The sequence below is a fragment of the Hypanus sabinus genome, chromosome 1 (assembly GCF_030144855.1).
Source record: "Hypanus sabinus isolate sHypSab1 chromosome 1, sHypSab1.hap1, whole genome shotgun sequence".
Taxonomy (NCBI): Eukaryota; Metazoa; Chordata; class Chondrichthyes; order Myliobatiformes; family Dasyatidae; genus Hypanus; species Hypanus sabinus.
The window spans coordinates 80,584,411-80,656,499 of NC_082706.1; the positions used below are offsets into that span (position 1 = coordinate 80,584,411).

The window sequence follows — 72,089 nt, forward strand, 5'->3', positions numbered from 1 at the left end:
TCTCTTTTGGCTACATCCATAGATGACCATGCTGATTTTGACCTTTTGACCTTGCTATCCTTTTGCTTTTAATATATTTGTAGAAACGCTTTGGATTCTCCGTCTCCTGGTTTGCTGGAGCAACCTCATTTCTCCTTTAGCTCTACTGGTTTCCTTCTTAAGTGTTCTCTTGCATTTCTTACACTCCTCAATGCCTCATTCATTCCTTGCTGCCTATATCTGCCTGGTTGGCAGATAGAAAGCAAAGGGTAGCAGTGAATGGGTGTTTCTCGGACTGGCTGGAGGTGACCAGTGGGGTACCACAGGGCTCTGTATTGGGACCACAGCTCTTTACGATTTATGTCAATGATTTAGATGAGGGCATTGAAAACTATATCAGCAAGTTTGCTGACGATACTAAACTGGGTGGCAGTGTGACATGCGAAGAGGACGTTAGGAGAATACTGGGAGACTTGGATAGGCTGGGTGAGTGGGCAGATACTTGGCAGATGTCATCCAATGTGAATAAATGTGAAGTTATCCACTTTGGAAGCAGGAACAAGAGGGCAGAGTATTGTCTGAACGGTGTCGAGTTAGGTAAGGGAGAAATGCAAAGAGACCTAGGAGTCCTAGTTCACCAGTCAATGAAGGTGAATGAGCAAGTGCAACAGGCAGTGAAGAGGGCAAATGGAATGTTGGCCTTTGTTACAAGGGGAATTGAATACAAGAGCAAGGATGTCCTTTTCCATTTGTACAGGGCCCTGGTGAGACCACACCTGGAATATTGTGTACAGTTTTGGTCTCCAGGTTTAAGGAAGGATGTTCTGGCAATTGAGGAAGTGCAGCGTAGATTCACTAGGTTGATTCCTGGGATGGCAGGGCTGTCTTATGCAGAGAGATTGGAGAGATTGGGCTTGTACACGCTGGAATTGAGGAGATTGAGAGGGGATCTGATTGAAACGTTTAAGATAATTAAAGGGTTTGATAGGATTGAGGCAGGAAATATGTTCCAGATGTTGGGAGAGTCCAGTACCAGAGGGCATGGATTGAGAATAAGAGGTCAGTTATTTAAAACAGAGTTGAGGAAGAGCTTCTTCTCCCAGAGAGTTGTGGAGGTGTGGAATGCACTGCCTCAGAAGACGGTGGAGGCCAATTCTCTGGATGCTTTCAAGAAGGAGCGAGATAGATATCTGATGGATAGGGGAATCAAGGGATATGGGGACAAGGCAGGGACTGGGTATTGATAGTGAATGATCAGCCATGATCTCAGAATGGCGGTGCAGACTCGAGGGGCCGAATGGTCTACTTCTGCACCTATTGTTTATTGTCTATATTTATTATCCACCTCCTCCTTTTTCTTAACTGGGGCCTCGATACCCTTCAAAAACTAAGGTTCCCTAAATCTGTTAGCCTTACTTTTTATTCCAACTGGAACATATAAACCCTATCACACACAAAATGCTGGTGAAACACAGCAGGCAAGGCAACACCTATAGGGAGAAGCGCTGTCAATGTTTCGGGCCTGTTAGTCCTGACGAGATCTCGGCCTGAAACGTCGACAGTGCTTCTCCCTATAAATGCTGCCTGGCCTGCTGTGTTCCACCAGCATTTTGTGTGTGTTGCTTGAATTTCCAGCATCTGCAGATTTCCTCATGTTTGCTCATATAAACCCTATACCAGGGTTCCCTAATTATTTTTCCACAAGGGCCAAATTATGTCAAACATGCCAAGCCAAGGGCCAAAACGTCCAGGGTTGGTTTTTTTTTATTGTGCCAGTATGTTGTTTTATGGGCAGATGTTGTTGCTGCTGTTACCATTATTATTATTATTATTATTATTATTATTATTAGTGGTAGTAGTAGTAGTAGTAGTAGTGGTAGTAGTAATAATTTAGGCCTGGGATCCTCAAAGCTTGTGTTGAAAAAAAAAATGGATTCTTGAAACAAAATATGTCCAAACTAACCAACTATTCAATTATGACTCTAGCTATCACAACTGTCAGCTGTCACGTCGAGAACTCATCTGGGACTTAAAACACACACGCACACACACACGCACGCACGCACGCACGCACGCACGCACGCACGCACGCACGCACACACACACACACACACACACACACACACAAAAACATCTCTTCTCTTCCAGAAAGAGTTTTAGTAGAACTGATTTTTCCACTGTTTCCGTTTTCTCATTTAATCTATTTGTTCTTTTTAATTAAGCTATATAGCATTTGAAGTATGAAGTTTAGCTAGAAGTGAAATTATCAGTATTATTATTGTTGTAATATTATTATACCGCAAGAAGATTGACAAATGGGCAAAAATAAATTGATTCACTCACCAGTCAGTGAGAGAAGTGACAGCGATGGGATGAGGCAATCCTGATGACGGGTCTGTATTCTGTTGTGGCAATCCTGATGACGGGTCTGTATTCTGTTGTGGCAATCCTGAGGCACTGGCCAAGATGTGCATTGGAGAGTCTGTTTCTCTCCTGGTTCTTGATGGAGTTCATTGAAGAAAACGATGACTCACAAATGTATGTGGCAGGGAACAGTGTGAGTAGGAGCATTGTAATAGCTCTCGTGTTTTTGAATTGAGCTTGACGAACTATATTGATCCAAAAGTCACTCACCCCAACATACTTGTGTTGTGCTTTGAGCAAATCAGATGTTCCCATTTCCAAGATCTCCATCTGAAAGGTTGTCTCATCTATGGAAGGCACCAGCCTTTTGGCCTCTGCAGTCCACTGGCCGTCAGCCGAAACGGAGAACGGCTGTCTCAGGAAGAGGAGGATGTCACCTGAGACTGTAGGGGAGCTTTCAAATCGTGCCCTGAAGTTTTCTGCCAAGCTTGTCACAACATCCTTCATCACTGGATCCTCCCGCATTTCGTTCTTCTCGCAATGCTCCCGCAGACATGGAAAGTGCACTCTACGGGGGCATAGGTCAAGTGTACGGTGTGGGATGAGGTTGAAATAAATTAGAACAGTGCACGCTTTATTTACAGGTGTGTTCATGTAAGTGCCAATGGGTCAGCATGGTCCAGACATTTGCTTCTCACGGTCTCTTCAGACCTGGCCTGCAGTCCACCTATTGGGCTTGTCTGCCCTATACTCTCAATATATTGCTTCTGTAGGTTTCCTACTTACCAAGTTGTCACCTGCCCTGTCTCTTTCCGGAATTGGAGATCCAGTAATGTGCTCTATCTCATTGGAATATCCTTATGAAACTTTCCTGAACACATTTGACAATCTCTCCCATCTTGTTCTTTTACAGCATGTGAGTCCCAGTCTATATGTGGAAAGTTAAAATCATCTACTATCACAACCATATGTATCTCTCTACAAATTTGCTCCTCTAAATCTCAGTAACTATTCGGAGGGGGAGGGGTGTTTTGATCCCATTAATGTGGTAACTACTTTCTTATTCCTCTGTTTCACCCATATAGCTTCAGTCGGTAAGCCCTCCGGTCTGTCCTTTCTGAGCACTGCCGTGACATTTTCCCTGATGAGTAATGCCAATCCTCCCCCTCTATCATGTCTAAAACAATGGAACCCTGACACCGAGAGTGGCCAGCTCTGCCCCTGCTGCAACCGAGTCCCACTAGCAGCTAGAAAGTTTCAGAATTTCTTGTGCTGATCTATGCTCCAACCTCATCTGCCTCACCTACAATACTCCTCGCATTGAAATGGACACAACTGAGACCTCAGTCCCGTCGCACTGAACCGACCAAACCAGAAAGAGTGGCCAGCTTTTAGTACAGATAAATCTGGGTCTTCAGAAACTTGTGTCAGTTTAAATTGGAGTTGGTTGGAGATACACAGTGGAAATTGTAATTGCATCTGAGGGGTTTAATATAGTATTCAATTTCCCTCACAAAATAACCTGGCCATTCCAGTAACCAACATAGCACGAAATCACATTTAACCTGCTGACAGAGCTCAATATAGTGAAGAATGTGTGGACATCCTGGAGTTCACTGGCCCAATGCTGATGTCTCGAAGCGGGCTGGTTTTGCCCATCTGACATTCAAATCTGTTCTCCTTGCAACACAGCGGTAGGCTGATTCGTACTTTTAAAAAGTCACTTGATTTACTGAATATACAAGAGATCCCGATGCTGGTTTCAGCCTGGATGATTAACAATTTCTCCACAACCCTCCCACCCCCCCACAGATGAGGCAACACCATCTGAATTCCTCCAGCAGATTGCTTGTTGGCCTTTTTCCAATATTCTATCCCTGAGTTAAGGACATATATCATACAATTTCAATTCCTTTTAATTCTGTAATTCTGATGGAAGAGCATTTTACACAATGCATTTTAACTTTCTTAAAGGACCTCACTCAACTTTGATTTCAACCTATCAGTAGCTCCAGGAGCCATTCGTCAGCTTTTTATTTGCATTGTATTCTTTGTTGTGCATTTATTATGGTAATGAGTTGCATGAGTGGTGACATGGTAAAAGTAAAGGGTTTAGTTATGTATTCGCGCATTGCTCGCGGCAGTTTCGAGCTGGGGACTGTGGAGTGTCATACCTTTTGTTGAATGCTTAACTTTGCTTAATTACATCATTTAATTTCATTGAGCGTACAAGATAACCAATCACCCATGTGGTCACCAGCAGAGACATTGGTTTCTTAGAATAGTCATTAAACCTCCTATCTACATCTACATCTGCAGATTATTTATCATTGAAAAATTTTCTAAAAGTATCATTCTTTCACAATATTAAAGCACACATAATCTAATACCATTTCCATGTTGGTTTTGCATCACAATTGAATGTAGACCTAATAGGTAATGGTTAGTTGGTGAATTGGTCATTGTTCTATGATTAGGCTAAGATTAAACCGGGGGTTACTGGTGGCGCAACTTGAAGAGCTAGAAGTATCTATTCCACTTTGAATCTCTAAATAAAACAAGTAAAATAAATAAATCTTTAATCACCACTAAATTACACCTACACTCCATATACCTACATCCCAGTATAGTTATCCGACTCATTCACCCACACAGATTCCCGTCCCACCACCACATACACCTCTCCTTCTTGCACTATTCCATACATTGCATAGATCTAGACACTAAATGAAGGATCTAGCTTGTCAATGACCAGTGAAGAGGATGTTTTCCATAGAGGGAATATTCTAGGACCTGAGGACACAGCCTCAGAATAGAGAGATGAGGAGGAATTTATTTAGTCATAGGAACTGTCTATGCCATTGAACTGTCAATGAGTCTGTGGAACTCATTGCCAAAGGCTGCTGCAGAGGCCTGGTCATTGGGTATATTTAAAGTGGAGATTGATAGGTTCTTGATTAGTAACGGTGTCAAATGTTACAGGGAGAAGGTAGGAGCCTGGGGTTGAGAGGGACACTGTTGTGATTGACTTTAAGGGTCAGGTGAAACTACACTGCACTCTTCAGACACAGGCACAAGAAACCTGGTGCCGATGGCAACAGAAATGATTGACAAAGTGCCAGATTTGCCTGACTAAATCCTGGAGGTGGCAAAGACCATGGAAGTGTCTGGTTCAGCACCATCACCATTTTGTTAGTGATGTGTGCTTCTGTGCGAGAGACCGTTGATAATCCCATTTTACAGCACTTATTGGCTTTTTTTTTACATTATTAACTTTATTTTCTTCTATATCCCCTTCCACCACAGCCTTTCTTTCAGAAAACACAGCTGGCAAGCTGCAGATTCCCATGATGGTGACCGTTCTTCTGAAACTAGTGTGATTGCCTTATTCCTAATCACACTTTGTGCACTTGGGCAGCATGACACCTGCTCTGAAGTTCGAACAAAGAAATACTGTTTTTAGAGAGAAATTGACTAGCTGGATACAGATAATGATCCAATAGAAACTTTGTGCAATTCTGAATCTTATCATTTGCATATTACATAATTCATATTTAGGTGTTAATAACCAATTAAATCTATGTTAAAGGCCAATAATACTTGAGAAACTGTCCCAATAGTGAGAGTAGCTCTAAAATCCTTAATTTGCATCCTTATCTTTCCTTGATGTGTCTGGTGACCTTGGTTCCCAGGTTGCCAGGGCTCAAACATAAAGGTTGTACAAAGGAGAGTTTGGCTGGGTGACTGCACCATGTCTGTACACTGTCTCTGTCAACTTATCATCTTGACTGTTGTCTTGCACACATAGAAGGGGCTGTATAAGGTGTCTGTGCTCAGTTCCCTTTTAACTCTTTTATACATTTTAACCCTTGCCTTGCTGCAACTTCTTTGCAGTGCCTTGCTAGAGGAATAAGTTTTTCTGGCAACATAGAATGCTCACAACGCTCAGCAGAACAACACAGAACATAACAGAATCAAAGATAACAACAGCGAAACAAGTCCCATTCCTCTCTACAACACACCAACCCACACACCAACCCACACACATGGACAGTATTTCAAACCCAGGACAGGCACTCTCCGGCCTTCAATGATCTTGCAGATTCACAGACATTAGGCTGTGGCTTCCCCAGTGGACTTGTGATGCACCATCAATAATTCTCAGAGACATGAGGTGAGATATAGGCTTTTATTGGCTGGAAGAAAGAACAAGCAGCAAGTGACCACCGCACAACATCCTGGAGACTGAGGAAGGGGCTGTGCCTCCCATCGCCTTTATACCGGGGTCAGTGGGAGGAGCCACAGGAGCAGTCAGCAGGGTGGGCATGACCAGACAGGTATATGTAATTCACCACAACTTGCAAACTCAGGGATTTGGCCACCAGACCTCAATTTCCAGATTTCTGATTGATCTTCTGGCTTCAAACTTCGACATCAACCCTAGAACTCGCTGATGGTGACAAGATATAGAACATAGAACAGTACAGCCCAGGGACAGGGTTGTCCCAGCACACCAGACAGTGCATTCCAGGCATCCACGACTCTCTGAGTTAAACGACTTATCCCTCACATCCCCTGGGAACCTAGCCCCTCTCACCTTCAATGAATGCCCTCTGGTATTAGACATTTCAACTCTGGGAAACAGATACTCCCTGTCCATTCTATCTATGCCTCTCATAATCATGTAAAATTCTAACAGTTCTCCCCTCAGACTCTGGTGCTCCAGAGTAAACAACCCAAGTTAACCCAGCCGCTCATAATAACACATGCTCTCTAAACCAGGCAGCATCCTGGTAAACCTCATTTGCACCCTCTCCAAAGCCTCAACATCCTTCTTATAATGAGGTGACCAGAACTGTACGCAATACTCCAGATGTGGCCTAACCAGAGTTTTATAAAGTTGCAACATTGACTTTTGAACTCAATGCCTCAACTAATAAAAGCAAGCATCCCACTAACCCTCTTAACCACCCAATTGATCTGTGTAGCCACTTTCAAGAAGCTCTGAATTTGGATCTCAAGATCTCTCTGCTCAGCAACACTGACTTCAACATCCCTTGCATTTGCCCAACATAAATGCCTCACATTTATCTGGGTTAAACTCTATCTGCCATTTGTCTGCCCATATCTACAGCTGACCTATATCATGCTGTGTTCTTTGCCAGTCTTCGACACTATCCACATCTCCACCAATCTTGGTATCATTGAAGAACTTAGTAACCCACTCATCTACATTTTCATCCAGGTCATTTTGATACATCACAAACAGCAGAGATCCCAGCACAGCTGCTTGCACACTAAATTCAGAGCTCCAGTTTGAATAAATCCCTTCAATCTCTACCCATTGCCTTCCCTGTGCAAGCCAGTTCTGAATCCAAACAGCCAATTTGCCACGTCTTAATCTTCTGAATTAGTCTCCCATGAGGGACTTTGTCAAATGCCTTACTGAAATCCATGTTGACAACTTCCACTGCCCTATCCTCACCAATCTCTTTTCAAGTTGATGCACCATCAATAACTCACACTGAGACGTAAGGCGAGATATCGGCTTTTATTGACTGGAAGAAGGAACCAGGAGTGAGTGTCTATCATACAATGTCCTGGAGACTGAGGCCGAGTGTCAGGCCTCAGATCTCCTTTACACAGGGGCCTGTGGGAGGAGCCACAGGAGCAGTCAGCAGGGGGCGTGTCTCGACAGGCACATAGTTCACCACACAAGTCAAGTCACTTTTATTGTCATTTTGACCATAACTGCTGATACAGTACATAGTAAAAATGAGACGTTTTACAGGACCATGGTGTTACATGACACAGGACAAAAACTAGACTGAACTACGTAAAAATCAACACAGAAAAAAAACTACACTAGACTACAGACCTACCCAGGACTGCATAAAGTGCACAAAACAGTACAGACATTACAATAAGTAATAAACAAGACAATAGTGCAGTAAGGAGTCAGTCCAGGCTCTGGGTATTTGTCACCTTGTCAAAAAACTCAATCAAGTTGGTAAGGCACAGCCTGCCACACCGGGCCTCAATGACGAGACCCCAAACAGTAGGTCTTAAACTCTCATCTCACCAACTTGTGTACCTAGAGGGTCACTGGCCTTTGTGCCTCCTGCTCACATGGAACCAATCCTGGAACCTGCTGACCGAGGAGGGGCCACCAGCCCCCGTCCTCACTAGCCTTGTAGTGTTCTCGTACAGGTGTAGGAATTCCGAACTAAACACCGAGGTAAACTGTAGTCAATGAGGGCATGATCACAGTAAGATTAACAGTTTACTGTTCACTCTTCCACATTAACGTATAGTGAAAACTGTTGATAAAACAATACAAAATATATACAGTATTTGTTTCCTTCTTGGCATCACATTTACATCATAAATACTTGTAAAAGTAAAACTACAACAAACTATATTACATTAAAGTACAACATACAGTCAGAATCTACCTACGCCATCAACTGGCTTTAAATACACTTCACACAAACTATCCAGCAACACTTTCAATAGCACAAGAAAATAAACTTTATCAACCGTCATTACTTTTAACAGAACCAGCGTTAACATTTTTACTTCAACATATCGATTATCTTATGAACTTACGGCATTGCTTCTATGATGTTTCTAGTGCGTAGAAAGAAAACTTTTCTCGCGCTGATCCTGCACACACAAGCCCCCTCCTTCCCGTTTCTCCAAACCGGTATTTTCCCACAAGACGCGGTGAAACTGGGTGTAATGTCATTGCATGCCGTGTTACATCACAGACAACAAATTTACTTTCAACAACCTTAACTTTAACTAGAAGATAATTACAAATGAATTACTAAAGCGAAAATGTAATAAACTAAACAAATGCCTTAAGGGCAACACACTTTCCGCCTGACTATGTCACTATGAACCTGATACAAAACTTTTGTCTCTAAATCAGTCCTTAGGTAGAAGTAGAACGACTTCTGCAACTGGCCTTTGGTAAGTTTTCACATCACCTTGGTCATAAGTTTTCAACTCAACCTTCATGACATGTCCATCCCTACTAGGTAATGTGGCGGTGATTCTGGCTATCAGCCAGCAGTTGCGGGCGATCTACTTGTCCTGAACAGGACTAAATCTCCAACTTGAAGATTCCTGCGAAGTTCTGTCCACTTTTGCCTATGTTGCAACAAAGGTAGATATTCATGTCTTCAACGGGACCAGAACTGATTTGCGAGAGCCTGAACCTGTCTCCATTGCTTTGTGTACAAATCCTTATCTGAGAAGTCCCCTGGTGGAGGGGGGGGGCTCCTGCTTTCTGCGTAAGGAGCATTGATGGCGAGAGTATGAAGGGGCTTTCCGGGTCAGAAGACACAGGTAGGAGTGGTCGTGCATTTATAATAGCTGTGATCTCTGCCATTAGTGTGTACAGTACTTTGTGGATCAGTCGGGTGCGTTGCTGCAAAACCATTGAATCAAGGATTCTTCTGGTGATACCAATCATCCACTCCCATGTGAGAGGCATGTGGTGTGTTGAACTCCCAGTTGCATCCCAGCTCATTGAGGTACTGTTTTGTCCATCTTGAGCTCCTTGGACGCGCCAACAAAATTCGTGCCACAGTTTTGCAGGGCCTTCTTAGTGCAAAGAAGCACCTGAGAATGTTAATGCAGCTGGATGTATCCAAAGATTCAATGACCTCAATGCGTACCGCTCTTGAACTCATGCAGCTAAACATGATGCTCTCTGCTTGTCCTCCTCTGGTGTGTCTAGTGATGATAGTCCAGGGACCAAATACATCGAGCCCCATGTATGTAAAAGGAGGGCAGGCATTGAGGCATTCTGGTGGGAGGTCCGCCATACGTTGAACTTCCATCTTCCCTCGCAGTTTCCTGCAGGTTACACATCTGTGGAGTACCGAATTGATCAGTGTTTTGCCTCCCAAGATCCACAGTCTGGCTCTCCTGATTGCTCCTTCCATCAGGTTTCCTTACCTGTTCATGGTGATGGTGTAAGGACACATGGCTGTCTTTGGGCAGGATTACTGGGCTCTTTTCTGCAGCTGAAAGGCGAGAGTGTATTAACCGGCCTCCAATGCAATTGAAATCGTTCTTCAGGATCGGGTTGAGTTTCCTCAAAGGGCTGTCCTTTGGTATTGGTTTATTAGCTTGGAGGGCCGAAAACTCCCTTGCAAAAGCTGCTCTTTGAGTTGCTTTAAGGATGTCGTCCTGCCTCTAACAGTCCCTGTATTGTCGGTGCTATAAGCTTCCTCTGCTTCTGGTCTTAAAGGATATTGTGGCCTCCTAGGTGGAACTGCTCCTTTCTTTAACCTTACCTCCACCGGACTGGCTGTTTTTATTTTCCCTAGGTCCGTGTCATGTTGCGACCACAGAATAGATGGCAACTTGTCCAATCTTTTATCTTTCTGCTGGCCCTCTGCCCTCCCCAACAACGGCATGTGTGGCTGAGGAGTTACTTCAACCTCCTCATAGTTCCTGTCACATTTATGTTTACCCCTATCTTAATGTAGTTGTTGTCTCCGGATATCCATACCTCAGGCATAACCTTTCTCCAAACCGTTACGGTGCTTACCTGCTTTACTAGGGGTCCTAGGTCTTTAGACTGGTATCCCTCATTTACCAGCAGTGTTATGTGGGGTACAGCTTCCAGTATCCCGTACCATTCCTTCAAAAAGGTATTCCACCTGACTTGCAGGGGCGCCCCCTGCTTCCCAATTACTATGGCTTCCCCTTTCAGGTGTTGTCGAATATCTGTCCTCATGTTCCATCTCCTCTCTACCTCCTTATTCTGAGTCTCATTGAAAATTACAGTAACTCAGATTTGGGTGCTACAGCCTCAGGTAATATGGCCTGCACGCCCTGTTTCCACTTTTCCCAGGCAACCCAGATCTAATCTTCAATGTCCCCTATCCAAAAAACATTGCCTCTCTTATCTTCTCGCACTATCAATTGAGCCCCTGCTCTTTCCGCACTTAACCCATTTCTGGTGCATTCTAATTTTAATTCCAGTTTCAATAGAGCATCTCTGCCTAACAAATTAATTGGAGTTCCTTTAGATACTAGTACTGGCAAAACAATTCCTTTATTTCCCATTCTCAAATGCACTGGAGCCGTGCACTGTGTCAGCTGTGTTTTCCCCGAGAACCCTACCGTCTTAATAAACCTTCCTGACATGGGAAGGTGAAGGGCATACTGTGGCTGTACACAAGTGTACGTGACTCCAGTATCTATCATCATTGGTGTCAGTTGCCCTTCTAACATAACCTGAACCATAGGTTCCTCCTCTGCCTCCCTCATTATCATCGGGTAATGTCCCTTCCCACTCGAGTTCTCGGGCCACCCCTAATACCTTGCATAGGGGTTTACAGGTTTGCTCAGACCCCCAGGAGCCGGCATGTGGCCAAACTGTGACTCCCTTGCATCGGTTCCTGCTGGTACGAGACGAGCCATTGTTTAAATGGGCAGTCTCTCTTCATGTGTCCAGTCTGACTGCATCCCCAGCACAATCTTTCTATCTCTCTTTCCCCCCTCTCCTCACTAATCCTCTCTGCCCATAACTCCTCTGTCCCCTACCTTGGGAGTTCCAGTCCTGTCTGGGCTGTTGCTTAAATCTACTCTGTCCCTGATAGGGCATCTGTGGAAATGTTCCTCTGAAGACATTCATTATTGGCATGGGGTTTTCTGGCCCTTGACTGACAGAATGACCGGTTCCTCCATCTAGCGGTGCTTCATTCACTTTAATGGCTGTACTCACACTGGTGGTAACTGGCAGCATCTTTTTGCTTTTCTCTTTTTCTTTTTTTTTCAGTTCTTCGAGCTGCATTTGCAATAGCTTTTGCTGCACCTCTTCTTGCTGCTCAGCCAGCTTTCATTTGTCTCTCCGATATTTCTCCCCCGCATGGACTACGTGATCACTGAATGCCTGTGGGGTCAGCGACAACAGCCCAACTACTTCCTCCAATTTGATTTTGACTTGCTGAGGCATTGTGTCCAGAATGCCTTGTTGGAACAGTGAGTTCAGAAACAAGCTATTTTCCACCTCTTGCTCAGTCTCCAGTCTCCACCTTTTCAACTGGTTTTCTACATAGGCTGCTGGGTTTTCAGTGTCTCCCAGTGGATCCCCTTTTAAGGCTTTGGGGTCCACTTTGGGTGGGTAAAGTTTCCTGAGGGCCTGCCATACCCTCTGCCTCACTGGATCAAAATTGGCCCCATTAGTCTTTGGGCTGTCCACATCAGTTCTTTTAGCTTGGAAGTTCCCTTCAATCTTATCAGCAGTGCCTTCAAATCTCCCATAGCCAACAATCGTCCCGTTGTTTCCTCCTCGAAGGCTCTAATCCACTTTCCTGCCCCCTTGTGCAGACTAGGCAGAGTATTTTTCAGCCCCTCCAGGTCCTGGGATCCCCAAGGGATATACTGTACTTGTCCTGATCCCTTACCAGCAGTGGCAGCATTTCCTTCTCCCCGTTCCATGTAATCAAGCTTCCTGCCTCACCTGATTCTTCATCTATTGCTGACCCTATTTCTACTGGCTGCCACTCATACCTCCTTGGGGTATACCTTCTCCCTTGTTCCTTCTCTCCTCTAGTCCCCTCTTCCATCTCCAATATCTGCCTCTCTGTTCTCTCTCGTGCTTCCTCCAAACTCTCGTTTCCTACCTTCCTCCTTCCTCTCAAATCACTCCGTTCTTGCCGTCTAGTTGATTCCTGTTCTCTTCTAGTCTGTCTGTCTCTACAGTATAACCGACACTCCTCATAATCCCTCTTCTCTCTCTGCTGCTGTAGCCTTTCCACTTCTCTTACCATATCCCTTCTTTCCTGTTCCAGCCTCATCTTTTCTCCCTCTATCTCATTCTTCAGCACCTCTCTCACCCTCTCATATTTCCTTCTTTCCTCCTCAGGGTCCCAGACCTCTACTTCCCCCTGCAGGCTTACTGTTCCTGATATTATGGGGCATTGCTTGGGTGTTCCCTGCTCATTATAGGGAGGGGGTCTTTCTACTTCTTTCATATCCGGGTATAGAGCTGAAGCCACGTTTCTGTTAGGCTTTTCCTCTCCCCCACCCAACTGTTTTCCCTGTTCCCCTTGTGCCTTTTTCGTTTATTACCAATATCCTGCCTGTCTTTCTCAATCTCTCTCCCTCCATCCTAAAAAGTTTCATCTCCTGCTCACTCCTTTCCTCCCTTGTCTTGGACTTATCGTTTGGTTTATGATTTTTAATTAGTGCTTCCATCTCTTCACACAAGCTTACATCGAATGTCCCTTCTTTTGGCCATTTTGTGTGCAGGTTATTGGTTCTTTTTTCCCATTTCTCTGAAATTGCAGTAATCTCACCTCTAATTACCGGGAATTTCGTGCACAGTATGTCTACTGCTGTTCTTTTTTCTTCCGCCATGTTATTCTCTTCTTCTCTTAGGTATTATTTCTTTAAAAAGTCTCACAATTCAAATACTTCCCTGATCCTATCTCTAAGCCTTGCCCTACAGTTTATACTACCAGTGTTCAAGCAATTTATCAAATTCTTCTTACCTTCTGTTCCGTTCTGCCCGAGCAGCCCTCAATCTAGGGCAGTACTCACAGAACTTTCTCTTCACTTTCCCTGCCCGTTCAGCCCTTCATTTCATGTGAAGCGGTATCCACAGGGATTTACCAACACCACGTGGAATTTTCTTTACTCAACTTCTTATTCATACTTACCCCCACTGCAGTGTTCTCGATCAATCCTCTGAGCCTCCTGTCAAGCCCTCAATTCTGCCAGATTTGTTGGATCGGAAAGACCCTTCGGCAGTTGCTACACACTTCTGAGTCCCCGAGACCCCCAAAACTAACAGAATTTTAGTCCAAATTGTCGCAAAAAGCGATTACCTTTTTTCTGGGTGCACCGGTAATTCTGTTAGCTCTGTGAGGGCTCCTGAGGGACTGGGAAGCGGCCTCAACCCGCCGAATCCTTTTTGCGGGTCTCTTTCCGATCCTGTTCATGACGCCAATTTTGTCGTGGTTACTTGAAATGACCAGGAGACACAGACTCCTTCAAGAAGTTTAAACCTTTATTTGCAAACAAAGGCTGAGGCAATCAATGAACTTGTCACCGAAAGCCCGCCGAGCTCCGGCGTACAGCATTCTTTATAGTAATTTCTTATCTCAGTTACATTCCGGTTTCATCAGCATACCCAATCAATTTATATTTGCATATCATCTATACATTAACTAATCAATCGCTCTTGCCTAGCTCTCGGTGCGCCACCAGTATTTCTTTCCAGTTCACAACTTGGGCCTCATTCCTGGCCACAGTTGTTTCTCAGTCAGCCTCCTTAACCTCCCTCACATTACATCTTCTGCTCGTACCATCCTGTCTGCCACCATTATCTCTTAATAAACAAAGGCTGCGTATAATATATGGAGTACATTTCAGCTAATTAGTGCTGCTAGCTAAACAGGTGTTCTTTAAGTATGTAGCTAAGAGAATACAAGGTATCTAGTTAAAACAATACATAGCAAAATGTGTCTAGTAAACTAATACATAGTAATATTCAGTACATAGAAATGATTACATTGTATAGTAAATAGCCAGTACATAGTGGTTATATTTCAGGTATATATAGTGATTATGTCAGGTATATTTCTCAATATAATCTGTCGGTTTGTGTACATTGCCAAGGCACACCTCTCCTATCACCACCCAGCCCAGATCCAGGCGTTGGGCAAAGGGGGCGTCGTGTGGTCCATTGACCTGCTGCCTGACCTTGTGCACCCAGAGAACATCTCTTCCGAGTAGCAGGAGTATTTCTGCTTCTGGATCCAGTTCTGGGATGTGCTTGGCGATGTGGTGGAGATGCGGCTGGTGTTGTACTACGCTTGGTGTCAGGATCTCAGTGCGGTTATTCAAAATTTCATTGCTCTCTAAGAGTGGAGGGAGACAGATGACAACTTTACCAACCAGCCACTCGAGCTGGAAGCCTTCTGCCTTCCTGCCATATGTTTCTACGTTGCCTGAGCAAGTTCTAAGGTAGTATGGGAACTGATTACTCACTATGTTGAACAACTCGAAGAACTCTGGTCTGATCCTCTCCCTCCCCGCCGTCCCCTTGTGAGGGTGAAGGAGCTTTGTCGGTTTGTGGTAACAGGCCGGGATGTATGGCCCCATCGTGATTAGCGCTATTACATTACGAGCACTTCACGGGGATCGTACACTCTCTAGCAAGGTGAGAGGTACATAGTTTTTTTTCTCCTTGAGAAGGGCCATTCTCTCTTCAAGGGGTTTTTTCCTAAACGTTCTGCATTTTTTGAGGGGGTGGGGTTTGTTGTGCAATGGACAATTCTTGCTAGGGTCATTGTTAGTTGTAGAGACTTCAGTTTTACGCACCGAGACAGGTTTATTGATGTTAAAATTATCCGAAGTGGATTTGACTGGCTTGGTGTAAATTGTACTGCTACCTTGACTCATGAAGCTAGGGTCGTTTCACTTCTTCGCCTCCTTGCACACAAACCTAGTGAAATACTTAAAGGAAGGAAATTGACCACCGTTCTCCTCCTTGTACTCTGAGCCAACAGACACCTACCTTTCCTGCAGCCCAAATGGAAGTTTGTTCACAATTGGTCTAATTCTGTATGAAGTATCTAGATACAATAGGCCAGTTAAATAGCCATCTTCTTTAGCGCCTTCAATCTCCATGAGTAAATCTCTGAGTTCTCTTAATTTAGTGTGGTCCTTGGCTGACACCCTAGGAAAATTTTCCAGCCGTCGAAGTAGTGCTGTTTCAATAATTTCAGGGGCCGCAAAGCACTCCTGTAGTCTCTCCCATGCTTTGCTTGGGGTTGTTGATGTACACTGAACGTATGCGTCTCACCTGTTCGCATGATTCTGTTCCCAGCCATTTTGTCAAAAGATCCAACTCTTGGGTTGCTCCGAGCTGGACTCTGCCGGTAGCGTTGGCGAATGTGGAGTACCATGCACGGTAATTTTCAGGCTTATCGTCAAACTGGTATAGTCCTGAAGTGACGAGATCTCGTCGTGCTAAATACTGTGCCATGGGTTCAACTGCAAATGGCACACTGGCTGGTGGAATATGTCAGCGGATACATGACTGAGGGTGTACATTCGTTATGAGATTTGCTGTTCTGAATTCAGCCTTTGCCTCCTCTCTTGCCAAATCTGGTAAGTTTGGCATTGAGAAGTATTTGTCGTCAGCCCTTTCATTCTCGATTTCATCGCAAAGTTGCAAGCATAAATTGTCTTCCTCAATGGATGCAATGCAATTGGACTTCTCGTTGACTCCTCATGAAATGGGACATTAGCAAATAAGTATGGAGAGGAAGAACGAATCTTCAGGTCCATTTGAGATCGGATGTATTTGCTAGTGCGTTCCAATTTGGTCCTTTCTGAAGTAGATTTTACTTCATCTAGAACGTGCATTCCTTCAGCGCTTTCTAACATTTCTGCTTCCACCATGGCAGCTTCGGTTTCTCAGCATAGCATCAGCACTTCTAACTCTGCTTCTATCCTTATCCTTTCCAACTGGTTTTTGGCTTCTCTGGCAGCCTTTTCCATTTTCAATTTTGTTTCCTGTTCAGCGTACGACACTCGCACCTTGGCGGTTTCTGCTTTCACTCTTATGTGGGCAGCCTTATTTGCTGATGCCCTTCTGCTCCTGGCGCTGGATGGCAATGACTTGACACTTGATCACGTGGCCATCGTACCACTTGTTGAAACACCTGGTAAATCTGCCTTTGCACTCTAGTGTTCTCATACAGGTGTAGAAACTCTGAACTAAACACCGAGGTAAACCGTAGTCAATGAGGGCATGATCACAGTAAGATTAACAGTTTACTGTTCACTCTTCCACACGATAATGAAAACTGTTGATAAAACAATACAAAATGTATACAGCATTTGTTTCCTTCTTGGCATCACATTTACATCACAAATACTTGTAAAAGTAAAACTACAACAAACTATATTACATTAAAGTACAACATACAGTCAGAATCTACCTACACCATCAACTGGCTTTAAATACACTTCACACAAACTATCCAGCAACACTTTCAATAGCACAAGAAAATAAACTTTATCAACCGTCATTACTTTTAACAGAATCAATGTTAACATTTTTACTTCAACGTATCGATTATCTTACTAACTTACAGCATTGCTTCTCTGATGTTTCTAGTGTGTAGAATGAAAACTTTTCTCACTCTGATCCTGCACACACAAGCCCCCTCCTTCCCGTTTCTCCAAACCGGTATTTTCCCACAAGACGCGGCGAAACCAGGTGTGACATCATCGCATGCTGTGATATATCACAGGCAATGAATCTACTTTCAACAACCTTAACTTTAACTAGAAAATAATTACAAACTCATTACTAAAGCGAAAATGTAATAAAGCCAAACAAATACCTTAGGTCAACATAAGCCTGCTGGCCCAATCTTTCACACCTATCTTGAGAACAATAACTAATCAACAACATTGATGTAATAACAAATTTAATTTCAGTCTTTAATATTTGATTTAATATTCATTTAATATTTAAAATCTGTTAACAAAAGTTTTGTTTTAATTCATCTTTGGCCAGGCTTGAATGATCTTGATATGAATAATTCGAAAGCAGCCTGTGACTGATGATGTAGCCCCCGAGGGATTCACTTGGATGATTTAATCAGGAATAATAATTAATAATTACAACCAACTCTCACGAATCTTATTTGTGTGAATATTAATGACTGTAACTTGCAGAAAGGTAGTTCTCATGAACATGGTCTTGGGAAGGACCTGTGGCTGGTCTGTTGCTTCACTGCAATGTAGATTAAATGACGCACTGGTATTCTCCAGAGTTAGACCATACTTGTTTAATCTATGATACCTTATTAAACAATGGGTATCATTTACAATGCAGCTTCTATATATTGGATGAATATGAAGAGGTTAATCATTTTGTTGCTCAGAACAGTAGGCTGTTGATATCTTGGTTTGAGTAAGTCACAACAACTGTATATGCATTTTTGGCCCATTTCACTTGTATTTAATTATATGCATACTGACTTGTGGCCAGCTATCCACACAACAAAGGGTGATGGATACCGCCCAGTCCATTACAGGAAAAGTCCTCCCTACCATTGAACAGACCTGCAAGGAGCACTGTCACAAAAAAGCAGCACCCATCATCAAGTACCCCACCATCCAAGCCATGCTGTCTTGTTGAGTGGGATCCAGGATCAGCCATGCTGGAATGATGGAGCAGACTCAATGGGCTGAATGGCCTAATTCTGCTCCTATGTCTCACAGCCTTAGGGACTCCTGGTAGCCCAAGCCAGATAGGCCAGCAAGATGGTACCTTAATTTCCACCAGCTGGTTGCTATTTGCTGCCTGCCCCACCGTACAGAATGACTATAGCAGTGAGACTGGCAGGATGTTACATATTCCGTATGACTACAGCTCACACTGATGTTAAGCCAACACTCAGAGCTTTCCCATTAGTCCCTTTGTCCAGTTTATCTTCCTGCAGTCTATTCTATCACATACTGTCTGCCCATTAATGTGGATGGCAAAGAGGTACAGCTCCAGTAACCTGTGCTCAACCCTGATCTCTAGTACTATCTCCGTCGAGTTAACATGTTTTCCCCGTGACTGCATGGGCTTCCAGCCACGACCAAAAGATGTGTAGCTGATAGTTGGCAATTAACAGGACACTGCAAGTTACCTCTAGTGTGTGGATGAGTAGCAGAACTGGCGGGGAGAGCAGGGTTGATGGGCATGAGGAGAAAATAAAATGGAATTAGAACATAAAATATTAAACACAGTACAGCACAAGCACTTCGGCCCAAGATCTTGTGCTGACCCTATAACATAGTCCAGATCAATCTAACCCTTCCCTCCTACAGAACCCTCTACTTTTCTATCATCCATGTACTTTTCTAAGAGTTTCTTAAATATCCCTAATGTATCTGCCTCTACTGCCAGCTCTGGCAGAGTATTCCACACACTCACAATTCTCTGAAGAAAAATGAATTTCTGATATCCCTCCCCACCCCATGCTTTTCTTCAACCACTGTAAAATTATTCTCTTGGACCCTGGCTCCCAGGAGGCAATATACTATCCGGGAATCTCATTCTCACCCATGGAACCTCCAATCTGTTCCCTAACTAGCGAATCCCCTATCACCACAGTGCGCCTCTTCTTCCCTCTTCCCTTCTGTGTCACAGAGCAAGACTCAGTGCCAGAGACACGATCACTGTGATTTTCCAATGTTAGGTCATCCCCTGCTGACAGTATCCAAAGTGATACACCTGTTGTTGAGGGAGATGGCCACAGAGGTACTCTGCACTGGCTTCTTAACTCTTTTCCCCTTCCTCTCACCCAGTTTCCTGTGCCCTCTATCTTGTGTGTAACTACCTCTCTGTATGGTTTATCTATCACCACTTCAGCCTTTCAAATGATCTGGATTTCATCCAGTTCCAGCTCCAGCTCCGTAACATGGTTTGTTAGAAGCTGCAGCTGGATGCAGTTCTCGCAGCAGAAGCGGTCAGGGATACTGGATGTCTCCCTCCTTTCCCACAGCCTGTAAAAGGAGCATTGAACTATCCTGCCTGACATCTCTGTTGTCCTAGCTGAGCAGATATAATGAAGAGAAGGAAAAATCTTGAGCTTTTCTTTGTTTGCTTTCTCTGTGTGAAGCCTTGAAGAGCTGAAGCCTTAAGATCACTACTCTGATTATGTCCACTCAGAAGACGGCCGCTGTGCTTGCTCGTGCCTTCCTTTTAAATGCTCTTACTAATCAATCTCAAACACCAACTGGCCACTGATCAAAGCTCTATTATGCTGCCGTGACCCACTCCTGCCAATTATCCTCAGGCAGTGGACCTGATTGAAGTCCCCTCCTATTCAGTTTTCCGATGTCTGGATTGGCCGCTGGTCAAAGCTCTCCTAAATGTTCCTTTACCTTAAGATCCCTATTCAAATCTGTTCATTACACAACGCTCAATCGGGAATTGCCTTTTCCTTAGCGGGATTATCCACAAGCTGCTCTGAAAAGTCTTCTCATAAGCATTCTATAAATTCCCTTTCTTGGAATCTAGCACCAACATGATTTTCCCATTCTACCTGTATATTCAAATCCCCCATGACTATCATTAACATTGTCCTTTTTACATACTTTTTTATCTCCCCTTGTAATTTGTACCACACATCCTGGCTACTGTCAGGAAGCTTGTATAACTCCCATCAGTGTCTTTTGACACTTGTATTTTCTTCCTCACAAGGATTCTACATCCTCCAATCCTTCTTCTTCTTCAGCCCATTACCCTACTGGGACATAGGCCACTGACAACAGCTCACTAGAGTACTCACTCCTGGGCCAGTCTCCCGTGTTATCCCCAGGTATAGCCCATATCCTTCCTCTCCCATGGATAAGGTCTCAGGAGCTTCTGTTGGTGTTTTTGTAGACCTGGGATTTTTCAGGATGGAATTGCTAGCCCCATTCCCAATGCCCAATCCTTCTCCTTTTGCAGCCAGGCTTAGAACCGCCCACACTGGAACTATCTTCTGATCCTCTTTCTCATAATTTCACTTCAATTTTTACAGCAGAGCCACCCCACCCTTTTCACCTACCTGCCTGTCCTTTTGCTATAATGTGTATCTTTGGATGTAAAGCTCCCAACTCCCAAATATCATCTTCTTTCATCCATGACTCAGTGATGCCCACAAGGTCATACTTGCCAACCTCTAACTGTGCTACAAGATCACCTGTCTTATTCTATATACTGTGTGCATTCAGATGTAACATCTTCAGTTCTGTATTCGTCACCCCTTCTGATTTTGCCCCCATGTTACATTTCAACGCATCCCACTGACTGCAATTTTGCCCTGTCATCTGCTTGTCCATCCTCACAATCTCACTACACACTGCATCTACTTGTATACCTGCTGTCCCAACCTCATCCCTATCATTCCAGTTCCTATCCCCCTGCCAAATTAGTTTAAGCCCTCCCTAAAAGATCTCACGAACCTGCCTGCAAGGACATTAGTTCCCCTCAGGTTCACATGTAATGAGTCCTTTTTGTACAGGTCATACCTTCCCTGAAAAGATCCCAATGAGCCAGAAATCTGAAACTCCGTTCCCTGCACCAATTCTTCAGTCATGCATTCATCTGCCAAATCATCCCATCGTTACCCTCTGGCGCAGACAGCAGTCCCGAGATTACTGCCCAGAAAGTCTTGCTTTTCAGCTCTCTGTCTAGCTCCCTATATTCTCTCTTCAGGACTTCTGTAGCGGTGTGCTACATGCAGCGCTATAATTACGACACGGAGTCAGTAACTGCAGTCGAAGGAAAAAACTTTATTTGAAATCCTCAGCCTCACTTTTAAGCCTCCCTCAACCTGCTCCCCCACCCCGTGGCGCAGAGGCTCCAAAGCTCTGTGCTCGCAAACCCCCGTAGGCTATCTCCCTTAGCCGGAAAGCTGGCTAATTGTGAGCCGGTTTGGATGTGCCAGGAAATGGGTCGCCACATAACCCCCCCCCCCCAGAACCGGCGATACACCCTCCAATGTCCACAGTCTGGGCCGGAACCTGCTTGGGAGGTCGGCCTCTGCGCCGAGGTGCCGGAAACTCGGCCGGTTGCGCCAGGTCCACATGGGCCGGTTTGAGGCGGTGCACCGTGAAAACCTCCTCTTTCCCCCCAATGTCCAGCACGAACGTGGACCCGTTGTTCCGGAGCACCATAAACGGCCCCTCGTATGGCCGCAGCAGCGGTGGCTGATGCCCGCCCCTTCGTACAAACACAAACTTACAATTCTGCAAGTCTTTGGGTACACAGGTCGGGTTCCGCCCGTGCTGTGAAGTGGGTATGGGGGCCAGGTTACCGAGCTTCTCGCGTAGTCTGCCCAGGACTGCTGCGGGATCTTCCTCTTGCCCCCGTGGGGCTGGTAGGAACTCCCCGGGGACGACCAGGGGCGCGCCGTATAACAACTCGGCCGACGAGGCGAGTAGGTCGTCTTTGGGTGCTGTGCGGATGCCGAGTAGGACCCAGGGAAGCTCGTCCGCCCAGTTGGCTCCTCATAGGCGGGCCATGAGGGCCGACTTCAGGTGACGGTGGAAACGCTCCACTAGCCCGTTCGACTGTGGGTGGTAGGCAGTTGTGCGGTGCAGCTGAGACCCCAAAAGGCTGGCCATAGCTGACCACAGGCTGGAGGTGAACTGGGTGCCTCTGTCAGAGGTAATGTGGGCCGGTACACCAAAACAAGATATCCAGGTGGTGATCAGGGCTCGGGCGCAAGATTCGGAGGTGGTGTCGGTTAGCGGGACCACCTCTGGCCATCTTGTGAACCGGTCCACAATAGTCAGGAGGTGCCGCGCTCCGCGCGACACTGGCAGGGGGCCCACAATATCCACATGAATGTAGTCGAAGCACCGGTGGGCGGGATGGAACTGCTGCGGTGGGGCTTTGGTGTGCCGCTGCACCTTGGCCGTCTGGCAGTGCATGCACGTTTTGGCCCATTCACTGACCTGTTTGCAGAGTCTGTGCCAAACGACCCTGCTGGAAACCATCCGGACAGTCATCCGGATGGAGGGATGTGCCAAGTTATGAATGGAGTCGAAAACACGGCGCCACCAGGCTGTCGGGACGACGGGACGGGGTTGGCCGGTGGCGACGTCACAGAGTAGGGTCCTCTCACCCGGGCCTACGGGGAGGTACTGGAGCTGCAAACCTGAGACTGCGGTTCTGTAACTCGGAATCTCCTCATCTGCCTGCTGCGCCTCTGCCTCACTTTTAAGCATCCCTCAACCTGCCCCCCGTGGCGCAGAGGCTCCAAAGCTCTGTGCTCGCAAACCCCCGTAGGCTATCTCCCTTAGCCGGAAAACTGGCTAATTGTGAGCAGGTTTGGATGTGCCAGGAAATGGGTCGCCACACTTCCTTCCTTTTCCTATCTATGTTGTTGGTGCCAATATGTGCCTCAACTTCTGACTGTTCACTCTCCTCCTTGATGTAACCTGATCTGAGACATCCCTGATCCTGGAATCTGGGAGGCAACATACCACCAGTGTGTCTATTTCACATCCACAGAGTCTTTTGTCTGCTCCTCAAACTATCCCTTATTACTACTGCGCTCCTCTTCTACCCCTTCTCCACCCCCCCCACAACCTTCTGAACTACAGAGCCAGGCTCCTTGCCCGAGACCCGTTTCCTTGGTAGGCTGGCCTATTCAGCAATAAACTTACTACTGAGGAGAACTGCCTGCCACAGGGCTACTCTGCATTGGCAGCCTAATTCCTTTCATTCTCCCGACAGTCACCCTGGTACGTGCCTTCTTCAACTTTGGGCTGATCATCTCCTCATTTTCCTGTATAAGCCAAAGGTCATCCAGCTGCAGCTTTGGTTCCTAACATGCTTTCTAAGGAGCTGCATCCTCATGCACACGTAGTTATCTGGGAGACAAAATGTCTCCCAGAGTTCCCACATATCACATAAAGAACATACCACTAGCCCTGGACCCACTTTCACTGCACTGGCAATGTTCTAATAGACAAACAAAGAAAAGAAAGCTTACCAGCAACTTAAATAGAGCCTTTGCCCCTTTTTGTGTAAGCCTCTTCAGCAAAGCCTGACCACTCTAACAGGGGCCCATTCATACAATAACCACTCATGCCTCACTTCTTTGCCAAGTGCCTAATAGGCCATTATGATTGAAGCCCGCTGAAAAGTCCCGAAAGGCCCCGAGACCTTTTCCACAAGCCAGTTCTCCCGATGATTGAAGCTCGCCATTGAACATAGAACCAGTGCAGCCCAGAGGAGGGTTGGGGACTGGAGGGGGGGTGTAGGGGTTAGACCTAATTTAGGTATACACAAATGTAAGAGCCATAAAGAGGGTAAATAGTAAGAAACCTTTCCCCATAAAGCTGGCATCTAAAACCAGAGGGCATAGATTTAAGATGAGGAGTAAAAGGGGTTGTGGGATCTGAGGAGAAATTGCTGTGCCTAGCAGGTGCTTGCAACCTGGAACATACTGCCTGAGTTGGTGATACGGCAGATATACAGTTACTGGATGAATACTTGAATTGTCAAGTTGTAGTACAACTACCTGCTGGTTGGTATGGATATGGTGGCCTGTTTTCCTGTGAATGACTATAACTCTGTGACCTGTTGTGTGAGATGAATTATTCTGTGTTGAAAGTTCTATCTGAATTTTCACAATGTGACACAGGGCATTGCATATTACCATAAAATGTCCCTTGCAGCAAACACAATGAATATGTGATTTAAAGCTCTCTAACAAAATAACTTGAACCAAGTTCTTTGTTTTACAGCACCTGTTGTATTTCTTGCAGCTCTATTGCATTTCATTATTTTCCTGTGAAAGCCTGCAAGAAAATGAAACTCGAAGTAGTATATGGTGATATATATATATATATATATATATATATATATACATACACACATATTGACAATAAATTCACTTTAACTTTGACTCTGACAGACAAATAATGCTTTAGAACAGGGGCTCCCAACCTTTTTTATGCCAGAGAACAACACCATTAAGTAAGGGATCTGTGGGCTCCAGGTTGGGAACCCCTGCTTTAGAAAACATTTCATTCCTGGTGTTTGTAGGATTCCCTGTGAATGTGGAGCAGAGTATATCAGCCAGACTGGACGCACAGTGTAATCCTGCATCAAGGAGCACAGGAGGTGTATCCGTTTGAGTAACCTGGAGAAATTGGTGGTAACAGAACATTGTATTCACAATGGCCCTAGGATTGATTTCGATGGCACAAAACTACTGTGCTGTGCCAATGGCTTTTGGGACTGCCTGATAAAGGATGCCATTGAAATAAAATTAGGGGAAAAGAATTTTAATAAAGACGAAGGTCTGGCTCTAAGTAAAAACTGAATTCGATTGTAAACAAGATGGGGGACAGAAAACCTGATTGGATGAAGACTAACCAATCAGGATGGATGGACTATGGGGGTATAAATACCACAGAACTAGACATACCCAGGTATCATCCCTGACGAAGGTGGCAGAGTTTGTCATTGAAACGTTGGTTATAATTGATATTTGTACCTGGCTGGAAGCCCAACAGAAGTTTATTTGACTTATTTCATTAATTTACAAATGAGATGCTACATTGAGAAAAGATTTTAATGTTTCATTTTAAAACAAATCAAATCAAAATTACAAGGATCTTTCTGAGTGGTGAGTTCATTGTGGAGATGAGGCCACACAGTTGGCGGGCAGTAACAAACAGCAACTGTGACCTGAATCAGAATCAGAATCTGGTTTAAAATCACTGGCATACGTCATGAAATCAGTTGTCATTATGCAAAACTGAGACCATGAGTATGGGTGGGCTGTAATACTTGCCAAATTAGCTTTTCAGTGAGACATTTAGGGAAAATGATTGCATTTACTACTGCAGAACTGATGGTTAAACAGCAAACTTGCTGTGTGAGGAGAATTACAGAAGAATTAATGCACCGGTATAATGAACGTCTGGGTTATTTTTATTCCCTCTAGAACAAGGCTACAGAAATTTAAAAAGCAAGGATTTTTACCCAGATTTTGACACTGTGAGAATTTTACAGTGATCTTAATATTTAAACAGCTTTTACCTGTGGTTAAAGTAGCTGGTTGCATGCAACTGTACACTGTTACACTGTTTTACACTTCTACACTGTTTTGACTGGCAAGCTAAACTAGGTGGGGGTAGAGGGTTTGAGTTAGGGATATTCCTATCCGAGCAGCAAAGTCAGTTTCGGTGGACTGGGTGAATGAGATCGCCAGTAAGATCCAATGGCCAGGAAGGCTGTTCTGCAGTGCTCCGTGGAGAGTGAAGGGCTTGGTGAGGTACAGAAGATGTTGTGGCCATCTGCTGCAACCAAGGAGGTCTCCAGATGTGACAGTCACTCATACCACTGGAATAGGGTTTCTGAGATTGAGAGAGTGGAACTGCCCCAGTGCAAAGGTTTTTCCACTTTAAGAGCTTTCCCACACAGGTTCTCACTGTCATAGTTGAAATCGCTAGACAACCAACACAATATTTGTACAGACATCCAAATTCATTGAAGGAGGAATTGAGGATTTTTAAGACAAATATGATAGATGATATCAACAAGAACCGGAGTATGCCCACAAATGCATGCACTTAGCATATATTAAAATGGACCAATCCGTTCTGCAATAAGCTTTAGATTATGCCACTCCTTACCTCTCCTCAGACCTAATCCACTACACAGACCTAATCCAGGATAAAACCATGCTTATTTATTCCCTGCCTTGACCTATTTCCAGCCGCTTTGTGTTCCAGTGCATTCAATTAAAGTCCTTATTTTGACTTGCACACCTTCATATCCTTGCTTTGCATGGTTGTCATCATATCCTTCCCACCTTGTACTTCAGCTATTCTGGCCAGGAGAACTGCCACTCCCCCACCATTGATTACAACATTACAACTTTGCACTCTCAAACCACTCCTCCTTGTTTGATCCATCATTGTCAAAATTGTTTTCAACACATTTAATAATGGTGCTCTCGATGTGGGCTCCTCTACATTGGAGAGACCTGAGGTAGATTGGGAGACTGCTCTGTGGATGACTTTTGTTCCATCGTCAAAAAGCAGAAGTTCCCAATGGCCAACCATTTTACTTCCCATCCCCATTCCCATTCCAACATTTTAATTCCCAGCCCCATTCCCATTCCAACCTATCATTCCATGGCCTCCTCTTCCATTGCAATGAGACCACTCTAAGACTGAAGAAGCAACACTTCGTATTCCATTGAGATAGTCTCCAGCCTGATGGCATGAACGTCAATTTCTCCAACTTCCAGTAATTCCCCCCCCCCCGCCCTCTTCTTCAGTTCTACACTCTGGCCTCTTCTTTTCTGCGTTTGCCTTCTGCTGGTGCCCTATCTCATTCCCTTTCTCCCATGGTCCACTTTTCTCTTTGAGCAGATTCCTTCTTCTCCAGCCCTTTTCCTTTTCCGTCTGTCAGCTCTTAGCTTCTTACTTCACCCCCCACTCCACCCACCCAGTTTCACCTATCACCTTTTAGTTTGTACTTCTTCCCTTCCCCCATCTTACTCTGACATCTTCCCCTATCCTTTCCTGATGAAGATTCTCGGCCCAAAACTTCAACTGTTGTCAGATCTGCTGATTTCCTGCAACACTTCGTGTGTTGCTCTGGATTTCCTATATCTGCAAAATCTCTTGTGTCTCAACATTTTAGGAACAGCTTCTTCTCCTTACTTATCGGACTTCTGAATGGTCAATGAGCCATGAACGCCACCTCACGGTTTTTGCCCGTAGTTTGTACTTCTTATTTAATTTTTTAATATACTTTTTTTAGTATTGTGATTTATAGTATATTTTATGTACGTATTGCACTGTACTGGTATCACAGAGTCAACAAATTTCACAATCTATGTCAGTGATGATGAACTTGATTCTGATTCATTCAGTTCTTTCACCCCACCAGGTTTACCGACTGAATTAAAGTGTGAAACAGCAGGGTCTCCATCTCAGTTTGTGATGCAGGCACTGGGGAGAATTTCAGGGTGAAGGAGATGATCTGGAAGAAGAGAGAGGTCTTGGGGGAATAGGGCAATGGGCAGGGATAGAATACCAATGAATGATGTTGATGCCTTTCAAGAGAGGGTAAAGCCAAGTTGCAAAATGTGTCCTTATGCATTTTAAATGCATTCAGATGCTTGAATTGGTAAAACTGGCCGCTCTTCCTCAGTCAGGGTGGACACGGGTATGAAGCCTCTCTAAATGAAGATGTAGAGACATAAGCAACACACACAAAATGCTGGAGGAGCTCAGCAAGTCAGGCAGCATCTATGGAAATGAATAAACTGTCGACATTTTGGGCCAAGACCTTTCTTCAGGACTGAGGAGGATGGGGAAGATGACAGAATAATAAAGGTCGGGAGAGGGGAAGGAGGCTAGCTGGAAGATGAAGCCAAGTGGGTGGGAAAGTTCAAGTGCTGGAGAAGAAGGAATCTGATAGGAGAGAAGAGTGGACCATAGGAGAAAGGGAAGGAGGAGGGGAGCCAGGTGATAGGCAGGTGAGAAGAGGTAAAATGTAAGAGGGGGGAACAGAGGAAGAGGGAGGGTGGGGTTGTTATTTAAATAGAGGCATAATTAAGATACATCTCTGAATGTTTCAATTGCATTGGATGTTCCAGCAGTAACTAGTCACATGGCCTCCCCACTGGCTGATAAATGGTAAGAAGCACAGATTTTAGTTCTTATTCAGGGGTTCAGCAGCTGCATTGGTTTAGCAGGTAATGTGTTTAGTGGAAATTATCAATAACTCAAGGGCAGATGTCCAATTGGATGATCCAGCTTTAGGAGTAATCATTTTTACTTCCTGGTTTTCTAAAACAAGTAACGTTCAACATCAGTGATCAATCCACTCGTCCAGTTTAATACAGTGGGAAATATTTTTTGAGTTGGCTATGAGAATTTAATCATGTTATGAGGTGGTTTGTATTGTTACACCATTGTCTGAATTTCACTCATTAATTGTGAATTTCATTAATTCTCAGTTTAAAATCAACTCTAAACTGTGCAATATACACACCAATGATGAACAGTTGATCTCCTTATGAGAATGACTGTCCTTAATGTCCTTAATTCATATTCAGATTTATATTTATTTATCATATGCAAGTTAAAACATACAGTGAAATGTGTTATTTGTGTTAGCAACCAGCACCCCCAAGGATGTGCATGGAGCATCCCACCAATGTCACCACACGTTCCAGTGGCAATGTAGCATGACCACAATGTTCAACACAACAAGACAACATAAAAGCATGACACATCACAACAGTACAACCCAACAATACGATACAACAAAACGATATGATACGACATGACACTACACAACAATACAACCCGATACAACACAATGATACAACACGACAGAACACAGCAACAACATAACACCATGACACAACAACATAACAACACAATACAACAACAACAACACAACATAACAACACAATACAACAACAACAACAACACAACAACATGTGACTCAACACAGAACATAAGCAGCAACAACAGGAACAGGACAAAACAAATTCCTTTCCCAGCCTCCCTCTCAACCACAGTACTTGACCAACTAACATACACAGAATGCGAGCGGAACTCAGCAGGCCAGGCAGCATCTATGGTATAGAGTCAATGGTTGATGTTTTGGGCCGAGATCCTTCATCAGGCATTTGACGATGTGTTTTACCAATTAGCCGTAAAGTAATGTTAGTAATCTATGTTTTACTAGGTGGTGGTCGGAGTCTTTCTGTCTCGATATCATCATCATAAGCCTGGGTGTAGTATATGGGGATCCTCAGATTCCCAGTTGTCAGGAATCCTCTTTTGGTCTCATTAGTGTAGTCTAGAGGAAAGCTTATGAAGCAATACATTTGGCACCAGCTTGGCTGCAGGACCTGCCAGCAGGATGTTCAAAGGTGTCCAGCTGCTTCAGGGGCTCCACTCTGGATTTGCTGTCTGAGTTTACTCCCTTAGCCATCGTCTCTCCCGAGGCTGCCCACAAGACAGTGGGGTTATTTACCTCTAGTCGCGGATCTGGTTCACGAGCTCCGGGGCGTGTGGTCCTGTGTGCTATGTGTGCAGGGGTCTGACCTCCTCCCCATCCTCTGTGGTTCAGCCCGAGTCTGAAAGGAGCTCAGTTTCCATGTGTTACCAACGAGGAGCCACTGCACGAGGCTTGCTGTTGGAGAGGCTGTGTACTGGCAGGTGGAGACTTACACATTCAGCTCTCATTTTTGCAAGACCACTAGCCTATAGTGGAAGCTGAAAGTGGGATCAACAAGCATTACCCTCTATTCTACCACACCAGACACATCACAGCAACCATTTTGACACCAGGTAGCCCTAAAACATTATCAGGGAGTTTGGGGTGAAAACGTCCACTGGATGGTGACATCTGGTTCAAAGATCTTTAAAGCAGGTATCTTTGATAAGTGGTAAGTGCCATAAAAGAGATTTCTTTTCTTGGATATTCAATTGCAATATCACTGTTGACTCCTTGCCATCTCCTTTGAGAACCACTATTGAACTGAAATCGAAACTGGACTTGCCAATTAAGTACTGTTGTCCAAGTCAGCGCAGCAGCCATATGTGGGCTCCTGCCCATAGAACAGCACTCAAGATGTTCAAAAATTCAAAGGCTCAAAGGTGAATTTATTATCAAAGTATACAACTCTGAAATTCTTCTTCTCCAGGTAGCCACAAGAGCAAGAAAGAAAAGAACGGGAGCACAGTTATCGACCCCTAAATCCTTTCTCGCTGCACAATAAAGTGAACAAAAACAGAACAGGCGCATCAACCTCCAGAGTCCCCTGCCCCTACACAAAAAAGTGAGAAAATTCAGGTGAAAAAACATAAGAAAATACAAGACTGAAAAAAGTCCGAGTCCATATCCCAAACACAGAAAACCTGGCTAACTCTCCAGGCCCAGGAAAAAGCTTTTCCCTCTCCTGCAGTGAACAATCCCACAGCGATCAAAAGGCAAGTCATCCCTCCCCATATCAGAACAATCCACCGGTGATCAAAAGGGAGTCTTCCCTCTCTGTAGCAGAGAAATCCCACAGCAGTCAAAAGATAGTCTCCCTGTCTGGCAGCAGAGTGATCCCCTAGCAATAAAAAGGCAGGGAGCTGGCGCGCACCTTACACATTCACCTTGATAGTTCAATCTCCCTTTTTGCTTTATTCAGCAAACAATAGAAGCTTTAACTGGTGAAATGGAGTTGAACACTGGTTCATGCCCCATCACACGAATTTCTTACCATGAGGTTCCTGCACTCTGCCTCTGTCCACCGGAATCGTCTGGAGATGGCAGAGCATTGAATCACCCAAACAATTTCCTAACTGCAACTCCCAGGCTCCAGCAGTTCCAGAATCACAGTCAAGGTGAAAAGCAAATGTAAAAGATATAACAGAAGTGAAATATATGGTTTCATGATCTATCCAGAAGATATCAACTGAAGCAGTGTTGTATGCAGGCACCATCTTGGCTGGAAGTACAGTTAGAAAGAGGTGACATAGGATTGGAAGATGTAGAATCCTAGTCGGTAGAGTTAAGAAATTGCAAGGCTAAAAAGACACTGATGAGAGTTATATACAGGCCCCCAAACATTAGACAGGATGTGGCATGTAAGCTTCAACAGGAATTATAAAGGGCATCTAATAAAGGCAATGCTACAACGATCATAGGGAATTCAATGTGCAGGTGGTTGGGAAAATCAGAATCCCAAGAGAGGGAATTTGTAGAACACTTAGTAGAAGGCTTTTTGGAGCAATTTGTGGTCAAGCCAACTGGAGGAAAAGTAATTCTGGACTGGGTGTTGTGTAATGAACCAGATTTGATGAGGGAGCTCAAGGTAAAGAAACCCTTAAGAGACAGTGATCATAATATTATAGATTTCACCCTGCAGTTTGAGAGGGAGAAAAAAAGTCAGATGTATCTGTATTACAGTGAAGTAAAGAGAGTTACAGGAGCATGACAGAAGAGCAGGCTAAAGTTGATTGGAAGGGGACACTAGCAAGGATGACGGAGAACTGCAATGGCTGGAGATTCTGGGGACAATTTGGAAGGCTCAGTAAAGATACATCACAAACATGATGTGCTGGTTAAGATTTCCACTGCTAGTGCTGTATGGTTTCTCATGTAGTAGCTTTTCGTAAATGCAGTGTGTCCTTCTGGTAGAATGTTTTGGTTTCAGCTGAAGATAAGGGGCTATGGTGTTCAGCTTAGGAATGTTCTGTCAGCTAATCAGGATGGTGGAATTGGGAGAAAGTTCTAGAGAGAGCAGGGCAGAAGAATGACACTAGAGGGTTCATGGTCTTTTAGGGGGAAGATGTGGAGAACAGAAAATCTGGAGAGACTCATAGAATTTGATCTGACTGGAAGACATGATTTACAGGAGTGCTTTGCGAAACAAAGGAGTTCAAGATGGAAAGCTCCACAGGTGATTGGTGATGAGAATTCAGCGCCTTGAGTAACAAACATTCCCAGCTTTTGGAAAATGCAAGTGCACATTTAAGACAGGTTTAACTGTAATGGGCCCTTTTATTTTTTTCCTTTTTTCTCTTAATAACTGTTTGATAAAGCTGAAATTAGTAAATACACTTTCTTTATAATTTTATGCAGTGTATGATCTGTTATTTCCTGCTGATTGATAATTCTATATGGTCATTATTTATACAGCATTCACTCAAACCGAGGTTTCTTTAATCACAACATTCCTGCTTGGTTGAACCACAAATCACAGCAACCCTAGACGTATATTACATAAGAACATAAGAAATAGGAGCAGGAGTAGGCCACCTGGCCCATTGAGCCTGCCCCATCATTCAATAAGATCATGGCTGATCCGTCCGTAAACTCAGCTCCAACTACCTGCCTTTTCCCCATAACCCTTAATTCCCTTACTATGTGGAAACCTATCTAACTGCATCTTAAATATATTTAGTGAAGAAGCCTCAACTGCTTCCCTGGGCAGAGAATTCCACAGATTCACCACTCTCTGGGAAACTCAGTTTCTCCTCATCTCTGTCCTAAATCTTCTCCCCTGAGTCTTGAAGCAATGTCCCTGTTGTTTGTGAAAAGTGGCCTGCTCACCACTGAGTAACGTGGCTGTTAGCAGAGCTGGCTAGCGAGTCAAGTTTGCATCCGAGCCCGGTGAGGGGGCGAGAGAAAAGTGATGACGAGGCAACCATTGCAGACAAGGGACCTTAAAGACAGCATTGAAATAAAACAAGGGGTACATAATTCAGCAAAAAGTAGTGGAAAATTGGAGGATTGGGAAGCTTTTAAAAAACACCAGAAGGCAACTAGTAAAGCAATAAGGAGAGAATAAGTGAAATATGTAGGTGAGTTAGACAAAAATATAAAAGAGGATACCAACAATTTTTTTCATATATATTAAGAGTGAGAGAGAGGTGAAGGTGAATATTGGACCATTGACAAATGACACTGGAGAGGTACTATTTGGGGAACAAAGAAATGGTGGATGAAAATACATTTTTCTGAATGACAATGCTACAGTTGTCATCAATTCATCAAAACCTTCATTATACCAGACATACCCAAATTAAAAGCCATGGATGAACCAGAATATTCATAGTCTCCCGAGGGCTAGATCTGTGGCATTCAAGACTGGTGATGCAGAACAATACAAGACATCCAGGTATAACCTTCAGAAGGTTATTTCAAGAGCAAAAACCCCCCAATTCCAATGGGGATTAGAGATGGAATCAGAAGCACATCAGCTCTGGCAGGATTTGCAGGCCAATATTTCCTACAAGGCAAAACCTAACATCATGAGTGAAAGTGATGCTTCACTCCGCAATGAGCTCCATGTGCATATGCATGTTTTGAAAGCAAGCATAAACTCTGCTGCATCTGGTTACCCTGTGACCTCTGTCTCAGAGGCCGATGTCAGAGCATCTTTCAAGAGTGTGGACCCTTACAAGGTGTCACACCCTGAGGTTGTACCGGTAGGGCTCTAAAAACCTGTGCCATCCAACTGGTGGGAGTATTCACGGATATTTTCAATCTCTCACTGATGTAGTCGGAAGTTCCCACCTGCTTCAAAAGGGCAACAATCATGCCAGTGCCCAAGAAGAGTAAGGTGCGCTGTATCAACGAATATTGTCGTGTGACACTCACATCTGCTGAAGTGAATTGCTTTGAGAGGTTGGCCATGCAGATGCAGTCTCACTGGCTTTCCACTTGGCCTTGGATCAAATAGACAACAGAAATACTTTCGCCAGGCTGTTTATCGACTAGATCAGATTTCAACAGAATTGTACCCTCAATTTTAATCAACAAGCTCCAAAACCTGGGTCACTGTACCCCACTCTGCAACTGGATCCTTGACTTACTTACTGGGAACTACAATCTGTGCGGACCAGCAAAAACGTCTCCTCCTCGCTGAGAAGCAACACTGGCACACCCCAAGGAAGTGTTGCTGAACAGCCTTTTTGGCCATTGGATCTCAAGTTTGATCTAATCCGCTCGATCTGCTGGAGCTGACTTCACCTACTTGGACAGGCATGTCCCTACTTCACCGGGAATGAAGGCCGTTGGCTGCCCTTGCGTGGTTTAGCCCACCTGCTGAAGTGGTGTACCAAGGTGTGGCCACAGTTACATGCAGACAGCTACTTGAAGCCACAGGTGAGAGTTAAGTGTCTGGTGGAGATCTAAAATGTGAGCTGCCCTATAATAGACACGTCCTTCACCAGGGGTGCTACCCCTCCCTGGATAACCCTTATACAATAGCGTACAATGGATGAATTTCTCCATTGATAACTATTAGGAACTAATACACAGTTTTATAGTACTGTAGTATCATTGGAACTGTTGTAATCTGTTCTGTATTTCATTTAAATACAAAATTTGTTAGTGAAAGGGTATTTTGTCTTTTTATCCATTTCCATGAAACTTTGACTAATTGGGGCAGCCACTTAATTGGGCGAAAATGTACTGGTCCCATTGTGTCCAAAGTAATCAGAATCCACTGTACATAGTACACACAGACACAGACACACACAGCACTAAATATCTATATCTATATATATACATACACAGCACTGTACATCAATATACTGTACTGTATAGAGGTACATATATAAAATGAATTCTGTGTTGTTTTGCTGAGCATTTAAGCATCCTGCCAAGCATTGTGTACCTGCTATGTTGGTGCCAGCATGTGTAAATGACGCACCCTTGCCGTCTGTCTCCAGCACACCCTTTGCTGTGTTGGCTGTTTACACAAATGACACATTTCACTCTTTCTACATGTTCATGTGATAAATAATCAATTCTTGAATATTGAAGCTTATTATTGTGCAAGCTTTTTGTGTCTGTTCCTCCTGCATGGACATCATACCCTGCTTATATTGGACAGAATTAAATAAAATATAAAATAAATAATTTTTTGTTTCAGAAAACACATAAAAATAATCACATTAGGTGTGACATGGGTGTATCACCTGTAAGCTAAACTAACTTCAGTATTTTAACCAAAAAGACTTGGTAATTTCATCCAAAGAAAGTTTCCTTCCCTGAAAGACATTAATAACAAGAGTGAGCTTTGAAATAGTTTGGTAGTTTTTGTGATACCTTCCGAAACTGCTTTTATTTTATTATATAACATAAAATATGAACTGATTCTTCCTTAGCCCTTTTCCTGTTTAATGGTCATTTCTTCTCCGATGTACAGATTTGTGGATACTAGTCAACTGCCTTTCAATAAGTGGATGTGATTCATGTAAAAGTTTTGACAGCATGATTCACAGGCTATTCTTTTGGGACAAGCAGGAACTGCAGTAGGATTTGCAGAGGAGCCCAATTTCTTCCTTATCAGTCTGTGATACATTTGCACTTCCAGAGGGGCACTCTGGGACCGGGACGTCCAAGCCATTCTGAAGCATTCACACCAAGCTCACCTGACATAGCACAGGGGAGAAAACCTGTTTTGTGTGGAATTGCCGAGTCTTTTGGTCAAAATACTAAATATATTTTCTTCATTATCCTTCTAGCCCATTTGAGGGATTAATATTTACTTTATGAAGTGTTATTTCCCAGTCATTTTGCTATAGTTTTCTCCTCTCCTGAAGGTATTTGGTTTATATAAAATTATAAAACGATGTTGAACAGCCCAAAGTTCCAACTCATCAACTTTCCTTCCTAATTATTTTATTAGAAGGCATGACAACCAAGCCCGCTGTCAATTAGTAATTCTATATATTCAGTTCTAATGAAATATCTCTTCATTTCAGAACCATGAATGAACTTGTTGAATGCTTCCATTATTTTCCTTTATGACTCACAGCGGGAGCCTTTCCAGCACAACACGTATAACAAAATTGTTCTGATTAGTGATCCTTTCTGACAGTTCTGTGCTGTTGGATTCTGATACAGTCTAAATCTTATTGGATAATAATCAAAATTTTATTGGATTAAAGTCAATATTTCAGGACTGCATTTGGAATCCTGAAGGATTGGAATCGATATTTTTGCTTTGCAATCAACAATTTTTCTTCAGTGGATTGCAAGCTGGATGTTTTTTAAAGCACTGTATTACAATCATAAGATTTTTTAGGTACTATGCTGGCTTGTATGAATTTGAGCATGATCTTAATTTCAGCAATGGTCTGATTTTTTTCCAAAATAGCAACTTATAATAGTTTTCCTTCACTGAAATTTCCATGAGATGATTTTCTTAGAAATTAAAAGGAGATCTTACTTTCTTTTAAGTTTGCACACAGAAGTTTTCACTTCGTTTGGCATTTTTCCAAGTCCTTAACTTTTTGCAATCATGCCTGTGACTGTGCCAAAATCGCTGGATTCTGATGTTTTTGATCTGGGGTTAATCAGAAGTCAAGGGTCAAGCAAAAAGCTTGTTACTCATGGCCATTCATTAAACATTAGGAGAACACAGGAACTGGAAAAGGAGGGGAGCAAGAGCGGAGCTGAGTAGTGACTGCACAAAAGAACAAAGAAAAGAGAGGGAGCCAACGTGTTCTGCTCTTATACAAGTTTCCCAATTCCATTGGATTTCTACAGGTAATAGCCATTCTGCTCAAATTTTGTAGATAAGTGTTAACCAATCATATTGTGGATTTTGAGGTGTGTTTAGGATCATTATCCTGTTGTACAAGCCATCCTCTTTTCATCTTCAGCTTTTTCAGAATTTGCTAGTATGTAATTGAATTCATTCTTCCCTCTACCAGTGAAATGTTCCCCCGTGCCACTGGCTGCAACACAAGCCCAAAGAATGATCGATCCACCCCCGTGCTTAACAGTTGGTAAGGTGTTCTTTTCTTGAAATTCTGCATCCTTTTTTCTCCAAACATAACTTTGCTCATTGCGGACTAAAAGTTCTATTTTAAATTCATCAGTCCACAGGATTTGTTTCCAAAATGCATTGGACTTGTTTAGATGTTGCTTTGCAAACTTCTGATGCTGAATTTTGTGGAGAGGACGCAGGAAAGGTTTTCTTCTGATGACTCTTCCATGAAGGTCATTTTTGTGCAGGTGTCACTGCACAGTAGAACAGTGCACCACCACTTCAGAGTCTGCTAAATCTTCCTGAAGGTCTTTTGCAGTCAAATGGGGGTTTTGATTTGCTTTTCTAGCAATCGTACGAGCAGTTCTCTCGGAAAGTTTTCTTGGTCTTCCAGACCTCAACTTGACCTCCACCGTTCTTGTTAACTGCTATTTCTTAATTACATTATGAACTCAGGAAACAGCTACCTGAAAATGGTTTGCTATCTTCTTATAGCCTTCTCCTGCTTTGTGGGCATCATTTATTTTAATTTTCAGAGCGCTAGGCAGCTGCTTAGTGGAGCCCATGGCTGCTGATAGTTGGCACAAGGTTTGAGGAGTCAGGGTATTTATAAAGCTTTGAAATTTGCATCCCCTGGCCTTTCTGAATGATGACTGTGAACAAGCCACAGCCCTAACAAGCTAATTAAGGTCTGAGACCTTGGTAAAAGTTATCTGAGAGCTCAAATCTCTTGGGGTGCCCAAACTTTTGCATGGAGCTCCTTTCCTTTTTTTCACTCTAAAATTGTACAAAACAAAAATAATACACTAATCTTGCTTAAAATGTTGAAAATAATGTTTCATCTTTAACTTTATGACTTTTGGAGATCAGTTCATCTTCTACTCACTTAACTGTTCACAGTAACAGAAATTTTGACCAGGGGTGCCCAAACTTTTGCATGCCACTGTATTTAACATACAACATGATTCCACAACACAGTACTAATCTGTCACAAAGACTGCATCACCACAACAGATCCTCTTTGCTATGTTAGAATTATTTTTTTTACAAAAATGTAAGATTAACTGAAGCACGAACAATTGAACTGAGGGGAGTGAGAAAAGCTATAGCAAAGCCTAATTCTACCCTCTTGTATCTGATACACCTTTCAGTTTGAATAATAACAGCATAAAACCATAAGACATAGGAGCAGAATTAGGCCATTTAGCCCATTGAGATTGCTCCATTATTCAATCATGGCTGATCCTTTTTACCGCTCCTGAATCCCATTCCCTGGCCTTCTCCCCATAACCATTGATGCCGTGTCCAATCAATCTCTGCCTTAAATACACACAATGACCTGGCCTCCACAGCTGCCAGTGGTAACAAATTCCACAAATTCACCACCCACTGGCTAAAGAAATTTCTCCACATCTCTGTTTTCAATGGATACCCCTCTATCCTGAGGCTGTGCCCTTGTGTCCTAGACTCCCCCACTGTGGGAAGCCTCCTTTCCACATCTAATCAGTCTAGGCTTTTCAACATTCAAAAGCTTTCAATGAGATCCCTCCTCATCCTTCTAACTTCCAACCAGTACAGACCCAGAGCCATCAAACATTCCTCGTATGATGACCTTTCCATTTCAGCAATCATCCTTGTGAACCTCCTCTGAAACTTCTCCAATGCTAGCACATCTTTTCTTAGATAAGGAGCCCAAAACTGTTCACAGTATTCAAGATGAGGCCTCACCAGTGCCTTAAAAAGCCTTAGCATCACATCCTTGCTCTTGTATTCAAGCCCTCTTGAAATGAGTGCTATCATTGCATTTGCTTTCCTCACCACAGACTCAACCTGAAAGTTAATCTTTAGAGTGTTCTGAACAAGGATTCCCAAGTCTCTTTGCATCTCAGATTTTCTCCCTGTTTAGAAAATAGTCTGCACATTTATTTGTGCATGAGGCTTGTGCCACCAATGTGCATGATCATGCATTTTCCAACATTGTATTTCATTTGCCACTTTCTTGCCCATTCTCCTAACTTCTTCTGCAGCCTACCTGTTCCCTCAACACAACCTGCACCTCCACCAATCTTCGTATAATTTGCAAACATGGCAACAAAGCCATCTATTCCATCATCTAAATCATTTATATACAGGGGTCCCAACAACGACCCCTGTGGAACACCACTAGTTGCTGACAGCCAATCAGACATGGATCCTATTATTCCCACTCGCTGTCTCCTACCAATCAGCCAATGCTCTAACCATGTTAGTAAGTTTACTGTAATACCATGGACATTTAACTTGGTAAGCAGCCTCATATGTAGCACATCGTCAAAGGACTTCTGAAAGTCCTGGCACCTGGGAGGCAACATACCATCTGGGTGTCCTATTCACATCCACAGAATCTCCTGTCAGTTCCCCTGACTCCCCTATCACTATCGCTTCCCTCTTCTCCCTCTTTGCCTTCTGCACCATGGACCCATGCTCAATGCCAGTAACCTGGTCTCCGTGACATTCCCCACAACTGTATCCAAAACAGTATACTTATTCTTGTGGGGAATGGCCACTGGGTGCTTTGCACTAACTGCCTATTCACATTTCCATTTCTCCTGACAGTCACCCAGCTACTCACCTCCTGCCACTTCAGGGTAATATCCAAGGTTAGCAATCAACAATGGGAAGCAGGCTGACTCTTTCTTCCTTTCCAGTTAATTTTATCACCTCTACCATTTTCCTTTCTGAAACAATAAAGAGAAAAGTTTATCAGGGGGTATACATTGGATAACCAGCTATTAAAATTTATTTAGTTTAAGCAGCTGACTGATACAATATTAAACATCTTACAGCACATATAACTTTGAACTGATGGGGAATAACTCTGGGATCTAACCTGTTAGACAAAGAAAGTAACCTTTTTAGCCGCATAGATATAACTTGGTTGTAAAGTCTGGGGCTGCACTGATTAGGTATTTAAAAGTCACTTTCCTTAGAGGGGTGGAGAAGGGGTGGGGATGAGGGTTGGGGGGGTGGCTGGGTTAAACAGTCAAAATGTATTCGGCAACTGGTTGTATTGAATGTAATTTGTTGCTGTTGCAATAAAAATTAGTGATAAAAAAGTCACTTATCCTTGTAGGACAATTTCACGGGAATTATGGCACCCTGTTGTTCATAATGATTCATGATTTAAACTTCAAAGTTCAAAGTAAATTTATTATCAACGTACATATATGTCACCATAAACAACCCGAGATTAATTTTCTTGAGGCATTCACAGTAAGTACAAGAAACACAATAGAATCCATGAAAGACCGCCCCCACAGGATGGATGTGCAAAAGACAACAAACTGTGCTAGTACAAAATGAAAGATAAGACAATAATAATAATAATAATAATAATAATAATAAACAATAAATATTGAGAACATGAGATGAGGAGTCCTTGAAAATGAGTCCATAGGTTGCGGGAGCAGTTCAGTGATAGGATGAGTGAAGTTATTCCCTCTGGATGAAGAACCTGATGGTTGAGGGGCAGTACCTATTCCTCAACCTGGTGGTGTGGGTCCTGAGGCTCCTGTACCTCCTTTCTGATGTCAGCAGAGAGAAGAACAGAGCATGGCCTGGATGGTGGGAGTCCTTGATGATGGATGCTGCTTTCCTGCGACAATGCTTCATGCAGATGTGCTCAATAGTGGGGTGGGCTTAACCTCTAATGCATTGGGCTGCACCTACTACTCTTAGTAGGCATTTTCATTCACGGGCATTGGTGTTTCCATACCAGACATGATGTAATCAGACAATACATGCATTCACAAATTATTTGGTAATCAAATCTAAATACAAAGAAACTGAACTATTATTTTCTATTTTGGGCCATTGACAACTTTAAGTCTATTTTTAATTTCACTTTTCCCTCTTATTATGCACTAATATTCTTTCCAGTTCTGAGAGATCACAATGCTTATGTTGTGGCAAAATGCAAAGAAATTCAGGGTGTCACAAGCAAGAGAAAATCTGCAGATGCTGGAAATCCGAGCAACACACACAAAATGCGGGCCAAAATGTCGAGTGTACTTTTTTTCATAGATACTGCCTGGCCAGCTGAGTTCCTCCAGCATGCTGTGTGTGAAGTTCAGGGCATATTGGCTGAAGCATAATTTTGGGAGATATGCAGAATAGCTATCTATAACTTTAAAGTCTTATGCACTTAACAGAGTTTCCATTCATTTGAAGTATGATTGCTAAGTGAGGTTGTACCTTTCTTGTATGTACCTAATAAAGTGGCCACTGACTATATTTCTGTATGTTCGTGGCCTTCTGCTGGTGCCCATACACTTCAAAGTTTGATGTTTTGTACATTCAGAGCTGCTCTTCTGCACACCACTGTTGTAGTGTGTGGTTATTTGAGTTACTCTCACCAGTCTGGCTATTCTCCTCTGACCTCTCTCATTAACAAGATGTTTTTGCCCACGGAACTACTCACCAGTTGTTTTTTTTTGTTTCTTGCTCCATCCTCTCAAAACTGGTGTGCATGAAAATCCCGGGAGATCTGAGATACTCAAACCACCCCATCTGGCGCCAGCAATCATTCCACAGTCCAAGTCACTTAGATAACATTTCTTCCCCATTCAGATGTTTGGTCTGAACAACAAATGAGCCTTTTGACCATCTCTGCAGACTTCAATACATTGAGCTGCCTTCATATGTTTGGTTTATAATAAATGATTTACATTAATGAGCAGGTGTATCAGCATACCTAATAAAGTGGCCACTGAGAGTATGTGTTTCAACAGAAAAGCGGTGGCCCAGAGCCAATTAGAGTGCTGTAATTCATGTCATGGCCTATCGTAAATGAGCACTCCGCAATCTCAAAATCTCCTTTTTCTTTTTCAGGTTTCAGTCAGATGAAGTATATTGTGTGAAGCATTATTTTTGTTGCACTTTACATCCTCTTTATAAGCAAAAATGCTCGTGGTTCCTTTTAAAGTGTCATTTCAGAATAACTGTCCTCTGGCAGTGTTCAAGATGCAAGTGTGTGCTGGGGGCAGCCCACACGTGTCTCCCCACATTCTGGTGCCAACGTAGCATGCCCACAATGCTCAGCAGAACAACGCAGGGCACAACAAGCAGAAAATCAACAACAAAACAAGCCCTGCTTCTCCCTTCCACCCTGTCCACTTACCCCAAGACAGGCCTTCTTCTTCAGCCTCCAGCCTCCAGCGGATTTGGACAAGCAGGCGTGTGAGCCTTTGACTACACCAGTGGACTTGCAGAGATTAGTGGACCTGAGGCTCTGGCCAAATGAGCCTCGACTTCTGGACTTCCATTTTGATCCTCTGGCCTTGATTCTCGGGATCATCCCCAGCCCCTGCCGATCACCCAAGTCTAGGCTTTGATCTTTAGGTTCTGCCGATGGGATCCTGAGCACTAGGTTTTGAATTCTGGCTCATTGATTCACAAACCCAGGGGATCATATCTCAGTAATGTTGGTAATTTGGCATTTTCAGGATCCTCTGATATTAACCTTGTGCACCTCACAGCATCCCAGAGGAACTTGTATTACTTTTGCATGTTAAGCAACTGATTAACTTCAATGGAAATGTAAAAAGAGCAGTGTAACAACTGATTCATATTTAGCTGACCCTCTTCTAATTCCACAGCAGATTCAAGTTACATCAGCAATAACACTACACAGATTTAAAATTTTGATTTCAAAATGATAAAGCATTGAGTACAGGAGTTGGGATGTTACGTTGAAGTTGTATAACTTGTTGGTGAGGTCTGATTTGGATTATTGTGTGCAGTTCTGATCACCTATCTACAAGAAATATATCAATAAGATTGAAAGAATGCCAAGAAAATCTACAAGGATGTTGTGAGGAATTGATGACCTGAGTTATAGGGAAAGGTTGAATAGGTTAGGACTTTATTCCCAGGAGTGTAGGAGAATGAAGGGAGACTTGATATAAGTATACAAAATCATGAGGGGTATAGAGGGTGGTGAGGGTGTGGAACGAGCAACTAGCAGATGTGGTAGATGATTTCAGCGTTTAAGAGATGTTTAGCTAAGTACATGCTTGGAAGGGGTATGGAGGGCTATGGTTCAGGTGTACGTCGATGGGACTAGGTAGAATAACAGTTTAGAACAGATTAGATGGGCCGAAGGACATGTTTCTGTGCCGTAGTGGTCTATCACTCTGACTCTATCAAATAAAGATTCTTTTATCATCTCTAAAATGAGAAAGTCAGACAATCAGAGTTACAGCACTATCTTCTCTGATCAGCAAAGGAACACTGATACACAGCAAAGAAATTCAGCTCTGCATTCAGTGACAGTAGGTTTCTCTGCATTCAGTCAGCATCAACATCATGATGGTGTCAAACTGAGCTATTCTTTTTATTATTACGGGAAGTGGGTGTCAGCCAGCATTTATTGCCTTTCTCGGTTCCTCCTGAGATGGTGGTGCTGAGTCACCTTCTTGAATGACAGTATCCTTCTGGAGAAGTCACACACCAGCAGTGTTGCCAAGTAAGAAGTTCCAGGATTCAAAGGCAAAATCAAAGTCCTGGGCTCAGCACATCAATGCAATCCCAACAGTCAGGATACCTCCAACAGTAATTTTACAGAAGTACTTCTTTACGGTTGTATTCAGACTGGTAGGGCAATTCGGATGCACAGGAGTGTGGACTCAGACCAATACGTCACAGGCACATGCTTCTAATGACACTGCAGACAGCCACCATTTTACCCTAACATGATCATGGGAAAATTTACAATTTACCTACCCGGCTTTGGACCATGGAGGAAACTGGAGAACCCAGAGGACCTGGAGAACAGTCATGCATTCCATGGGGAGGACCTAGAGAGACTTCTTACACAATGGCACCAGAATTGGACTCTGAACTCTGGAATGCCCTGAGTTTTTCCGTTACCCTGGCACCCATATCGGTAGTATCTACAAGAGGTGCTGCTTCAAAAAGGCAACATCTGTCATCAAAGAGTCCCATCATCTGGGCCAAGCCATTCTGAAGTCCAACACTATCAGGCTCAAGACCTCCCCTTCAACTGCTTGGGTCTTGAGCCAACTGGCACCGTACCAGTCACTAAGGTACAGCAAAACTATGATCACTTCGAGTATTTGGCACCACAGTTTACTTATTTTGACTCTTGCTGTGTTCTTTCATTAAAAAAAAATGTACACACTTTATGTCCACTACTCTTTGCATCACTTTGCTACACATCTGGATTGTCAAACCAGACCATGATGCAACCAGTCAGGATACTTTCAATGGTACATCTGCAGAAATTTATGTTTTGTGCTCTCCATAGAGATTAGGCCACACATAAGCGGTTTGTACAAAGTTCCAAGTGTATTTATTATCAAAGTAAGTATGCAGTATACAACCCTGAGATTCATCTGCCTCACAGACTGCCACGAAACAAAGAAAAGCCATGGAAACCATTCAGAAAAAAAGCTTCAACCCTGTCCAAAAAAAAAACCAAAACTGCACAAATGACATAAGGAAAGAGTGAAAAACATAATATAAATCAGTAACCCACAAAAGTCATCAAAACCGTCCATACATATTCAATTGCAGCTCAGTTCTAGTTCAATTAAACGTCGTGTCATTTGTTATCTGCGGCTGCCCTGACCAAAAATGCCCAAAGTAGCAACAGAAGAAAGAGTGGTCAGGAAGCAGAAACATATAACATGGACTGCAGAGTCCAATCCACAACCCCATTGATTAAACGGGAGGAAAGGTGCTTGCTTTGCTGTTGTTGTGTTCTGTGTTGTTCTCCTGAGCTTTATGGCTATGCTAAGGTGCTGGACTTGTGGCCTGCCTCCAGCAAACACTCAGTTGTGTTGGTTGTTAATGCAAATGACGATTTCACTGAATACTTCAATGTACTCAGAATTAATAAACTTTAGCCTTGAATCTTTGAAATATATCATTGTTCCCATTTAAATTCTACTTCCCATTTGCATTCCAACATGTCAGTCCATGGCCTCCAGTTCTGCCATGGAAAAGCCACACTCAGGTTGGAGGAGTAACACCTAATATTCCATCTTGGTAGTCTCCAACCTGATGTCGTGAACATTGATTTCTCAAACTTCTGGTAATTGCCCTCCCCCGTCACCATTCCCCATTCCTGTTTCCTTCTCTCACCTTATCTCCTTACCTGCCCATCACCTCCCTCTGGTGCTCCTCCCTCTTCCCTTTCTTTCATGGTTTTCTACTCTCTCCTTTCAGAATCCCCCTTCTCCAGACCTTTATCTCTTTCACAAATCCACTTCTCAGCTCTTTACTTTACCCGTCCCCCTCTCCCTCTGTATTGATATACTTTGTAGCATTGATACCCATAGCTTGCCGTTTTACCTTATTAAGTGAGATTGGCTTCATTTTAACAGGATTTTGCAGCCTTGTTTGAGGCATATTGTGAAACCTGTGATGCTTCAATGTCAAATGTCATTATAGGTCAACATTAGTTGCCATGCTATGCCAGATGGCCAGATCTGCATGCAATGAAACTAAATAAAGCTGTATTTTAATATAACTATTTAGCTTTTATTCAGGGTTTGGGATTGTCACCCTGTTTCCCCTACATCTAAACCACAACTTGCTTTATTTATAGCTGGCCTGACCACACGTTGAGCCCTTTAAATGATCTGGCAGATTTGAAACAGTGATTTTAAAGTGGAGACTTTTCATCAAATATCAAAGTTAATCTCAAAATCATCAGCAAGCCTCCGGATGCCGGCGAGTAAAAGCCTTTGGAATCAGCTGCAATTTTTGAAACAATTGCATATATACAATGCCTATAAAAAGTATTCACCCCCTTGGAAGTTTTCCTTGAATCACAATGGATTTTATTTGATTTTTTTGATACTGAGCAAAATAAAAAGACTCTTTCATATTAAAGTGAAAACAGATCTCTACTAAGTGATCTAAATTATTCAAAAATATGAACCACAAAATAATTGATTGTGTAAGTATTCACTCCCTTTAATATGACACACTAAATCATCACTGGTGTAGCCAATTTGATTTAGGAGTCACATAATTAGTTAAATGGAGATCACCATGTGCGGTCAAGGTGTTTTAATTGATTGTAGTAAAAATACACCAGTATTTGGAAGGTCCAACTGCTGGTGAGTCAGTATCCTGGCAAAAACTACACCATGAAGACAAAAGAACACTGCAAGCAACTCTGTGTAAAGGTTATTGAAAAACTAAAGTCAGGAGATGGATACAGGAAAACTTCCAAGTCACTGAATATCCCTTGGAATACAGTTAAGTCAGTCATCAAGAAATGGAAAGAATATGACACTGCTGTAAATCTTCTTAGAGTAGTCTGTCCTCAAAAACTGAGTGACTGTGCAAGAAGGGGACTAGTGACGGAGGCCAGCAAGAGACCTATGACAACTCTCGAGGTGTCACAGACTTCTGTAGCTGAGATAGGAAGTCCTCACATACAACAACTGCTGCTCCGGTTCTTTACCGGTCACAGCTTTATGGGAGAGTGGCAAAGAGAGCCATTGTTGAAAAAAACTCACATGAAATCTTGGTTAAAGTTTGCTGGAAGGCATGTGGGAGACTCTGAAGTCAGCTGGAAGGAGGTTCTATGGTCTGATGAAACCAAAACTGAGCTTTTTGGCCATCAGACTAAATACTATGTTAGACTTAAACCAAACACAACATGTCATCAAAAGCACACCATCCTCACCATGAGCATGGTGGTGGGTGCATTATGCTGCTGTGGGGATGCTTCATTGCAGCAGGCCCTGGAATGCTTGTGAAGATAGAGGGTAAAATACAGGGGTATCCTGGAGGAAAACCTGATGCAGTCTGCAAGAGAGCTGCGATTCGGGAGAAGATTTGTTTTCCAGCAAGACAATCACCCCAAGCATAAAGCCAAAGCTACACAAGAATGGTTTAAAAACAACAATATTAATGTCCTGGAGTGGACAAATCAGAGTTCAGACTTCAAACCAGTTAAGATTTTGTGGCTGGACTTGAAAAAGGCTGTTCACTCATAATCCCCATGCAATCTGACAGAGTTTGAGCAGTTTTGTAAAGAAAAATGAGGAAAAATTGCAGTGTCCAAATCTGGTAGAGACCTATCCACACAGACTGAAGGCTGTAATTGTTGCCAACGGTCCATCTACTAAATACTGACTTGGAGGGGGTGAGTAATTATGCAACCAGTTATCTTGTTTTCAATAACTGAAATAAATTTGGACCAATTTGTAGAAATTTGTTTTCATCTTGACATTAAAGGTTCTTAACTGTTGATCAGTGTTGAAAAAGCTGAATTAAATCCATGGTGATTCAATGTTGTAAAACAGTAAAACTTGAACACTTCCAAGTTGGGTGAATTCTTTTTCTAAGCACTGTAAATATTTAGCATGATTAATCTGCTTGTGATTTTTGATTTAGAATCCTGCAGATCTCTCTCAGTTCATTATATTCTTATTATGCATTCAGTAGCCACTTTATTAAGAATGGGAGCAGAACCCAGAGTGGTTATCTGCTATGGTAGCCCATGCCCTTCAAGCTTTAATATGTTGCACATTCAAATATGTTCTTCAGCACACCACTGTTGGGACACATGGTCATTTGAATTACTGTCACCTTCTTGTTCGCTTGAACCAGTTCAGACATTCACCTCTGACCTCTCTCATTAACAAGGTGTATACGGCCACACTCACAGGATGCTTTTTTTTTTGCTTTTCACACCATTTTCTGTAAACGTTAGAGACCACTGTGTGTGAAAATCCCAGGAGTTCAGCAGTTTCTGAGATACTCAAACCACCCTGTCTGGCACCAATAATCATTCCATGGTCTAAGTCACTTAGATCACCCTTCTTCCCCATTCTGATGTTTGATCTGAACAACAACTGAACCTCTTGAACATGTCTGCATGCTTTTTTGCATTGAGTTGCTGACACATGATTGGCTGATTAGATACAATCACAAATAAGAGAAAATCTGCAGATGTTGGCAATCCAAGCAATCCAATACAAATGCTGGAGGAGCTCAGCAAGCCAGGCAGCATCAATAGAAGTGAATATAGTCGATCCTTCAGGCCAAGACCCTTCATCATCTCTGTAGATCTTTCCCTCAGTCCTAATGAAGAGTCTCTGCCCGAACCATTGACTATACTTGTTTTGAAACATTTTCTTTCAAGAACAAATTCAGTCTACACTCACAGTGCCTTTAAATTTAGAACAGGCCAGAAGGCTCTTCTGTGAGTATCTTGGTTAAATAAGCATTTTCTTGAACAGGTTAATGTGCTAAATGAACTTGTCTCATAATAATCTTGCAAACAATGAATCACCTAGCACATTCCACACGTTCTTGCAGAAATAAACTCTCTTCACTCTCCTTCTCCATTTCACAGCTTTATGCTTTCTAACACATTGCCAGAGATCAACAACCTGAAAGGTACAAAGCACCATTTGAAATCACATGGCTTGTGCATTTTTCACACTTGATTCACGAGGTGGAAATACCTATTCCTGTGATCCTTTTAACAATGGTAAAAAGCGAAAGTTTGGAAGGAATACTCACCCATCACCTTCTAGCTTGTACTTTTTTCCCTCCTCCCCACACCTTCTTAACCTGGCTTCTTTCCCCTTCCTTTCCAGTTCCAATGAAGGGCCTGAAACATTGTTCCTCTCCATAGATGCTGCCTGACCTCCTGAGTTCCTCCTGCTCTGTGTGTGTTGCTTTGGATTCCAGCATCTGTGGATTCTCTTGTGTTCATGTTTTGCAGTAATTTATAGATTTGCCATTTGATGACCCAGTAATCTAAACACTTTGTCTATTATTTTTGAAGATTTCAATGACAGAAGATAAATCTGATTATGTTAAAAATTGCCATGAAATGCTTCTGGCAGAGCTCTCTACAAAGTTTCACAAAGTTATTGCTGTGGGTCTTTTATTTGAATTTGCGATGTAGACTGGGAAAGCATCCACTGCTCTTTGAGGCAGCATGGCAGCATAATCATCATTGCAACACTACTACAGTACCTGGAACTCAGGTTCACTTCTGTCACTGTCTGAAAGGAGCTCGTACATTCTCTCTGTCACCATGTGGGTTTCCTCCAGCTGCTCTAGTTTCCTCCCACACTCCAAAGATAGTCGGGTTAGTAGTTAATTGGTCACTTTGGTGTAATTGGGCGTGGTGGGCTCATTGTGCCAGAAGGTGCTGTTACTGTGCTGCATCTCTAAATGAAGGAATGATAGGAAGCTAACATACTAAAGGTACTTTTTAGGTAGATATAAGCCAAGAAAGCAAGCTGAGAAGCTGTGTTAACCCGTGTTGTCCTGCTTTATGCCTTTACGCTCTGATATAGATCAGCCTTTAGACTGAAGTCAGACCTCTAAGTATCTCCACACCACAGGGACTGGACAATATTTGTAAGCAGGTACATTTGACACTAGTGGTGAACTGCTGGCCACAAACTCCAGACATTTTTCTGTGAATGATTTTAGCGCTATAGCAATAGTACTGCTTACACTCATGACCTAATATTTTGCATTCCTCACGCATTTTGCATTTTTCCAAATCTTTTCATTGAGTTGTTTCAAGACACTGTGTAGCAAACTGACAACTTTAACAATATATGTCTAATTTATATGTCCACAGAACTAGGGCAATGTTCGTGCTGGTTGTTGAAACAGCTGATTTGCCTGGACGTCCTGCCCGATGTCAGCACTGAGAAGAGGGCATGGCCCACACTGCGATGGTCCCTGGTGATGGATTCCACTTTCCTGAGTCATTACCATTTTAATTGTTCCTAATGGGTGCTGTGGTCATGCAACGGTTAGTGCATCGCTTTGCAGTGCCAGCGATAAGTTCGGAGTCTGTACGTCCTCCCTGTGACTGCGTGGGTTTCTTCTGGGTGCTCTGGTTTCCTCCCATGTTCCGAAGATATACAGTTACGGTTATTGAGTTGGGGGCGTGCTATGTTCACGCCAGAGACGTGATGAAACATATGGACTGCTCGGCACAATCTTCACTGATTTGATTTGACATAAATGGCACAGTTCACTGTATGTTTTGAGGTACATGTGACAAATAAAGCTAATCTTTAATCTGATTGTGCTCCACAGAAAGGGACAGGGAATCTGGTCAGTAGTGTGAGTTAAAAGGCTTCACCTTTTAAAAGGGCGCTGTTGCCATTGGCGATTAAGGGGGTATTTACAGAGAGTGTGAGATCTTCTAAACTTACTTGCTGCCCTTTATGCCACTGGCAGTTAGGGCAGCAAAGAAGGTCCTCCTTCTCTGTCAGATAGTGAGGTTTCCTTCATTATGTCAGTAGCTTTCTCGTGATTTTCACTTCTATCAGTCATGCAAGTCTCAGGTGGAAGCTCTGGAGTACTGTTGTACTTAGACGTAGAAGGATTGCTGTTTCTGGTAAATTTTGTTTTACCAATCAGAGTTGATATTCCAGAGCTGAACCCCTGATTCTGGAGGTCACTCTTAGTCTGGCCTCTGCCCTTTGACCTGTTTGGCATGGGTGACACTACCAAGAGCAAAAGCATGAAGTCCTTACTCCAGCCAATGTAGTTCTCTGGGCCATTGAGGCACGCAGGCCTCCAGACCCTACGGCAAGGCTGTGGTCCTCTTCGAGGTGAGAATGTCTATAGTGTCAGTTAAAACATACGGTCATCATTAGCTAACTTTTTGGGATTGTATTAGGGCAAAGTGTTCCGTGAGATTGATGGAATTTCACACCACCATCCTTTCAAAACTTACTGTCAACCTCCAAGAGCTGGGCCTCTGTACCTTTCTGTACAATTGGATTTTGAACTTTCTTGTGGAAAGGTCATAGTCAGTGTGGATCAGAAACAACACCTTCTCCTCATTAGCCAGCAAGAGATTAGCTTTATTTGTCACATATACATAGAAGCATCGAAACATACAGTGAAACGCATTGTTTATGTTAAAGACCAACAAACTCGGGATGTGCTGTGGTGGTGTGCAGGCTGCAATTAGCATCAACATTCCTGTGCCAACATAGCATGCCCACGGCTTACCTTCTCCAAACTGTACCTTGTATTGGAATGCGTGAGGAAACTGGAGCACCCAGAGGAAACCCACAGGTCATGGGGAGCACACACAAACTCCCTACAGACAGCGTCAAGAACTGAAATGAGACCCAATTTTACACCTGGCACTGTAAAGCATTGTGCTAATCGCTACGCTTCCTCAGGGGTGTCTGGAGGTTCGGCATTTCATTGAAAACTATGGCAAACTCCTATAGGTGTGTGCTGACTGGCTGCATTACTGCCTGGTATGGGAACACCATTGTCATTCAGCGGAAAATCCTCCAAAAGGTGGTGGATCCGGCCCAGTGCATCATGGGTAAAACCCTCCAACCATTGAGCACATCTACTTGAAACGTTGCCACAGAAAAGCAGCATCCATCATCAAAGATCCTCACCACCCTGGCTATGCTCTTTTCTCACTGCTGCCATCAAGTAGAAGGTACAAGTGCCTCAGGACTCACACAACTGGGTTCAAGAACTGTTACTACCCCTCAACCATTAGGCTCTTGAACAAAAGGGGGTAGCTGCAATCATTTAAGGACTCTATTATACTGTTATTTCATGGTTGTTATTTATTGCTATTTACTTATATCCACATTTGCACAGTTAGCAGTTAACAGTTCCTGATGTTTACAGTTCATAGTCACTGGTCTAAAGATTTGCTAAGTATGCCCATAGAAAGAAAATCTCAGTGTTGTATGTGGTGACATGTATGCACTCTGATAATGAACTTTACTTTGTACATTGCCTGTGCATTTCAGGGCTGCTTGCTGAGCCCCTGTTCTACTCTCGCTATACCTACAACAGTGTGGCTAAGCATAGCTCCAATGCCATGTACACGTTCACCACTGTGTTGGCAGCATCACAGATGGTGATGAGGCAGCGTGCGGATATGAGACAGGCCAGCTGATTGACTTGTGCTTAGCATCAGCAAGGCCAAGGAATTGATTGTGGACTTTAGGAAGGGGAGGGCAGGCAAACACGTTCGAATCCTCGTTGAAGGTGCAGCGGTTACTTAAAAATAAATCATAACCACTGAGGGACTGAATACAGGAGATGAGACTGTGTGGCGTGCTTCAAAATAACTCAGTTCCCAGTCGAAGAAAGTATACTCGATCCTTTATTACGAAACCAGCAAAGATGAATAACCCTATATAGTGATAAAAAAACTAACAAAACTAAATTAGCGGTATAATGAAGGTCATAAATAAATGAAAAGAAGTGAAATAAGTGTAACTAAGTGTAATTAGCATTCCAATTAGTGAAGTTAGCAGTCAACAAAATAAATATCAATCCCCTGTTGCCTCTAACTCTCAACTAGACTAAACTAGACTAAGACAAAGCATGGATATGTAACTATACTCACTTGTTTCTACCAACCCGCATGACTAATCACCCATAATAAACACACAACACGAAATACTATACCAACAGACAGAAAATAGATGCATAGCAAAAGAGAGTGTTAAAAAGTGAGGTAGTGTTTGCGAGTTCACGGACCATGCCGGAAACTGATGGTGGAGGGGAAGAAACTGTTCCTGTGTGCGTTCAGGATCCTGTACCTCCTCCTTGATGGTAGTAATGAGGAGAAGGCATGCCCTGGGTGATGCGGGTCCTTAATGAAGGATGCAGCATTTTTGAGGCATCACCTTTGAAGCATTTAGCTTGAGTGAGTGTCTTACTTTAAAAGTCGGGGATGTGGAGTGGAGTGGTAGTTAATACCTATACTCAAGAGATTCTGTAGATGCTGTAAATCTAGAGCAGCACACATAAAATGCTGAAGAAGCTCATCAAGTCAAGCAGCGATGGAGGGAATAAATAGAAACATGATGGATGCCAATGAGGGATATATAATACTGGGGGATTGGCCCCAGAAGCTATGGGTACAACAAGTTGCTTTGTTGAGGAGTGCAGAAGGTGCGCTGAGAATCTGTATTGTTATCCAATGCAGTGTGAGTCCCTAAACTTGCCAGTCACCATGACAGATTGCCTACGTGCATGTTCTGTCACTAACACGCGCTTGAAGGAGAATTTAGTTATAACCACCTTAACTGTGAAATGGGAGGTATGGCTGACAGCTTAAATTTGCATTCTTGATCTGGTCTCTGAAAGTGTATTTGAAAGCTTCTGGGGATGGGGTATTATCCTCCTATAGTTACAAGCACTCAGAAACACAAACAACTTAGAATGCACAGTCACAGCGGAGGATAGTTGTGTCATTAACTAGCTAGAAGTCATTCATGCAAGAAGTCTAAGTAATCCCTTTTGAAGGGTTTTTGGAATATGAGATAGCATGTTGTGAGAAATCTGATGCCAATCAGATTCCTTACGACACATTGGGTGTGACGCAATGTGGTTTTGCACAGGATATCCCTGAGCGAAGCAATTTCAGAGCAAGGGCTTTGGTGAGGGAGAGGGATTGGAAACAAATGGGTATTTCTACCTTTCTTTGGGCACCTTCAATTCTTCAATCAGAATCAGAATCATACTTTAATCGCCAAGTACCTGTACACATACAAGGAATTTACTTCCGGCAGATGTTGTCTCTCTGCTCATAACAATAATAATGATAAAATATAAATGAAAATATAGATTATACATACAGGTAGTGCAATCCAAGTAATAGTTAGCCGACAGTTAACCGGCAGTTAACTGTTCAGCAAAGTGACCGCAGTAGGGAAAAAACTTCTCCAGTGCCTATTAGTCTTAGTCTGGAGGGATCTGAAGCACCTACCAGACGGAAGCAGTTCAAACAGTCCGTGCGCAGGTTGGACGGAGTCCTTTATGATGTTCCCCGCCCTCTTCTTCAACCTGGAAGAGTACAGGTCCACAATAGAGGGCAGGGAGGCTCCAATGATGCGCTCGGCAGTCCTCACTGTGCGCTGTAGTCTGGTTCTCTCTTGCTTGGTGGCGGCTTCTGTAAAAGTAAAAGTAATATCTTCAGATTGTGCTTACTGTGAAATTTATCCCCCATTTAATTTTGAGTACTGAGGTAATTCAGGGATCAACCATGACAGGAGTACTTAATCCTCTCACATTAAGGATGGATTCAATAGGAAGCGTCCACTGAGGACGTCATGAATGCTTAGCATGCTGGTCAGCCTAGAACTATGTGCTGCATTGGGCAGGAAAGTGAAAGCAGAGGTGCAAGAAGACAGGTTCAGGAGACCCCTGTCACCATTCCCCTCTCAAACAGACATCCTATGTTGGGTATTGCTATAGAGGCGATGGCTTCCTAGGGTAAAGCAGCGAAGGACATGTTTCTGACTCTATCCCTCGCCTGGCTGCAGAGGTCTGTATTTACTGGAGTTTAGAAGAATGATGGGGGATCTTATTGAAACCTATCGAATATTGAAAGGCCTAGATAGTGTGGGCATGGAGAGAAGCTGGTAAGGAAGGTGGGCTCTGTTGTGGGCACAGAACTAGAGAGTATGACATCGGTGGCAGAGCGGAGGGCGCTGAGTAGGCTACGGTCAATCATGGAAAACCCTGAACATCCTCTGCACAGCACCATCCAGAGACAGAGAAGCAGCTTCAGCGGCAGGTTGCTGTGAATGCAATGCTCCTCAGACAGGATGAAGAGATCATTACTCCCCTACGCCATTCGGCTCTACAATTCAACCACCAGGGGCAAGACATGTTAAGTGCCGGGGTTAAGACTGAGCTTAAGTTACCACTCAATGCACTTTAGTAAACTACTTAAGAACTTTTTAAAAGCTATGTATTAATGCTTTTTGGGAGGGTGATTTTAGATGCATATCATATTTATACTGTTAAATACTGTATGTAATTAGTTTTGCTACAGTAAGTATATGGGACACTGGAAAAATGTTGAAATGTTGAATTTCCCCTTGGGAATGAATGAAGTATCTATCTATCTATCTATCTATAGTGGAGGAGTCTATGATGGTTAGAACAGAGATGAGGTGGAGTTTCTTTAGCCAGTGAGTGACTTTGTGGAATTCATTGCCACCGGCAGTTGTGGAGGCCAGTTGTTCTAAGTGGTGGTTCATAGGTTCTTGATTAATAAGGGTGTCAAAAGTTAGAGAGAAAAGGCAGGAGTCTGGTTTTGAGAGTCAAAGTAAATCAGCCATGATGGAATGGTGCAGCAGACTCAATGGGCCAAACTGACTAATTCTGCTCCTATACTTTATGGTTCTGTGGAGATTTATAGTGGTAAGGGGATACATTTGTAAGGGGAGCTGGCATTTCTGAGGTTGAAAATGAAATTCTTGTATGGCATTTTCCCACCATGGTGCAAAAATCAGGGATGTGTCAGAGCAGCTTAAGATGTTTAAAAAGGAGAGAGTAAACGGTCATCCACTGTGCTGATGATAGTGTTCTAATCCTATTCACCCCCCATTCCCTACTTCCACCGCCCATCTAGGGGTAATTTAACGTAATCAAAGAAACTATCAGGCTGTGTGGTTTGGGGATGTGGAAAGAAAATGGGAAGAAGCTCAGCTGTCTCAGAGAGAACACCAGAGGTCAGGATTGAACCCAGGTCACAAAGATCAGGAGGGGAGTGTTCTGCCCTTTGCGCTATTGCTTTGTTTTTACCATGGGATGAAGCACATTATGCTTTTGTTTTGAAATGCGCGGTTTCAGATCTGTATTAGGTCACCTCCTCTGAAGTCAGGAAGTAGAAAGTAGGAAGGCACTTCGGCTGGCAGAAGGCCAGAGGTTAATGTTAGGAGGGAAGGAGTTTCACAGAGACATAGAATCAGAGAAAACATACAGCATAATACAGATCCTTTGTCCCACAAAGCTGTGCCTACCTTAGAACTACCTAGGCTTTACCCATACCCTCTATTTTTCTAAGCTTCATGTAGCCATCCAGGGGTCACTTAAAAGCACCTATCATTTCCACCTCCACTACTATCGCCAGCAGCCCATTCCACGTACTCACCACTCTCTACGTAAAAAACTTACCCCTGACATCTCCTCTGTACCTACTTCCAAGCACCTTAAAACTATGCCCTCTCGTGCTAGCCATCTCAGCCCTGGGGGAAAGCCTCTGACTATCCACACGGTCAATGCCTCTCAATATCTTGTACTCCTCTATCAGGTCACCTCTCATCCTCCGTCGCTCCAAGGAGAAAAGGCCAAGTTCACTCAACCTATTCTCAGAAGGCATGCTACCCAATCCAGGCAACATCCTTGTAAATCTCCTCTGCACCCTTTCTATGGTTTCCACGTCTTCCCTATAGTGAGGTGACCCAAGAGTCTATCTAACTAAAGCCATTCTGTTGTTCCCCAGCAGAAGCATTGTTTTTTTCACTCCTTATTGACTATGGCATGTCATTGAGTCTGCAATAAAGCTAAGGAGCTAGGAGGCTATATCCTGACTCTCATGTCATTTTTGAATGGAGTTTGGCTGGCTGTCTAGTTGATGTAGTTACTGCCAAGTTATTGTGAGGGCAGTACAGAAAGTGTGAAAGCTTAGCATAGTTGTTAGTACAATTGCTTTACAGTGCTAGTGATCACCCATGACCGCATGGGTTTCCTCTGGATGTTCGGGTTTCCTTCTACATTCTAAAGAAGCGTATGGTTAGGGTTAGTGAATAGTGGGCATGCCATGTTGGCATGGCAGCATAGCACACTTGTTGGATGGCCACAGCACAACCCTCCGACAGTGTTGGTTGTTTGTGCAGAGCAATGTGTTTCACTGCATGTTTCGATGTTTTGATGTGCATGTGACAAATAAAGTTTGTTGTTATCATTATCTTTTTAGAAATTTGACCCATATATCAATCCAACTGTAAAATATGCTTTCAGGATCAGATTCAACTTTCTTTATGGAAAGCTTGTGTTGGCCAGAAAGAACTACATTCTATAAATCAGTGAATTCAAATGAATCAAGGACAGCGGAAGCAGAACAGACTAATTGTCTTTGTTCTTGCCTCATGCTTGGGGATGGAGGCTGCCATTTTGTGAAGACACTCTATTCTCCATTTTGTGAGCTTGACATGCTGGGCTCGATCAATGTTTTAAAGACACAATGATATTTCAGGTAATCTGCTGGACTGGAGATCATTTCCAAATAAGAAATTATTTGTGAGATTTTCTTTGGTTTCTTTGGTTGGTTGCATGCAGGTTTGTGAATGTTGGGGTTGGTGCCTGCCTGGAGTGATTCGAGCATTTGTTGATTGAGAACAAACAGCCATAAATTATCAACTGTCACTTGATGGAAAGAGGGCAATAAATGGATGCTGGCTTAGTGCAGAGCCAATAACAAGGTGTTAACGGACAGACACATGACCTGTGGCCAATGACACTGGAATGCAATATTTGAATTGATAAGAAATGGATATAAAAGCAGATGCTTTGTGTGTGCTGGCTGTGGTATCTTTGAAGAATAACCATTGCAGATACAAGTGTGAGCAACCCTATGTGAAACATGTGGTGAGTGAATCGGGACTACGAGGAATGCTTGGCCGGCATAGACTCCTTTGCCCAGGTAATATCTTTGCTATTCTTTGACTGTTCAGGAGAGTCAGGGATACTTAGCATGTGTGCACAGAAGGTATTTGATGTATGAATCCACATACTTGTTAGCTTAAACAATAAAGGTTGGTAAATACAGATCTCTTTGTGCCCCACTGATCATTGTCATAAGAGGTAATTCTTAACACTTGCTTTTGGAATTCAGTTTCAAAATCACAGCCTAATGCATGAGTCACACAATAACTTTACACTGCGGATATAGTTCATTTGAAGGATGTTAAGCATGGTGTGGAATTTGATTTGAAATGCATCTGTATGGACCTCCCCATTGATCTCCCTTCTGGCCCTTATCCCTGCAAGTGTGAGAAATGCTACACCTATCCCCATACTTCCTCCCTCACCACCAGTCAGGGACCTAAGCAGCACATCAGCTCTGATTCTGTTGGGGTGATTTGTTGTATCCAGTGCTACCAGTGTGGCCACCTCCACCTCACTAAGAACCCGACACAGATTGGAGGATCGCTTCACTGAGCACATCCTGCAACAGCCAGGATGTCATGGTTGCTACCCATTTCATCTCAACTTCCCATTCCCATTCTGACGAGTTTCTTCCTCGACTGCTGTGATAAGGCCAGCCTCAGTTTAGAGGAGCGACACTTCATATTCCATCAGAATAGCCTCCAACCTGATGATATGCAAATCAATTTCTCTAAATTCCAGGAACCATTCTCTGCTGTTACACCCCTTCCTGTTTTATTTTCCTCCATCCTGCTACCCTCTCATCCCTTCTCCTCTCCAGTAGACATAACCTGCCCATCACCTCCCCCTTGTTCCCTGCCTCCATCCCTTTATTCCATGGTCTACTGTCCTATTCTATCAGCTTTGTTTCTTTACAGCACTTTACTTCTGCCACCCAGTATCTCTAAACTTCTGACATTACTCCTTCACCTATCCACCACATTCCCCTTCACCTGGTCTCACCCATCCCCTACTAGCTAGTAACCATCACTCTCCCCCACCTTCTGATTTTGGCATCTGCCCCCTTACCTTCCAGTCCTGATGAAGGATCACAACCCAAAACGCTGACAATTTATTTCTTTTCATATTTGCAGCCTGACCTGCTAAGTTTCTCCAGCATTTTGAGGGTGTTGCTGAGGATTGGCTTTTCCTGACAGAGTGGTCTTCTGACATCAGGCATGCATTCTTTGCACCTTGAAATGCAGATCAAATGAAATAGGTGTGAATACTCAATCTCCAAGTCAAAATCCATTTCCAGCAAAGCTTCACAATGCATGGAGAATTTTGGAAAGTTAGAGCTATTAAATAAATAATATGTAAAATATGTTGGATTGGAGGGTTGTGAATGTTGTTCCCTTATTCAAGAAAGGGAATAGAGATAGTCCAGGAAACTATAGACCAGTGAGTCTTACCTCAGTGGTTGGTAAGTTGATGGAGAAGATCCTGAGAGGCAGAATTTATGAACATTTGGAGAGGTACAATATGATTAGGAATAGTCAGCATGGCTTTGTCAAGGGCAGGTCAAGGGTATGTCATGGTCCAGATCGGTTCCCCTTTAAATTTAGTTAGGTTGCAATCTGGACCATTGATGCCTTGTTCCCTTGTTCCCTTTTAATTTCGTTTCACGCTTCCCTTGAGCTTGGCAATTAAGGTGATCTACCCTCGACCCGAACCAGCAGCATATAAGTCCCTGGCTTTAGCCGTTCTGGGCGAGAGTGTTAAAGAAGCCTTCGGAAGTCGCTGCCGCCACGACAAGGCAGAGTGATCCAGCCCGCATCGGAGTACCAGCAATTCACCTTCCGTCGCCAGAGTGGGTCCGGGCAAGGTCAACCTACCACAGGTGAGTTGAAGGCGGAGTCCTGGCTTGACGTTCAAGCCCCTTGTCCGTGTCTACCCCTCGAAGAGTCCCGGCTTGGTGCCTGAGCTGAAGGCGGAGTCCCGACTCAATGTTTATGCCCCTTGTCCATGTCTACCCCTGAAGAAGAGTCCCGGCTCGATGCCTGATCTGGAGGCGGAGTCCTGGCTCGACGTTCCTGCCCGTTGTCTGTGTTTACCCTTCGAAGAGACCCGGCTCCATGCCTGATCTGAAGGAGGAGTCCTGGTTCAAGATTTCTTGTCCTGTGTTTTGGAGTCCACGTTTCTGGCTGCAGCGATCCATGGTATCCAAGTGTCTGGTGGCGGTGAATCAAGCTCCCCCTGTCCAAGTCCAAGGTCCTCGGCTGTCCTCGTTCCTCCTGTCCAAGTCCAAGGTCCTTGGCTGTCCACGTTCCTCCTGTCCAAGTCCAAGGTCCTCGGCTGTCCACGTTCCTCCTGTCCAAGTCCAAGGTCCTCGGCTGTCCACGTTCCTCCTGTCCAAGTCCAAGGTCCGTGGTGGTCCATGTTCCTCCTGTCCAAGTCCAAGGTCCTCGGCTGTCCACGTTCCTCCTGTCCAAGTCCAAGGTCCGTGGTGGTCCACGTTCCTCCTGTCCAAGTCCAAGGTCCTCGGCTGTCCACGTTCCTCCTGTCCAAGTCCAAGGTCCTCGGCTGTCCACGCTCCTCCTGTCCAAGTCCAAGGTCCTCGGCTGTCCACGTTCCTCCTGTCCAAGTCCAAGGTCCTCGGCTGTCCATGCTCCTCCTGTCCAAGTCCAAGGTCCTCGGCTGTCCACGTTCCTCCTGTCCAAGTCCAAGGTTCTCAGCTGTCCACGCTCCTCCTGTCCAAGTCCAAGGTCCTCGGCTGTCCATGTTCCTCCTGTCCAAGCCCAAGGTCCGTGGTGGTCCACGTTCCTCCTGTCCAAGTCCAAGGTCCGTGGTGGTCCACGTTCCTCCTGTCCAAGTCCAAGGTCCTCGGCTGTCCACGCTCCTCCTGTCCAAGTCCAAGGTCCTCGGCTGTCCACGTTCCTCCTGTCCAAGTCCAAGGTCCTCGGCTGTCCATGCTCCTCCTGTCCAAGTCCAAGGTCCTCGGCTGTCCACGTTCCTCCTGTCCAAGTCCAAGGTTCTCAGCTGTCCACGCTCCTCCTGTCCAAGTCCAAGGTCCTCGGCTGTCCATGTTCCTCCTGTCCAAGCCCAAGGTCCTTGGCTGTCCATGCTCCTCCTGTCCAATTCCAAGGTCCTCAGCTGTCCATGCTCCTCCTGTCCAAGTCCCTTGGCTGTCCACGTTCCTCCTGTCCAAGTCCAAGGTCCTCTGCTGTCCATGCTCCTCCTGTCCAAGTCCAAGGTCCTCGGCTGTCCATGTTCCTCCTGTCCAAGTCCAAGGTCCTTGGCAGTCCATGTTCCTCCTGTCCAAGTCCAAGGTCCTCGGCTGTCCATGCTCCTCCTGTCCAAGTCCAAGGTCCTCAGCTGTCCATGTTCCTCCTGTCCAAGCCCAAGGTCCGTGGTGGTCCACGTTCCTCCTGTCCAAGTCCAAGGTCCGTGGTGGTCCACGTTCCTCCTGTCCAAGTCCAAGGTCCGTGGTGGTCCACGTTCCTCCTGTCCAAGTCCAAGGTCCTCGGCTGTCCACGCTCCTCCTGTCCAAGTCCAAGGTCCTCGGCTGTCCACGTTCCTCCTGTCCAAGTCCAAGGTCCTCGGCTGTCCATGCTCCTCCTGTCCAAGTCCAAGGTTCTCAGCTGTCCACGCTCCTCCTGTCCAAGTCCAAGGTCCTCGGCTGTCCATGTTCCTCCTGTCCAAGCCCAAGGTCCTTGGCTGTCCATGCTCCTCCTGTCCAATTCCAAGGTCCTCAGCTGTCCATGCTCCTCCTGTCCAAGTCCCTTGGCTGTCCACGTTCCTCCTGTCCAAGTCCAAGGTCCTCTGCTGTCCATGCTCCTCCTGTCCAAGTCCAAGGTCCTCGGCTGTCCATGTTCCTCCTGTCCAAGTCCAAGGTCCTTGGCAGTCCATGTTCCTCCTGTCCAAGTCCAAGGTCCTCGGCTGTCCATGCTCCTCCTGTCCAAGTCCAAGGTCCTCAGCTGTCCATGTTCCTCCTGTCCAAGCCCAAGGTCCTTGGCTGTCCATGCTCCTCCTGTCCAATTCCAAGGTCCTCGGCTGTCCATGCTCCTCCTGTCTGTCCCTCGGCTGTCCACGTTCCTCCTGTCCAAGTCCAAGGTCCTCGGCTGTCCATGCTCCTCCTGTCCAAGTCCAAGGTCCTCAGCTGTCCATGCTCCTCCTGTCCAATTCCAAGGTCCTCGGCTGTCCATGCTCCTTCTGTCCAAGTCCAAGGTCCGTGGCTGTCCCAGTTCCCTGTTTCCAAGTCCCAGGTCTGTGGCGATCCAAGTCCCTAGTCCCCTAGTCCGAGGTTTGTGTTCCTCTTTGTCCTCGATTTTGTGATCTTCTGTGTAGTGAGTAATAAACGCTATTTTATTGTACCTAAGAAAGACGTGTTTGTGTCCTGCATGTGGGTCCTCTCCCAGCACCCTTGTCCCCACCTCATGACAGGACAGGTTGTGCCTTACAAGCCTGATAGAATTTTTTGAGGATGTGACTAACCACATTGATGAAGGAAGAGCAGCAGATGTAGTGTATATGGATTTCAGAAGGCATTTGATAAGGTACCCCATGCAAGGCTTATTGAGAAAGTAAGGAGTCATGGGATCCAAGGGGACGTTGCTTTGTGGATCCTGAACTGGCTTGCCCACAGAAGGCAAAGAGTGGTTGTAGATGGGTCATATTCTGCATGGAGGTCTGTCACTATGGAGTGCCTCAGGGATCTGTTCTGGGACCCCTACTCTTCATGATTTTTATAAATGTCCTGGATGAGGAAGTGGAGGGATGGGTTAGTAAGTCTGCTGATGACACAAAGTTTGGCGGTGTAGTGGATAGCGTGGAGGGCTGTCAGAGGTTACAGCAGGAAATTGATAGGATGCAAAACTTGGCTGAGAAGTGGCAGATGGAGTTCAACCCAGATAAGCGTGAAGTGGTTCATTTTGGTAGGTCAAATATGATGGCAGAATATAGTATTAATGGTAAGACTCTTGGCAGTGTGGAGGATCAGAGGGATCTTGGGGTCCAAATCCAAAGGACGCTCAAAGCAGCTGCGCAGTTTGACTCTGTGGTTAAGAAGCTGTGTGGTGTATTGGCCTTCATCAATCGTGGAATTGAATTTAGGAGCCGGGAGGTAATGTTGAAGCTATATAGGACCCTGGTCAGACCCCACTTTGAGTACTATGTTCAGTTCTGGTCACTTCACGACAGGAAGGATGTGGAAACCATAGAAAGGGTGAAGAGAAGATTTACAATGATGTTGCCTGGGTTGGGGAGCATGCCTTATGAGAATAGGTTGAGTGAACTCGGCCTTTTCTCCTTGGAGTGAAGGAGGATGAGAGGTGACCTAATAGAGGTGTATAAGATGATGAGAGGCATTGATCGTGTGGATAGTCAAAGGCTTTTTTCCAGTGCTGAAATGGTTGCCACAAGAGGACACAGGTTTAAGGTGTTGGGGAGTAGGTACAGAGGAGATGTCAGGGGGAAGTTTTTTACTCAGAGAGTGGTGAGTACGTGGAATGGGCTGCCAGCAATAGTGGTGGAGGCCCAATACAATAGGGTCTTTTAAGAGACTTTTGGTTAGGAGCATGGAGCTTAGAAAAAAAGAGGGCTATGGGTAAGCCTAGTAATTTCTAAAGCAGGGACATGTTTGGCACAACTTTGTGGGCCGAAGGACCTGTATTGTGCTGTAGGTTTTCTATGTTCTTATAGGGAAAAAATACAAAATGAACAAAAGTGCAATTTTTGCAAATCAGTATTGCAAATTTATGGCCTGTAATGGACATAATGATTTTGATGAATTTCATCAACACAATATTAATATAGTATAGAAATTTCTATAAGACATTTTTTTAAACCTTACACAATAAATTTCATGATGTATGCCAGTGATATTTAAATCTGATTCTGTTAAAGTCACATGAAGATTGAGAATATTAATTGTGAGTTTTACAGTAAAGCATTATTGGATTTCCTTGTACATTGTAGTGCTGAAACTAGCATAGTTGCTTCCAAAATGGGTTGCACATGTGTATTTAATATTTCAGTAATATTGGAAAATATTATTTGGTTAAGCATTCTCTGTATGATTACATAATTCATTATGTGTTACAGTATAGGTTAGAAAATATGTAAATGGTAAATATTATTACACTACCACATCATATTCAAGTGCTTCACTAAAGTAATACAAATTAAACACATTTCCCTGGGCTCCTGTATTTTTCTTTTGATTACTTTCTGGAGCACAATCAGTTAATTTCTGGAGCTACAATATATAACAGTAGTGATGAGTAAGTTTTAAGATGAACTCGGGACCACTACCTACTTATTGAATTCCAGCATGTATTTTTCTTCAAAATAGGAGAGAGACATTTAAGTTTTTCGAAAAAGTGTAGCACGTTTCTTCGAAAGGGATGAAAGAAGGTCAAGTTTAAAAAGGCAGAAAATGGAAGAAATACATGTGTTCATAAATAGTGAGTATCAGATAATAATAATAAATAAAATAAAAAACAGAAATGACTGACTATATCAGAAAGCTAGATGTGTTTGATTGCACAATAGATAACTGGATGATATATACTGAATGAATTGAGCAGTGTATTAAAACAAATGAAATAGACAATGAAAATTGAGAGCCAGTTTTGCTGAGTGTATTAGGTGGAAAAAGCATTCAATTTGCTTAGAAGATTGACTGCTCCAAGCTAATCAGCTAAAATGAGCTTTGCCGATAATGTGAAAGCAATGCAGGAACATGTAGAACTGAAAGCATTGTACATTATAGAATGCTTTTGGTTTCATACGAGGAATTAAATGTAAGGGGAGTCCATTCCTGCAGACATATCTGATTAGAAGAGATTGTCTGAGCATTGTCAGTTCGGTCATGGGCTTAATGATACACCGAGTAAGTGTTTAGTTTGTAGAATCTTACTAGAAAGAATTCCAAAATGATGCTAACTACAGCACAATAACACAGAAAATGCTGGAGGAAATCAGCAGGCCAGGCAGCATCTATGAAAAATAGTACAGTTGACATTTTGGGCCAAAACCTGCTGAAGGATTTCAGCACAAAACGTCAACTGTACTTTTTTCCATAGATGCTGCCTGGCCTGCTGAGTTCCACTGGCACTTTGTGTGTGTTGCTCAGGCTTTCTCTTGTTTCTAACTAAAGTACAACCCATATTTAAAAGAACAGTTGAAGACATTGTATCAATGGAAACAGCAGCCAAAGTTGTAATTTGTTGCCGTCAGGAATGAAGGTGAATTACAATGTCTAAAGAGAACCCTGCCTGTCTGAACAATTTGTCTTACCATTATGGCAACAGCTCATGTACACCAGACCAACATGGGTTTAAATGCAAAACTGATGGAGAATGCAATAAAGCAGGACACATGCAAAGAGCATGTCAGACAAAAATAAATAGACTGCACAGGAAAGAGATCTAGACAAAAAGTCAAGATCCTGTTGATGAAAACTTTGATAATGATAAGAGTGACCCAGGATGGGGTAGCCTTGAGATTTACAATGGGAAAAATATCAGGAGAAAAACAAAATGGTTCACACTACAAGTCAATGGCAAATTAATTAAAATGGCAGTGGACACTGGCTTGGCTGTTCAGTCATTCCACAAAATGAACTTGAATGACATTTCAACAATTCTGAATTGAAGCCTACAGATATCCAAGTAAGAAATTATACTGGAGAAAAGGCAGCTTCTGTGGGAATGATATTCACAACAATAAAATACAACACGCAAGAAGCCACATTCGGCTTGTATGTGGTAAAAACAGGAGGGCCAGCACTGTGGGGGTGTGATTGGCAGAGACAGCTACAATTTGGTTGGAGGTCCATCCACCATTCGCATGCCACATCCCCTGAAACCAAACCAACTGAAAGTGAATTAAGAAAGATACTAGCTGATGTCACAGCAGTGTTCAGGGATGGCATTGGAAATTTTAAAAGTAGGAAGGATGAAATAGTGTTAAATGAAAATGCCTCATCCAAAGGCCTTTTGGTTTCTTATGCCATCTGTGATAAAGTAGCCAGTGAGTTATATCACGTGGAGGCTGATGGAATTCTTTCTTTCCAGGTTGAGTGAAACTCATGGACAACACCAGTGGTCCCATTAGCCGAGGAGGATGGATGGGTCTGTCAGCATCCATGATGATTTTGTCACCATCAACCCAGTACTGAAAGTAGATCAATACCCTCTGCCCTGGATAGGGGATATCTTGGCAAAACTTCTAGAAGAAAACACTTCAGCAAAGTGGCCTTAGCTGAGATCTCCCTACAGATGGAGATGTAAGAAGAGTCCAAAATGTTTCTCACTATAAACACTCACAAAGGGCTTTATTGCTGTAATGGGCTGATTTCTGGAGTAGCATCTGCAGCTGCACCCTGGCAGAAAACTAAGGATGAGATGCCTGTGTTACCTGGATGACATCATTGTTATCTTTGAGGATGACATGGACCATCTCCAAAATCTCAAGATTGTGTTAAAAATATTAGAAGATTTTGGGCTCAGAGCATGATGCAACAAGTGTGAATTATTTTAATGATACACCACTTACTCTGATCACACCATTGACACACAATGATTATTAGATTATGAGGACACTCAGCCCTCGTTTATTGTCATTTAGTAATGCATGCATTAAGAAATGATACAATGTTCCTCCAGTATGATATCACAAAAACACAAGACAGACCAAGACTAACTGACAAAAACCACATAATTATAACATATAGTTACCACAGTGCAAAGCAATACCATAATTTGATTCGGACAGACCATGGACACGGTAAAAAGAAGTCTCAAAGTCCTTGATAGCCCATCATCTCACGTAGATGGTAGAAGGAAGAAAAACTCTTCCTGCCATGAACCTCTAGCGCCGCAAACTTGCCAATGCAGCCTCTGGAAGCATCCGACCACAGCCAACTTGGAGTCCATCCGAAACACTTCGAGCCTCCGACCAGCCCTCCAACACCGAGCACCAAGCACCATCTCTGCCGAATGCTTCGACCTCGGCCCCAGCCACCATGCAACAGGCAAAGTTGAGAATTCGGAGCCTTCCTCCTGGAGGTTTTTTGACTGCACAGTAGCAGTGGCAGCGAAACAGGCATTTCAGAAGTTTCACCAGATGTTCCTCCGTGCTTTTCACGTCCGTCTCCATCAAATCAGGATTGTACACGGCATCCTACTTAACAGATTATGAATATTCATCCCGGAGTGGCCGCTGCGCATTGCGTCGTGCTGCCATCTTTTCTTCTCAGCACACTTAAACAAGTGTGCTGAAAAAGTTCAAGTAGTGGTGGATGTCCCAAGGCCAAAGGTCATGTCAGAGATATGGTCCTTTTTGGGATTTGTCAATTACTATAATAGATTCCTGCCAAACTTGGCTACTGTGCTCCACCTCTTGAACACTTTATTGCAGATTGGCAAGAAATGGCAATGGACAATGCTGTGTGAGGTGGCTTTCCAAAAGACAAAGGAAATATTGAAGGCAGACAATGTACTCACATATTATCAACCACATTGTCCATTGAAAGTCACCTTATGGTTTAGGTGCAGTTATATCACAGGTTCTGAGTGATGGAAATGAATACCACATAGACCTTGCATCATATTCCCCTACTGCTGCAGAGAAAAATTACACACAGATTGACAGAGAAGCCTTGAGTCAGGTTTTGGGTGTAAAACCTTTTAACCTGTACTTGTATGGGAGAGAGTTTTCCCTCATTAGTGATAATCTACCTCTGGTGTCCATTTCCAATTCACAAAAGGGTGTTCCACTAAAGGTAGCAGCACAAATGCAGACATGGGCTCTGTTTCTTGGAGGACACAATTTCAAGATGAAATTCCAGTGGACAACTGATCATGGAAGTGCTGATGGATTGTCCCATTTACCCTTGGAAAAGGAAATATCTGAAAAGTTTACAAAAGAGGACATTCCTCGTGATGTACTCTCCCTAACACAAATTGAAAGTCTCCTGGCAGAGATGATCCAAAGGGAAATAAAAAAAAAATCATACTGTCTCAGGTCTGCATGGCCATCCAAGATGGCTGGAATGTGGAGCAGAAATTCCAGTTTCACCACTTTTACCAGCACGCTGATGAACTTGCCTTTGACAGTGTTTGCCTTATGTGTGGGTTGAGTGTTGTTGTACCATCTAAAGTGTTGGAGGAGCAGCATGTTGGTCATCTGGGCGTAGTTAAAATGAAAGCATTGGCTCAAAGCTTTGTTTGATGGCCTGGGATAGATCAGCAGATCAAGCAGTTTGCCATGCACTGTTCAAGATGCCAACATAAACAGAAGATGCCAAGAGCAACACCTCTCTATTGCTGCCAGTGGCCAGCATTGCCCTGGCAGAGGATTCATAGGGACTTTGCCACATTATTCATGGGTGCAAATTTCTTGGTAGCCGTGCATACAGCTACAAAGTAGCTATAAGTGTTCCCAGTAGCTGCCACTGTGACCTCGCACACTGTTGATGTGTTTCAAAGCCTCTTCTCAAGGACTGGTCTTCCAGAATACTTATTCAATGGCAATGGACCACAGTTTGTTGCGGAATAAGACACATTACATCTGCACCATACCACCCAGCTATAAGTGGCTAGGTGAAAAAGTGCGAAGCATGCACTGCAAACAGTGTCAGCAGAACACACAACACCTACTCTGAACTAGAAGCTCGCCAATTTCCTCCTTGTATATCACAATGCAGCGAACTCCACAACCAACAACTCACCAGCTAAGCTTTCCTGGGTCATTCCTTGTGCACATGGTAGAATCTCCTCAAACCCAATCACCTCAAACAAGGAGACTCGTTGTTTCACTCCTGGATAAGCAGTATTGCTGAGGGACAAAAGAAGTGATTAAAAGTGGGCACTTGGAAAGATTAAGGACAGAACTGGACCTCTTTCCTATACAATGGAGATTGCATCTGACGTCACATGGAGCCAACGCTTTAATTAGTTGAGGAGAGCAGAGTCAATTGTTTTAGAAGAAAGCTGTCAGAACCATTTCCTGCAGTCCCAGAGTCAACTCCCACAACCGCCATGAAGGGGACCCCAGAACCTGAGATAGTTTCACAGCTACAAGTCTCACCTGCCAAGCAGAGTGACCCCACTTATCAGGAAGGGTATTATCCCACAGGAGTAAGAAATCTTCCACAGCGATTAAATCTTTAGGCCTGAAAGGGACAATTTAAAATTTACTATGGTGTGGATGTCTATATAGTGGTTGTATTATATAGTATAATGTGTATACAGTGTAAGATGACTGAAGAGCAAAACATTACATATTTGAGTTGGAATTTATAGCTGAGCAGGCAGCAGTGCTGTGGTTTTAATATTTCAGTGATATTTGAGTAATATAGTAAATATATTGCTTGATTATACACTCTTTGTATACATAATTCAGTATATGTAAGAAGTATGTGAACAGCATATGTCATTACGCCACCAAGCTAAAGTAAAATTAAGTGGACGTGTTTTCCCAGGCTTCCATGTTTTCCTGTTGATTCATTTTTGGAATTACAAAACATAACTTTGCTATTGATATATTACAAGTTCTTTGCAGGCATCGCTTTTCCAGAACTGTAAGTGTTAGCGGTTGAATGAGTGGATGCTGTAGAGAGGAAGAAGTGCTTTCTAGGCATCAAAAGGATCCTATCAGGCTGGTGAACTGTGCCCACAAATGGAATGTTTCAAGAGAAATAGGGTTGGAAACTATATTTGTGTTGTGAATAAGTAATAACTTATGTTTCCTTTGAAACCTGTGAGATTGATACTTCCCTGCAGAGCTTTTAACTTGCCAACAAAATGACATGCACAAAACACACGTCCTGAGGCATCCAGAAAAGTGCACAAAAGTTCTCTGTTTCAGCTTGAGTTTAGATTTAACAATGAAATATTACTTTCTTTGGAATTGTGTAGATCAAATTTGTGGCCTGTTCTTTTATCTTATGTGGCTGCTTGAGTACATCTGCAATTTGAGTTATATTACAGAAAGTTGATCTCGTTAATAAATGAGAAAGTTTTGGCTAAATCCAAAAAGAATTGAAGTAAAAACTGGATCCAGGAATGATTATGATCATCTTTTGCTGCCCACTATGCATAAATCCCCAAAACTATAGATCCAGTGAGAATGCCTCAAGGTGCAAGGGACACTCTGACGACTGGATGCACAGAGGTTCCGATTGTCACCTCAAACCATCTATTGCACCTAATTTATTGGTCAAACCTCCTACCTTGCAGATCAGTGGGCTTTCAGATCCAGTAATGTGGCTGAAATTTACTTTCATGAAGCAGTTATCTTTTCTGAAGTCAGATCTCATGCTTTCCATTGGTTCTATTTTGATGTACCGTAAATTCCGGACTATAAGCCGCTACTTTTTTCCCACGCTTTGAACACTGCGGCAACACTGCGGCCTATACTACGGTGCAGCTAATGCATGTTTTTTTTTCATGCCGCCAAAAACATTTTGCCTCGTAACAGTAGACCAATAAAATTGATGAGTAGTTCACAGAGGTCCAATGAAATTATACGATAAATCAAGCGCACTTTCACAATTAAATTATTGTAAATTTGTACTCACCCTCATCAACATGGAAAACACTCGAAGAAAAGCATATGATGCAGCTTTTAAGTTAAAGGCGATCAATCTGGCGGTTGCAGAAGGAAATCGAGCTGCTGCACATAATCTTGGCATAAATGAATCGATGGTGAGACGGTGGAGACGCCAGCATGAAGAACTGAGTCAATGCAAAAAGACGACAAAAGCTTTCAGAGGTAATCATAGCAGATGGCCCGAACTTGAAAACCTTCTTGAAGACTGGGTTAACACACAGAGAGCAGGTGGCCGCGGTGTTTCCACCGAGCAGATCAGACTGAAGGCTAAAGCAATCGCCACCAAAATGAAAATCGAAGATTTTAGAGGTGGGCCATCGTGGTGTTTTAGATTTATGAGACGAAAAGGCCTGTCTGTCAGGGTACGCATGACTCTGTGTCAGCAGCTCCCTCCCGACCACGAGGAAAAACATGCTAACTTCCGCACATTCACTCAAACAAAGATAGCGGAGAATTCCATCGGGCCAGATGATATGATAAATATGGATGAAGTGCCTTTGACGTTTGACCTGCCTCTCACTTGGACTGTTAATAAAAAAGGTGACTCGTCCATCACACTGAAAACAAGTGGCCATGAGAGAACGCATTTTACTTGTGTTCTGAGCTGCACAGCATCCGGACTAAAGCTTCCACCAATGATGATTTTTTAAGCGGCTGACAATGAAAGTTCAGTGAAAGCTGCCATCAAGAGTACAAACTCAATTCCAGCTGTGATTCTTGGGGGCACCACGAAGTATTTGCAGTCACTGGACATCAGCGTGAACCGGGCATTTAAAGTGGCGCTGCGCGTTGAGTGGGAGGCTTGGATGACGAGCGGCGAGAAATCCTTTACCAAAACAGGACGCATGCGAAGAGCATCTTTAACTCAAGTCTGTCAGTGGATCCTAAATGCGTGGAGCCGTGTCACAACATCCACCATCACCAACGGGTTTCGAAAGGCTGGACCGCTGCGTGATGAAGAGGACTGCTTGCGCTCAAGTGAGAGCGACAACGAAGAGACTGAAGTGAGTGACGAGATCCTGAGGTTGTTCAATTCGGACACTGAAGAAGAGGACTTTGATGGTTTTAGTGCGCAGGAGGAAGATGAAGAAGGCGATCAATAACATTTCCTGGTAGGCTGCAGTATATATATATTTTTTTTACCAGTCGTTAGGAGATATTGGAATGTTGTTCGTGCACTGTTCAGTAAAAAAGTATATGCAACGTAATTTGTGTGTTACCGATATGTATGTATATTTAAAAGTAGCTGTGTTACAGGCACTGTTTGAAAAAAGCATTTGCAATATGTATTTGTTTATGTTACCATACGGATTTAATTAAAAGTTAAAAAATCCTCACGTGTAATATTTTTCTGTGTAAATATCTCATATTACAACGTGGGACACCTGCGGCTTAAAATCCGGTGCGGCTTGTACAAGTACAAAATTGATTTTCTTTCTAAAATTAGAGCGTGCGGCTTTTAATCAGGTGCGCTCTGTAGTCCGGAATCTACGGTAGTTTTATTCAATCAATCTCCTTTCTCTCCACTCCTTTTTGTTTTCATTCTACCCAGTTTAAAGACCAAATGAGATTGTATATCATGATCTCCATGTTTTAGGCTTAGTGAGAGAAGATTCCATAGGCTAAAGGACATCTGCTTCACCATAGCTTTGACCCTCCACTCCCTCCTCACCTATCTGGAAATTGACACCTCATATGCCAGGATGTTGTCCATCGACTTCACCTCAGCGTTTAAAATGTTCAACCCTCAGAGGCTGGTGGTTAACTATTCTTGCTGGGACTCAACACCCCTCTCTGTAACTGACCCTTGGACTTCTTAACTGAAAGACCCCAGTCAGTCTGAGTTGGCAGCAACATCTCAATCTCCATCACGCT

General features: G+C 43.6%; 1 long non-coding RNA gene across 1 annotated transcript; it reads right to left on the reverse strand.

The window, feature by feature from the left end:
- Positions 1-11,038: 11,038 nt before the first annotated feature.
- Positions 11,039-58,828, reverse strand: LOC132395017 (uncharacterized). The gene is made up of 4 exons (XR_009512489.1): positions 58,686-58,828; positions 53,926-54,108; positions 39,766-39,871; positions 11,039-17,189 (listed from the first exon to the last, which is right to left on the reverse strand). It is a non-coding gene; the product is annotated as an uncharacterized LOC132395017 (long non-coding RNA).
- Between the last annotated feature and the right edge of the window lie 13,261 nt (positions 58,829-72,089).